This window comes from Nuphar pumila, chromosome 14 (genome assembly GCF_984573655.1).
Source record: "Nuphar pumila chromosome 14, dmNupPumi1.hap1.1, whole genome shotgun sequence".
In the NCBI taxonomy this organism is placed as follows: Eukaryota; Viridiplantae; Streptophyta; class Magnoliopsida; order Nymphaeales; family Nymphaeaceae; genus Nuphar; species Nuphar pumila.
Genome location: NC_143262.1, coordinates 48107154 through 48179242, shown reverse-complemented (window position 1 = coordinate 48179242; position 72089 = coordinate 48107154). Strand labels below are relative to the sequence as shown.

At 37.5% G+C, this 72089-nt stretch overlaps 1 pseudogene; it reads right to left on the bottom strand.

Moving 5' to 3' along the window:
- Positions 1 to 45434: 45434 nt before the first annotated feature.
- LOC149816804 (protein YLS7 pseudogene) lies at positions 45435 to 64448 on the bottom strand (annotated as a pseudogene).
- Positions 64449 to 72089: the final 7641 nt, after the last annotated feature.

The following is a 72089-nucleotide window of genomic DNA, read 5'->3' as shown; positions in this document are numbered from 1 at the left end:
CCGATCAGGATAAGGGTACAAACCTGAGCCTCATCCAAAGAGGTATTTCATTTTCCGCCCGATCAGGATAAGGGTACAAACCTGAGCCTCAACCAAAGAGGTATTTCATTTTCCGCCCGATCAGGATAAGGGTACAAACCTGAGCCTCATCCAAAGAGGTATTTCATTTTCCGCCCGATCAGGATAAGGGTACAAACCTGAGCCTCATCCAGAGAGGTATTTCATTTTCCGCCCGATCAGGATAAGGGTACGAACCTGAATCTCATTTTAATGAGATATTTCATTCCCCAATCAGGTCAAGGGTTCAAACCTGAGCTTCGTTCCCTACGAGGTATTTTATCTCATCCAGGTTAAGGGCATAAACCTGAACTTCGCTCTCATAGAGCAAATCTTTCCTCTTCATTCTCCCTTTCACATCTACCATCTTCCTTGGGCTAATTCCTTCACACCCAGTCAGATCCTTCTAACTGGGGCATTTTTTTTATATAGCCCAAATTTGGTGTGTTTTTCTTTGCCACTAAGCTCGGCCATGAGCCGGCTTAGTAGCAAAGAGGGGCATCTGTAAACACCCCAAATTTTCACTCACCTCCCCTACATCTCCACCAAACATCATCATTCAACCTCTGAAATCGTCGGAGGGAAAAATGGTCATTTTCTGAGCCCGAACCTTGCAAAAGTCTAAATTTCATCTGAAACTCTCAAAATTTCTCTATTTTTAGCTCAGATGTTCAAAATTTTACTCCTGACAGGAGACAGACATCTCCGAGTCTTGGCTCAAGATTATATTGCATAAGACATGACATTGCATATCATTGCATGAGCATTTCAAATCACTGCACTGCACAGCATGTCATTTCGAGATCCAGAACTCTTGATTTCAAAATTTTCAATCCAGATTAGAATTTTAACTCTTTTCAAAATTGACTCCAAAACCCTGGGTCTTCAAAATTATCAATTCTTCCCATTTTACCCCCAGGGCTCTGAATGTCAAAATATTTTCTCAAGAAGACAATCTGGATAGTTTTTAATGTGGATTTCAGTCACTTCACCTCAGATTTTGCCCTTTTTGACAATGTCAAATATCTTTCTTTTACAAAATCACCCTACAAGGGCCAACTCTTTCCAAAATTCTTGTTTTGCCCATTAGTCCAGATTTTATGAAAACTCCAAAAAGAAGTTGTGGTTTTATCCTTATTTCAATAAAGAAGCAATGTGGAACCCACACTGAGGTGGTGTCACACAAGCTTTTCTTTTGAAAATTTTGAATTTTAAAAAAACCCAAAAATATAGGAGCCTTGTCCCCTGGATTGGTGCCACTTGTCTTTTCTCTCTCCTCCCATTTCCATGCCAAGTGTCAGTGTGGGGCTACCCTAAGAAGCCGCCACATGTCATCCCATTTATCTGCCATGTGTCACCCTATCCATCCTGCGCCATGTGTCATTTCAAAGAACACCAGGAGATGCCAAGTGTCATAGGTTGTCCTGTCTAGAAAAGTGGAGCTTGTCTCCTCTGAGGTGGCGCCACTTGAAGTGTGTCTCCTACAGGGGACATGTGTCAACCTCTTACTCCTTCTAGAAAAGTATCCTGACACATGTCTCTCTCTACTTTTTTCAGAAAAGTAGGAGACACGTGTCACTCCTAGATTCTTCCAAAAAAAGTAAGCTTGTCTCCTCTGAGGCGGCGCCATCTGGAGTGTGTCTCCTGCAGAGGACACATGTCAAGCTCTCATTTCCTCAGAAAAAGCAAATGCCATGTGTCATTTTCTGCTCTCTTCAGAAAACTAGAATTCAAATATTCAAATCTCCTCATAGGTGGCGCAGATCCTGAACTTCTACCTTTTCCAGGTTGTCTGAGATGGCGCCACATGGCTTGGCCCTCCTTCTCTCCCCTCTGCCATGTGTCATTCTCTGCTTCTTTCAGAAAAAGCAGGTGACACATGTCTCCTTCTACCTCCTTCAGAAAAAGTAGAGGACACATGTCTTCTCCCTACTTTTCTCAGAAAAGTAGGAGACACATGTCACTCCTGGCTTTCTTCAGAAAAAGCAAACCATTCAAAATTCAAACAAAGCCTAGGTGGCGCAAATCCTAAGCTCTGATTTTTCCAGATGGCCTATGAGGGCGCCACATGTCCCTTCCCTCCTTTTCCTCCCTCTTGCCACATGGCATCGTAGGAGCCACTCTGAGGAAATGCCACATGTCAGCCCCTCCTTTCCTGCAGAAAAAGCAAAATTTCAAACATTTGAACTCCCCAGAGGTGGCGCCACATGGCATGCCCCTACTGTTCCAACTTTACACCTCAGAACACCTTTTGAGGTGGCGCCATTCCAGGACTCCACTTGGCTCCATTTTGATTTTTTTATTTTATTTTTAATAAAAGTAGCCCACCATGAGGTGGCGCCACCTGAGGACTCCCTACAAAAGGTGAGTTTGAATTTTGAATTCCAAGAGAGCACCCTCTGAGGTGGCGCCATCTGGGAGTTCCCTGCAGAGAGAATCAAGCAAGCTTTTGAAAAAATTCCAAATTCCCCTGCTGAGGTGTCTCACCCACAAAATTTCCATTTTCTTTTATTTTTCTCAAAAATCAAAATAGCCTCATGAGGTGGTGCCACCTGAGGGCTCCCTGCAAAAGCCAAATTCGAATTTTAAACCCCCAGATAGCACCCCCTGAGATGGTGCCACATGGAGGGCTCAGATTGAGCCTGTTTGAAATTCAAAATTTTTCAGAAAATCTATAAAAACAAGGCGCCACGCCCAGGAGAAGGAGCATCTTTGGAGACCATTTTGTGAACTTGAAAATCCAACCTAGCCTCCCTAAAATCTGATTCTGAACTTTGGAAATCGTGCCCCCTTTGGCTCATTGGAGAAGGTGGAGTAAAGTTCGTGCAGTGGCCAATTCGCTTCAAGCATAGGTCGATTTTGGTGAACCATCTGAAGCCCGGAGTGAAGGATGAAGGAAGCTCGCGATAGCCTCCCCTTTCAAGAGCTTCTACGCTACGTAATGAAGCAAAGTGCACTTCTTTTCCCCTTGATGTAATTCCATAATCCGATTCGGGAGTCGTTTGAAGAAAGAGCTCATCAGAGATGGATTGAGCTATTCTCATAAAATGACATATATAAAACGTTTAATTATGCTTCCTTGATGATTTTTAACATTCATGTAGTTAGATAGGTTTAATTTGCATTTTATTTCATTAATTTAGCACATTTCATGAATTAATTAGGATTAGTTTAGCATTTATTTCAACTCTGCTCATTTTCAGTAGGTCTCTGTTTTTGTCAGTCAGTCCACTCGTCATTTCATGCATTTGTTTTTTATTAAAAAACCCAAAAAAATCAAGAAATGCGCCCTTAGGTGTCCCTGAAATTTTGCCAAAAATTCTGAGGCATTTGAATTTGTTTACTGCGGTAAACATTCAAAATGGCAAGTCGGGTTTTGTTACCCGGGATGCATTTTGAAAATCATTTGCCGACTTGTAAAATCGCGATATCCCTCATGGGAGATCCAATTTTCGATCTGAAAGATGTTATGAACTCGGAAGAATGTCTAGTTTTTAATATGATTTTCTCAGATTTTTCTAATTTTTTTTAATGTCTGACGAAAATCCGAGAGTTCAGGACACGTGTCAGAGCCTAATTTGGGCCTCTGAGATCTTGGATCGACTTGGGGCTAGGGTTTCTCTTTGTGTGTTGCTCTAAATCCAAAACTGTAAAACGTGAAAGTTGTGTCTGAGATGTCCTCTGTTTTCATCTGAAAGCCTGTGATTTGTAGAACAGTATTGATACCTGCTTCGAATTTTTTTTGTCAGTCCCTTGTTTTGCTACATTTGTCTGTTCTGTTAGTTTAGGCAAGAATAATTATATTTTTATCTGTGTTTCCGTTGATCAAATACCAAAGTCACAAACATAAAAGTTGTTCATGTAGGTGTCGTGCGTAGCTCTGATTAATTTCATAAATTTCTATGGCTGTTTTATATTTTTTTGGCATTTTACATCAGATTAGGATGATTTTTACCTCTATCAGAACTAAATCCCTGTTGCCGAACTCACCATGGCTCAAATCCAGAGGCTGTAAAAACCAAAAATGTTCCATTTCGGGTCTTTTAGCAGTCTGAAAAATATCAGAAGTTTCCATGGAGTAAATCTTGCATTATCATATTAGGCATTGCATTTGGGTCGGATCCATAGGCAAAATCCACCATTTTAGGACTTTCTTTGAATTTTAGCATTTAAATCATATCATTTCATGATTTTTAGCATTTGAGGTTGTTTATCAAAGTAAGTAGATGCTTCATACCGAATTTGGTGCAATTTGGAATCCATTTGAGGTTCGGATTAGCCATAATACCAAAACAGGGTCCCGCAGGACCCGGATCCAAGTGAAAAACAAGCGAAATTCGTTATTTTTGATAAATTGCAAAATATCAAATTCTGATTTTACAGTCCTAATGTGTTTAGCAGCATGTCATCATGCCTCTTACTGCATTTCATCACCATTTGATTCAATTTGAATTTTGAAATCTCAGTTTTACCAAGTTTTCCTTCAAAAAACCCTGATTTTAAAGGTGTAACTTTAATTTTAGGGATATTTTGGTCATTTTGACCCCAATTCCGAATTTCAAACTGTTTTTCACTGAATTCCCTGCATTTACATCATTTCAAATATCAAGGAAGCATGAGAATAGGGTTTATATCCAATAAAATCCAATAATTTCATAATATTATTGGAAAATCTTGGAAAAACCCACATATTTGAGCTAACCCTATTTCAAGTTTGGCAGGAACATTCAAAAGAAGGAGCTGAAGTCTACAAATTTCTTTTATTTCCTTTATTTAGTGATGTAATAATGTAAATTTTGGAATAAGAGAGTTAATTTCCTGCTTAGACTAGGATGCATATCATATAGTTTGAATTTATGCAATATCCTGCTTATATGATTCATGCATTGTTATTTCAAAAGCACTATGGATGTTCATGAATGGCACGTGCACCTACTCTTAGGGAGTTGATGAACTCGGTGGAATCCATATTTACGGCCCTAGTCGGAATATGGACGAGACCCAGATCCATCATCTTTCTAATAGTCACATTGAGCCTACACTCTTAGGCTATCTTGAAAATGCACATCATATTTCCAAAGTTTTCAAGATCATGTGCATTAAATCAAATAAACTCTGAACATATTCATGGCCACAGTCAGAATATGTGAAGGATTTACTTTGACTTAATACACATTTTTCCAACAAGTTTCTTAGAAAATCTTTCAAAGTGCATTCATTCATTCATATCATTTGCATCATGAAACCATTGGTTTTCCCATGATTTTCTTAAGAAAACTTTATTCTCAAGAAATCAATTTCTCAAGAAACTCTAAGAATTTTCCAAAGTCGATTTTCCCCAAGTCAAGTTTTTCACAGTTTTCCTTGGAAAATGTTATTTTCTTCAGATTTTCAAAAAGAATTTTCCAATCTTCCCCAAAGATCAAAATCGATTTCCAAGTATTTCAAGGTTGATTCTCAGGTTTTCAACTTCCCAAGTTTCAATTTTCCTTTTCCACAAGGGATTTCCAATGAATTTCCATCATTTTTCTAAGAAAACTCTCAAAGTCCAAGTTTTCCTAAGAAGTGTTTTCCTTTTCAAAGGTTCACCCTTTTCTCAAGAATCACTTCCATTTTCCCAGGATTTTCAACCATTCATGATTTTCCCACAACTTCATGAACTTTCCCGTGATTTCAAAAACCTTTTTTTTTCACATGAGTTTTCCTGAGAAATTGACTTTCAGCTTTTTCCTGAGAGAATCTTTTCAACTCCAAATATTTTCCAAGCATACATCATGTTTTCCCAAGCTGCATTTTCCAAAATCTCATAGCACATGCCTGAATTCTTTGTGCATATAGGGTAGAACACGATTTTGATGATTTAACTAAGTCAAGCATAGTTTTGGTCCTTGGTTCGATTACCCCTGTTAAAGGCGGCAGGAACGGTCGAACCTCGTACCGACAAGTCGAGCCTCATCCCATGGATTTTCCAGCAAATTTTCAAAACGGAGGTGAGTATTTCAAAACATTTTCCAAAATCCGGTCAAGTTTGAAGCGCGAAAGCATTTCCCTCTCTCTCTTCCGCAAGGAAGGGAAGACGGGGAAAAATTTCGCGACGATAACATAAGGCCATTTTCATTTCTGACCATTCCTGCCAAAATGGGATTGTTTCTTTAGAAATGAGCTCATTTCTCACTTAAATACAAGCCAATTGTCTTCGAGTCAGTCATATTCCCCAGAGTCTAACTGGATCTCACCAAGAGTTCAAGTGCTCCAATTTCAGTTCAAAATCATTTCCAAGTGTCCAGGAGCCTATTTTAGCCCGTTTCAGATCTTTCAGCTGAAATTGAGTTGAGTTTGGTCGATGGAGCTAGTGTTCGAGCTTCAATTTTAGTTCATCTCAGTATTACTGATCTTTGTTTCAGCTCAAACCCAACTCTGGTTCGTAATTCACTTCACTCTAGTGACCATTCCGTACCATTTCTCTAAAAATGGCAATTTTTCTTAAAAATTTAGTCGAAAAGGTCAATTGAGTCAGTGTCTTGTCAGTCCAGTTGAGTTTTGAAACCCTAGAACCCAACTCAATCCATCTTATTTCAGCTCAATCCAGCTCAAACCCTAATTTTCAGTGTCACTCTAGCTCGGTAGAGCCTAAAAACCATTTCTTCAACCATTTTGTAAATTTTATCAATTTTAATGCTTTTTGAACTGGTGCAAGTGCCAATCGAGGTCTAACATCCAAAATTCTTCATTCAGGGTCTGCATTTCGCATAGCATTTCATGTTATTTCTCATCATTTCTCAACATTTCATAACATTTCATCACATTTCATTTTATTTTCGAGGTACAAAACTCCAACTTTATAAATTTCAATCCATATTGAGTTTTAAAAGTTTTCATAAATCAACTTCAAACCCTGGGTTTCCAAAATTAACAGTTTTACCCTCAGGATTCTAAATTTGGAAATATTTTCCTGATAAAAACAATCTGGATTTCTTTCAAACTCAAATTTTTGAATTCTACATTGGATTTGCTTCGCAATGGGGTATAAAACTTTAAATTCTGAGCTCATTTCAAAAACTGCCAAAAATAGCTTGTTTCGTTCAGAAATTTCCTAAAAAAACCATTCTACCCCTATAATTATCAAAATGAATTTCAAATTTGGAAAGAGAGCCCACTCTGAGATGGCTCCTTCATTCTCATTTTAATAATAAAAACAGGATTTTATCTTCTCCTTTTCTTTTTTATTTCTTTCATTTTTTTTATTATTTTTTATTTTTATTTTATTTTATGAGAGGAGGTGGGACCCACAAGGGGGTCAACCAGCCCCCTCTCCTTTCCTCTTTCTTTCCTTTTTCCTTCCCCATTTTCTTCTTCTTCTTCTTCTTCTTTTCTTTCCTTTTCCTTTTCTTCTTCTTCTTTCTTTCTTCTTTCTTTCTTCTTTCCTTTCTCTTTCCACTCACGTACAGCCCTCCTCCTTCTCTTCCTTTCCCTCTTCTTTCTTCCCTCTTTTATTTCATTTTCCCTTTTCCTTCCTCTTTCCTTTCTTCTTTTCCTTTCCTTTCCTTCTTCTCTTCCCTTCCTTCCTTTCCCTACTTACTCCAGCCCATTCACGTAAACCCTTTTTTCCCTCTCATTAAACCTACTACCATTAAAAACTTAGGGAACAATTTTATTTTTCCCTAAATCCAGCACAAAAGGGGAAACGGTGGGGCTTTTCTTAAGAGGATTACATGCCTAACATCATTCTCTCAGCCCCTCTCTCATTCACTCTCTCACGGCTGCCCCCTTTTCAGCCTTTTCTTTCCAACTCTCTATCTCTCTCTCATATCTTCTCTCTCCCTTAGCCTCTCTCTCCCCTCCTTGCTTCCCCTTGGTGGCTACAGCCACACCACGGTTCCAAATTCAACATCTCACAGCCACTTCCACATTGGCAGCACCACAGGAACACTTCCAACAGCACCCATTGCCCCTTTCACGGCAGCAAGCCTCCTCTATCACCATCAAAGTGTTGATGCCGCCTCTCGAAAATCTTATTCAGCAGTCGCCCCAACACAACACCATCAAGGCACCCCCTTTAGTCGATCGATCTCCAATTTTCCAAGGTAAGAACCTTCATTGCTCATGTCTTCATTATTGTTTTAATAATAATGATTGCCTATGTCATATAATGCGATGGTGCTATCGGATCTGGTGCTTCACCCTTTCCATGGATGAAGTCACTTGATTGAATGGCCAATATAAAAAAAATGGTTCATACTTTCCTGTCTTTTCTTTTTATTTATTTATTTCAAGCATTCTTTTTCAGAAAATCATAGATCTTAGGCCTTATGTTAATTAGTTTTTTCTCATTTTGTAGACCGATTTATTAGTTTCGTTAGCTCTTGCTTGAAAGTCTACAAGTTTTGATTTATATAGGAAGTTTATTCATTATTTTATGTAAATTTGTTCTTTAATAAATTCTGATAATTTCATGCTAAATTTTATTATATGTTATTGATGTTCTGCCAAAAATTTGAGTTCATTTGGATTTCAGAACCCTCTTAAATAAACTGAATCCCAAACTGGGATTTCACATTTCCAAAATTTCTAGTTTCTATTTTAGCAGACTTGTCGGCCTGAGATTGCCTAAATGGGAGATTCAAATCTCCACCTAAAAATTACAGTAGATTTATGGTGGAATATACTAAATGTATGAAAATTTTGGGATCTTTATAGTAGATTTGATCTCTGATAAAAAGCAATTTTCCCAAACCCCTAGGAAAACCTTGATTTTTCCTTGTCAGGGTATAGACCAACCCTAATGTGTTGTGTCCGTTCAATCCATGAGTTGAATGCAAAAACTTTCAACATAAAAGTTGTTTCTAACTCATTCCTTTATCAGTTACCAAAATGTGGGAATTTTTAAAAATTTTAAAGTATTTTCCCGGATTTATCTTTTCTGTCTAACAGATTCTCATGCCTGGAAATTCCAGAGATCTAGGTCTTTGATAACAGTGTGCTCATTTCCAAACCGTAACCCAAATTCCAACGATGTAAAAAGAGTAAATTTTTATCTGTTTGTCAAGGACATTTTTCCAAAATTCCATCCATTTTCCCAAATGTCTTCTATTTTTCTCATAATTTTTCTTTGAAACTTGTATGTCTGCCCTAGATCCTAGAGTCGTCGGATTCCGATCTGACTTGTCGGAGCTGTCCAGCTCCGACCATAGGTCAAAACTAAAATATATAAAAAGAAAAAATCTTTTTCTAACTGTCCTCTCTCACCCCATAAAATTTGGGAAATTTTTATGGAAGTTTAGTACCCGAAATTTAATCTAGAGTTAGCATTTTAGGAAAAATCTTGATTTTTTAGGATTTTTAGTTATTTTTTACATTAAAAAGTAACAAAAAAATAGATTTTATAGCTTCATTCTGTTTTTAGGGTTATTCTAGGTGTCCATGACAAATTTGGCTCAATTTCAAGTTTATTCGATATTTTATGATATTTTTAAATTAAGAAGCAAAAATCAGGCGAAAATCAAGTTAAATTCGATATTTTATGATATTTTTGCCATTTTAGGGTTTTATCATTTAAATAATCATGTCATGTCATATTAGAGTTAATTTCAGTCTCATTTGCATTTCAATTTCTCATTTTTACAAAATTTATTTCAGAAAACCCTGGTTTCAAGGCCATAGTCTTGTTATCAGGGGCATTTTGGTCATTTTGACCTCAATTTCGAAATTCCAAACTTTAATTTTCCAAATTTTCATGCATATCATCATATTTAATCATATTATGTTTGATTTTATTTCATTTGATTTTCAAATTTCCAAAATTTATAAAAATTCTTTCAGAAAACCCTAATTTCAAGGTCATCAGGGGTATTTTGGTCATTTTGACCTCAATTTCGAATTTTCAAGTTTATTTTAAAAATTTATTCATTATTTCTCATGTTTATATCAAAAGGGTTATGAATTTGGGCTTATATCTGAATAATATCCGATAATTTCTAATATTTTTTGGTTCTAACATTATTTTCTAGTTTTACAGGAATATCCAGGAAGAAGACTTTATTTATGTTTCTTTTATTTCAATTCAATTCAATATCGGATGTAATAATTTGGAATAAGAGTTATGTTTCAGCTTAGAATAGGATTGCATTGCATATAGTTTGATTTCTGAAAAATGCAATATCTGATGTATGTATGCACATTTTTCAGAATCACTATGGTTGACACGAATGACACGTGCACAAGCTCTTAGGGAGTTCACGAATTTGGTGAGATTCGTATTTATGGCCATAGTCAGAATACGAAGAAAACCAAGATTTATGATCTTCGTATTAGCTACATTCAACCTACACTCTTAGGCTAACTTCAAAAATGCACTGCATTTCTCAAAACTCAAAAGGATTTCCCAATTTCTCAATCAAATATCTTTCAAATTCATATTCATTCATCCAATTTGCATAATTTTCAAAATCATGTTCCAATTCTATTTTAAAAAAAAATCAATTTTCTCAAGAATTTCCAAGTCTTTCTCAGGATTTGATTTTCTCAAAAACTCTGAATTTTCAAATGAGATTTCAAAACATTTCCCAAGTTCAAATCATAATTTTCCAAGATTTACACATTCTCAATTTCAAGTTTCCAATGTCAAAATAAATTTTCTAAGGTTTTCTATTTTCCTGAGAATCCATTTTCCATTTCAAAAATCTTTTTCTAATGAATTTTCTGATTTTCTCAAGATTCTCAAATCCATTTCCTCAGAAAAGCAATCCAAATCTCAAAATCAATTTTCTCAAAAGTTCAAGTTTTTCCTCAGAATCCATCTTTAATTCAGAAGTCATTTTCCAATGCAATTTCTGATTTCTAATGAAGTTCAATGATTTTCCAGGAATTTCATTTTCAAGCACTTTTCCATTCATTTTCCAAATGTATCTCAATTTTCCAAGGCAAACATCATATTTCTCAAACTTGCATCTTTTCAAAATTTCATAGCACAAGCCTGATTCTTTATGCATTCTAGGAAAATAGAGCATGATTTAGATAATTTAACTTAGTCAAAGCGCACATTTGATCCTTGGTTCAATTACCCCTGGTAAAGGTGCCTGAAACGGTCGAACCTCGTACCGACACACGGATCCCATTGTACAAAATTTTTCCATAAATTTTCAAAACCATTTTCAAAACTTTGGTCGAGTTTGACTCGCGGAATCGTTTCTCTCACCTCCGCAGAGGGAGAGGGGAAAATTTTTGCGATGATAACAAAAACCACATTCATCAAAGGAGTAGAATGAGGAAGACAATGCCATTGTTTTCTTCTTTCTTTTCTCGTCATCTTGTAGGGACAACTCAGTCCCAGATTTTCTTTCTTTGTCAAAGTCTTCTGTAAATATTGAGTTCATGTTCTCAACTTTTACTCTATCAATGAAATTTTGATCTTCTCTTCACATCTTGGCGTATATTATTCTTTGCTTATGTTTTTGCCTATGTCATCTTTCTTTGTTTCTGTACAAAAGGCCATTTTTGAATTCCTTACTTCTCCTTAAAAACCTTCTTTGCGTTTTTCAGGATTGCCAAATCATGGCTCCTAAATTTCTTAAAAGGCGCGCTATCAATCCCATTTTTTTCTCAAAATAACTCCAAACCAGCCAGAATCTGCAAGGCAAAGGCAGTGGCAGGGGTCAGCAAGATGGCATAATAGATTGAAAAGCTAACAGTGTTTGACTCAGCAATTCAAGAACTGCCAAAATTTGCCAACATTCAGAAGCAGGATGAGTCATTGCCTTTTGTGCAGTATCCGACAGAGGATGTCAATATTGGTTCAGAAGATGATCCGAAGATCCTCAAGATTGGCTCCAACTTAAGTCCAAATAAGAAGGAAAGACTCATCTATTTTCTCAAACAACATCAAGAAGTTTTTGCTTGGACTTATGAGGATATTCCAGGCTTAGATCCCAAACTGGTCGAGCATCATCTCGTACTGAAGCCAAACTTCAAGCCAATCAAGCAGAAGTTAAGAAAAATGAATCCTCGAGTGGCACCGCAAGTTAAAGAAGGATTTGAGGATTTGTTAAGAGCAGGATTCATCCGGATTATTGATTATCCAAACTGGTTGGCGAACAACGTAGTAGTTTCCAAAAAGAATGGCAAAGTTTGAATCTGCATTGATTTCAGGGATCTCAACAAGGCTACTCCAAAGGATGATTATCCATTCCCCAATATCGATCTTTTGATTGACAGCACGGCGAGCCACGCCATGTTTTCCTTTATGAATGGATACTCAGGCTACAACCAAATCAAACTGGCCGCTCATGACCAATCAAAAACTTCTTTTACCATGCCTTGGGGTACATTTTGCTATACAGTCATGCCATTTTGGCTCAAGAATGCTGGGGCAACCTATCAGAGTACGATGGTAATTATTTTTCATGACCAGATGCATAAGAACATGGATGCCTATGTGGATGGCATCCTGGTTAAGTCCAAAGAAGGAGAGAATCATCTCAATGCTCTTAGCCAAGTCTTTGAAAGGCTCATTCTTTACAAGCTGAGACTCAACCTGCAAAAGTATGTCTTCGGAGTAGAGTCAGATAAACTGCTTGGCTTTATAATCCGCAAGAAAGGAATAGAGGTGGATCCAGCCAAGGCAAAAGCGATCATTGATATGCCACCTCCTACTAATCTTAGAGAATTGAAGAGCCTTCAAGGGTGCATTCAGTCGATTCGGCGTTTCATCTCTAATTTGGCCATGAGATGCGAGCCCTTCAATCACTTGTTGAAAAAGGAAGTGAAATTTGAGTGGGGTTCAGAATGTCAGCTTTCATTTGAGCGCATCAAGTGGTATCTCCTCAATTCACCCATTCTGAAGCCACCAAAACTTGGAAAACCACTTCTCTTATATATTTTTGTCAACCAAAATGCTTGTGGTGGATTTCTTGCACAATATGAGGAAGGCAGCCAGATGGAGCATGTCATCTACTACGTGAGCAAGACTTTCATCGACTACGAGAAGAGATATTCTCAAATGGAAAAGACATGTCTAGCCTTGGTGTGGATGTGTCAGAAGCTGAGACATTATCTATTGGCCTCAGAAATCAAAATTTTGTCAAGGCTCAATCCTCTTAAGTGTATCCTTGAGCTGCCTTTCCTTACTGGGTGGATTGCGAAATGGCAAGTCGTCTTGATGCAATACGACTTAGAGTATGTGTCTCAGAAATCGATCAAGGGTTAGTCTATCACAGATCAGTTGGCAGATTTCCCGTTGACAGAAGAAATCAAGGCAGAAGATGATTTTCCCGACGATCGCATCTGCAATGTTCAGGAATCTCCAGTTTGGACCCTTTTATTTAATGGAGCCAGAAATATGTCTGGTATAGGGATTGGGATATTGTTGATCACTTTCGAAAAGGAGATGATTCCTTATTTCCTTGAGCTCAGCTTTCAGTGTACTCATAACATGGCCGAGTATAAAGCTTTAATACAAGGCCTCAAGATCCTACAAGACTTTAATGTCAAAAGAGTACATGCCTTCGGTGACTCATTGCTTATTGTCAGTCAAGTTAATGCTCAGTGGCAAGTCAAGGATTCAAAATTGATCCCCTATCAGAAGATCACCTTAGCTCTCATAACCAACTTCAAAGAATTTCAGTTGAATCATGTCAAGAGGGAATATAATCACATAGCAGATGGCCTACCTGTCTGGGTTTCATTTTGTCATTCAGAGACAGTGAATCTTGTCGTTCCTTCGAGATTGGCAAACTTGATCAACCTGCCATCATTTCAGCTGAACAAGTAAACCAAGTCACTCAAAAAGAGAAGCCTTGGTACCAAGACATCAAAGATTTTATCGAGACCGGTGAATTTCCATCGGAGATGCCAAGAAAGGAGCAACGTGAGATCCAGCGCATGTCAGCCCACTATTTCATCTTTGCTAATACTTTCTACCATTGTGGGTTCAGTTTTGAGTACGCCAGATGCCTAGATAAGGATGAAGCCATGGAGGTTGTCCAAGAGGCACACGAGGAAATTTGTGGTGGTCACGTCAGCTACCAAACACTCGTCAAGCAGATCATCTGGGCAGGATTTTACTGGAAGACCATGCAATAGGACTGCCATCGTTTCATGAGGAATTGCGTCAAATGTCAAATGCACACACCTTTCATTCATGCGCCAGCCGCATATTTGCAGTATATGGTTTCTCCTTGGCCTTTCTAAATGTGGGCCTTTGATGTGGTAGGCCCGATCACTCTTTCTGCCTCTAATGGCCACATATATTTTCTCGCAGCTACAGAGTACTTCACCAAATGGGTCGAGGTTGTGACTCTGCGAACAGTAGAAGGTCGGCATGTGGTTTCTTTTATTCATAAGAACCTTCTTTGCCGTTTCGGCATAACACATGATATTGTGTCAGATAATCGCAAGCACTTTAAGAATGAGCGGATGAAAACCTTCTGTTCGAAGTTTAGGATCCATCATCATTTTTCGGCTCCGTATTATCCTCAAGGGAATGGTCAGGCAGAGGCCACCAACAAGATTTTGATCCACATTCTGGAAAGAACTGTGGAAACAGGTCGCGATTGGCACGAGAAGATGCACGATGCGCTTTGGGTGTACTGAACCACCATTTGGACTCCAACCAATGCTACTCCTTCAGAGCTTGTTTATGGGACCAAGGTAGTATTGCCTCTTCACGTTCAGAAGTCTGCATTCAAGTTTGTGTCGCTCATTGAGCTCTCGCTTGATCAGTATCACCAGCAGAGGTTGGTACAGCTTGATCTTTTAGACGAGAAGAGACTCAAGGCAGCAGAGCATGCTCAAGCTTATCGTCAAAGGATAGCTTGACACTACGCCAAGTCCGTCATTGAGAGAAGATTTCGAGTTAATGATCTGGTGCTCAGATCAACAGCTCATCTCAAGCATCGACCATGGGGCAAGTGGTCACCCAATTGGGAAGGCCCTCATGTGGTTAAAGAAGTATTGCCTCGCAATTTATATCGTCTGGTCAACGCATATGGGGTGGAATTGCCAGATCCAATCAATGCTCTGCATTTGAAGAGATTTTATACTTAAAATGTTCATTCTAGCCTTTTGTACTCTTCAAAGAGTCTTTTCAATAAAATAATGATCTTCTATTAATTCTCAGAATTTTCTCCATAATACTGGGGCATTTTTATTTTATATACATCTGTCTTCCCTTCATTAGATGTAGGCAGGATTAGACGACTCTTTTACCTCAAATTTTGTCAATTTTCAGTTAATCTTGTTATCTTTATTAGTTTTCATCCATCTTTATTAATTTTTTCAAATTTTCATCAATTTACTATCAATTTTATCAATTTTATCAATCTTTATCAAGTTTTATCAATTTTTTCATCAATTTTATTAAATTTTGTCAATCCCTTTTTTTCTTTACCCTTTCAGGTTAAGGGATAAACCTGATGCCTCTTTTCATTGAGGTACTCATTTATTCTTTTTCACTTTCAGGTTAAGGGGTAAACCTGAACCTCGTCATGTGAGGTCTTTCTTCCTTCAGAATAGGGGATAATCCTGAAATCATTCATCAATAATTCTTCGCCAATTTTACCAAAGGTCATCAATCTTTGTCAAGTCTTTATCAAAATTTTATTCTTCATTAATTTTATCATTTTTTATTAATTCTTTATCAATTTTACCAGTTATCTCAAATTCTTTATCAATTTTATCAATTTTGCTAAAATTTTGTTAATTTTTATTCTTCTTCAGGATAAGGGATAATCTTGAAAACCATCATGAATAAATTCAAAATCTTAGGCCATCTTGGGTCAAGGATCTTGAATGAATCTCTCATCTTCCTCATAATCGTCGGAATCTATTCATATCTTTTGTCAATCCCTCTAGAATCCGTCTCTCGGGTTGGAATTACTTCCTTCTCATCTAAGTTCTGACTCAGGTTTTTGTCTTTTTTTATTTTATTTTAAAGATCCGGGTTCTGACTCGAGTTTTTCCGTTTATACTTCATTTGGAGTTTTGAGTTCCGACTCGGACTTCCTTTTTTATCCAACGCTCATGCTGGACATAATCTTTTCCATTTATCTTTATTTTTATTTTTAAAGATCCAGGTTCTGACTTGGTTTTTTCCTTTTTATATTTCGTTTGAAGTTTCAAGTTCCGACTCGGACTTCCTATTGGATTCAACACTCGTGTTGGAACCAATCGTCGCTTTCAAAATTCGAATTTTCAAACTCAAGTTTTCCATTTTATCTTTATTTTTAAAGATCCGGGTTCCGACTCGAGTTTTTCCTTCTTATATTTCGTTTGAAGTTCCGAGCTCGGGCTTCCTATTGGATTCAATGTTTGTGTTGGAACCAGTCGTTCCTTTGAAGATTCGAGTTTTCAAACTCGGGTTTTCCATTTCATCTTTATTTTTAAAGATCCGGGTTTCGACTCAGGTTTTCTCTTTTATATTTTTTGTTTGAAGTTTTGAGTTCCGACTCGGACTTCCTATTGGATCCAACGCTCATGTTGGAACCAATCATTGCTTTGAAGACTCGAGTTTTCAAACTCGATTTTCTCCTTTTTTATTTTAAGATCGGGTTTCGACTCAGGTCATATTTTTATATTCTGTTTTCAGAGTTTCGAATTCTGACTCGAACTTCCTATTGGATCCAACGCTCGTGTTCGAACCAATCGTTGCTTTGAAGATTCGAGTTTTCAAACTCGGGTTTTCCATTTCATCTTTATTTTTAAGATCCAAGTTTCGACTCAGGTTTTTTCTTTTATATTTTTTATTGAAGTTCTGAGTTCTGACTCGGACTTCCTATTGGATTCGATGCGCGTGTTGGAACCAATCGTTTCTTTGAAGATTTGAGTTTTCAAAGTCGGGTTTTTCATTTTATCTTCATTTTTAAGATCCGGGTTCCGACTCAGGTTTTTCCTTTTATATTTTCATTTAAAAATCCGGGTTTTGACTTGGGTTTTCCCCTTTATCTTCCATTTTCGTAATTTTGAGTTTCAACTCGGATTTCCCCTTTTGATCCAATGCTCATATTGGACCAAAGTTTTTCCTTTCTCTTCCCTCTCAGGTTAAGGGACAAACCTGAACCTCATCGTTTGAGGTATTTTTCTACTTCCCCTTCAGGATAAGGGATAATCCTGAAACACCGGCAATAATTCCCGCTTCAATTTCCAAATATCTTAGGAGTGTCGATACATTTTTAAAATCCAGTACTCGTAGTGGTATATCTTCAAAATCCAGTGCTCGTACTGGTACAATTTTAAAATCCAACACTCGTACTGGTACCTTTTCAAAATCTAGTGCTCGTACTGGTGCATTTTTAAAATCCAGTGTTCGTACTGGTATATTTTCAAAACTCAGTGCTCGTACTGGTGCATCTTCAAAACCCAGTGCTTGTACTGGTGCATTTTTAAAAATCCAGTTCTCGTACTGGTGCATTTTCGAAAACTCAGTGCTCGTACTGGTGTGTTTTTCAAAATTCAGTGCTCGTACTGGTACATTTTCAAAACCGAGTGCTTGTATTGGTGCATTTTCAAAAACCCAGTGCTCGTACTGGTGCATTTTTGAAATCCAGCACTTGTACTGGTGCCTTTTCAAAATTCAATGCTCGTACTAGTGCATTTTCAAAATCCAGTGCTCGTACTGGTATATTTTCAAAACCCAGTGCTCGTACTGGTGCATCTTCAAAACCCAATGCTCGTATTGGTGCATTTTCAAAAACCCAGTTCTCGTACTAGTGCATTTTTAAAAGCCTAGTGCTCGTACTGGTGTGTTTTTCAAAATCCAGTGCTCGTACTGGTACATTTTCAAAACCCAGTGCTCGTACTAGTGCATTTTTAAAATCCAGTGCTCTTACTGGTACATTTTTGAAAACCCAGTGCTCATACTGGTGTATTTTTGAAACCCAGTGCTTGTACTGGTATATTTTCAAAAAACCAGTACTCGTACTAGTGCATTTTCAAAATCCAGTGCTTGTACTGGTACATCTAGCGCTCGTGCTAGTGTCTGGCTGACTGATCAGTTAGCCAACCAAGTTTAGTCTTTGTACTAACCGTTCATCAACAATTCAAGCTCTAAATCTCAATTACAACCTTCGGGTTACCATTCTGTCAAAAACCAATCATTTTCTCTTGCGAAGGACCCTCTTCTTGGGAGAGTTTGAGGGAGATCGTTCCTTTCGCATGAACAATTTTATCGTTTGCAAGAACCCTTTTCGAGGGAGAGTTTGAAGGGACTCGTTTCTTTGTGAATTGTTTGCAAAACAACAACTCAATTTTTACACAAAGGAACCATTTTTTAGGGAGAGATTCGACGAAAGCTCGTTTCTTTTTGTGGCCCCCAATTTCTCATTTTGGCCACCCCCTTCACAAAGGACCCTCTTCCAGGAAGAGTGTGATGGACTCGTTCCTCTGTGATACTTTTTCAACCTTATTTGAGGCCGCCTTTCCATAAAAGAAGCCTAGAGATAGGGAGTTTTGACAAAAACTTAATTTCTCTTCGAAAGTTCTATTTTGCAAACACCTCCTCTTTAGGGAATAGAGGAGTATTTCCTACTTCCCATTCAGGTAAGGGCTAAGCCTGAGTCTCTCTTTTTGGGGAAAAAGAGAGGAGAATTTTGTCATGGATATGTCGACTCGATGTCAAGTGATTCCTTTCATCAAAGATTTTTAGAAGACTTTGCCAATTTGTTACAAAAACAGTTGTTGATCTCCAAAATTTTATTGCACAAAGAATTACCTCAAACTACCTTCGGTATTATTTTCAAAAGGACGTGACTTTTGCGAAGAAAGAACAAAATTCAAATTTTTTCTGTTAGTCAACCGAGAGGATGAAGAAAAATCTTCGATATGATCATTAAAGGAAAATTCAATGATGTTGAAAAGCCATAAGTGAATTGATATTGATCATAGCTATGGCACATTCTTAAAGATCATTCTTCTGGCAGTAAGACAGTGGAAATATCCTGGGCAGTAAAAGAACCTACCTAATCCATATCTCCTCAATCATTTAAGCTGCAATCAAATATCTGTAAAAGGGATCTCTCAATTGTTGTCAAGATGAAGATGAATATGTGAGCTAGACCCTTGTGGCCAAAGAAGATTTGGATCATCTCTGAGATAAAAGAGTTTGTGACGGATCCTTCTAGGGAAAGTTTAGATCACGTCAAGATGAAGGCGATTGCGATGAACCTCCCGACAAACCCTAAAAGATATTTGATTTCTGCTATCATCTAGCGATTTTTTACCAAGAAACAATATCATCAGTATAATTCCTGAGAAAAAGAATGATCGAATCATCTCCAAGATAAAGGAGTTTGTGACGTACCCTTCTTTGAAAAAAAAAAGAAAAGTCAGGACATCACCAAAATGAAGGATGATGTAATAAACTTCTTCCCCGAAACCCAAGAAAGCTCCATGACTCAAAAGAGTGCAAAAAGATCATCATGGGAAATGCCCCAGGGTATCAAACTGCCAAAACTGCCATGAATCATCTTTATCTATGTGAAATTCTTCTATCAATATCTTTTCATTCAATTGCTTTTATGAAGCTAAGAATATTTTCTCTCTTTTCATATCAAGGAAATTGATATCTTTCTTAAAGAAACCCAACATCAACAAAATTTGAATTTGATTCTTGATTCTATAGAGTTAGCCTAATTAAAGTTAATACTCTAGGTAGAAAGAGGCAATGTTTTCACACTTATATGCACAGTTCAATCATTCTGAATCAACTACAATTTTGACATCTTATTGGCAATATTTTCTAGTTATCTCAACATGAAGCAAGAACTTGATGTTCATTTTGACATATCCTGACGTTGTCCTTATTAGGATTGAAAAGTCCTTCCCTTCTGTTTGATCTGAGCTTCTCGGGTCTGCACACTTCATTGTGTTTCCCACTGTCTCACCATAGATAGTTCCTGCTCAGGATAAGGGTTAAACCTGAATCTTCTGCAAGAGGTCTTCTATTTTTAAAAGCTTATTTTAGTCTCAGCAATGAGGCGCCAAATATCAATCCTTTTTCAAAGCTTTAGGGACCCCCATTTTCCTCCTTTTGCAAACCCCTCTTGGACTTGTTGTATGAAGTCTAGAGGTTCCATCACAGTTTCCTCACTCTTCGAGGATTTTGTATCCATTCAGACTAAGCATTAAACATGTTACCTCGCTCCTCGAGGTATCACCCACTCAGGTTAAGAATCAAACCTGAACTTTCTGCGAGAGGTTGTCTGTTTTTAAAAGCTGATTTTGTCTCAGCAATGAGGCACCCAAGAACATCCCTTTTTCAAGCTTTAGGGAACCCCATTTTCCTCCTTTCGCAAACCCCTCTCAGATTTGTTCGTCAAAACTCTGAAGGTCCCATCATGGTTTTTTCATTCGAGGATTTTGTATGGTCGTCCCTTTTAGGTTAAGGGTTAAGCCTGAACCTCTCTCCTCGATGTATCTTCCATTCAGGTTTGGGTTAGACCTGAGCCTCATTTCGACGAGGTTCCTCATTTTGACGAGGTAGTTCTCTTAGTCCCATCATGGTTCTTCCCATCGTGGAATCCATGTTGTTCATATCCATCCAAGAAAGGATTATACCTGAGCTTCATCTCAAGAGGCATTTTTCTCAAAAATGTCCCATCAAGGTCTTCATGTCCTTTCCCATCCAGGTTAAGTGCTAAACCTGAATCGTTCCAAAAAGTTGATCTTGTCTCACCCATGAGACTTGATCAAAAATCTTATTTTCCACTATTTTGGGATCTTCGCCCAAAGTCCCATCACGATTTCTTCATTTCTGTTATTTAGTTATATCATTTTCGAGGATTCCGTCTCCCCAAAGCCATTCAGAATAAGGTTTTAAACCTGAGAAACCAAGTCTTCCAAGATAAATTCTTCCACACCCAACTCAGATCTGCTGACTGGGGCATTTTTCAAAATTTAGAGTATTTTCTTTGATACTAAGTTCGGCTTTCAACCGGCTTAGTAGCAAAGAGGGGCATCTGTGAACACCCCAAAATTTTCAAAATCTTGTAAATATTCTCGTTTTGCCTCTGACCCCCATTTTCTGAGTAAATTGAGTCATTTTCACTCAAAATTCTAGTTTATCTCTCGGATTTACTGGAATCAAATCCATTTTCTATATCTGACTCGATTTTGGATCCGGATCCAGTTCAAAATCCAAATCTGAGCCTCGTTATCGAATTCTCAAATTGAAATTTCCAAAAACAAATACCTAAAATGATTTCTAAAATGCTTGAACAGCCCATCCAGTACCCATTTGGATCCATTGCTCTATATTTCTTGATTCGAGGTCCAAATCTCGAATATTTCCTCAAAATCTAGATCCTAACCTACTTTTTTAAAAAAAATTTCAAAATTGAAACCCGAATTCTCAGGAAACACTTCTTTTTGTAAATATCTTTAAACTTTTGCAAAATTAGTTTAAAAACCCTTTAGTTTCAAAGTTTTTTATATCAAAAACACCAAAAAAATGGGAAATGCAAAGAAAAAGAACAAAAAATTGGAAATAGAAAAAGAAAAATACAAAAAAATGGCTCTTTGAAATCCCCTTTTGAAAACCGTTTTATGAGAAACCACCTTTTAGAAAATCTTTGAAGAAGGATCCTTTCTTCTAAATTTTTTTAAAAAAATTTCCAGACCTGGGCCGAAAAATCCCTAACGGCCTGTCATTGAAGAGAGGCCGCAGAGAAGGAGGTTGGAGAACCCCCCATCTGCTTCTTCCTTCACGGATCACCATTGATCCTCAATTGTTCCCCCTTCTCGATGATTCCTCTCTTTCTATATAAGCAGCCATCGAGAAGAGGGGAGGGCATCCATCAATCATTAATCCATTAGCGCCTTCATCCATCTGATCCATCTCCAACCTCGATCTTTCACGATCTCGTCACCTCCCTCTAATTCTCTCCTCTTCTCTGGAAACAGAAGGCTCCCACAATAGAAGGAAGAGAAGGTCCCCTTGTTTCAATCTTGCAAAAACCACAGTGAGTATCCCTCTAACTTCTCGGATTTCTCTGAATTTGTTTTGGTTTTTTCGTTTTTAGTCCCCATTAACGCACCCTTGAGGGAGTGGGATTGCTTATAGCAATACTGATCCCTCTCTTGTGCAACAGCAAACGGAACGATATCGTTCCCACATCTTGTATTCTTTTCTTTTTCTTTTTTTCCTTTTTTTTTTTTGCATCTCGGTGATGTTCTGTTTTATTTTAATTTCCCATTTCCATCATCTGCTTTATAATTTGTTTCTAATTCTCTTGCATCAAATGCTTGTTTATGCTATTATATGTGAGATCCAAGGACTCTGCATCGTTTCTTTCTGTAACGCAGTTCATTCATAGGTGTTTACTGGCGTTCAGATTATAGCATTATGTCTAATCCATTTTATTCACTTTTGATTTGATCCAACATCTCACTGTTGACCCCATTCTCACTGATCTGTTTGAGGTTTTATGACTTAGGTTTTGTATGTTAGTCGTTTGTTGCATTCCTCATATATCAGGATTTGATTCAATCCTGCAGTGTCAGATTGTGTCTATGCTTAATGACACCGCAGTAGCGTTTGCTAGGCATGCTCCTTTTTATCATATTAATTTTAAGCTCCAACGTGGTGAATTTTCCATCACCTGTAATGTTTAACCCCTGTGTATATCAGTAATTTGATTAATGAGCATCTGGAATTTGTTGCTCTCTCTCCTAAAAAAAATGGAATGATATTTTGGGTCTGCTTTGAATTTGGTTACCTAGCTTCTAGGTAGTCGAATAAAAAAAAATAAATAAATAGATATAATTGTGGATTATAGAACTTGGTTGGGGCTTACAGATGAGGCCATCTTGTCAGGCCACAACGTTTGCCCAGTAACTTCCAAAAATCCTGCTATTCGGGAAGAAGTAGGTGAGGCAGTCAATAACCCTACCTTTCCTCTTAGCGCATCATAAAGTCTGCTGGGTTGGGTTATGCCCTGCCTTAGACCATTTTTCTCCCAGCTCCCGAAAGGAATTGATGGTTGATTAGAGATGATTTAATCCCTTTTTGAGGGCCCATTCATTGGAATATATTTCAAGTTTCCTAAACAACCATCCATGTACATCTCTGTCTTATATATTGCCAGCACATGAGAAGTCAAAGATCTTATTCCTCCCAGATTAATTGCTTTACATCTGTAGATAATCCCCAGCCCATCTCTTGCTGCATTTTTATATCCTCCCCTGTGTCTTATGCCTCCGTACATGTTCATTCATTTTATTGATTTCAGTAGCAGGTGTTGTGCATCTAAAAAGTTAGGCATTACATTCATCTTCTCATGTGTCTTCCATCGCATCACAATCTAGCACCACTATTCTTCTTTTAGTTTCTTTTTGGAACTCACAAACTCCCAAAGGTTGTGTTGAGAATAGTGAGATGTGTAATATTGCTTTCAATCTCCTACAGTTTAGTTGCTGCTTGTGGATGATGGATTTATGGCTCATGCCTGTATACCTTTTCTGAAATTTTAGAATGGGTTGAGAGATCAGGTATCTAAGAAGTGGCAAAGAGAATATTTGGCCAAGCTTTGGGGCCTCCTTCAGCAAAGGAAGCAAACAGTCTTCCGTTTAATTGTGGTGGTTTAATTAAGGACCAAAAGTTAGGCAGATCTAGAGTTTGAGAAGATTTCTAGTTGAAAGAGAATTTTGACTTCTCTTACTGTTGAATCCACAAAAACATGTCACTATAACAAGGGATGAAGTTCAAGGGGCCTAGCCTACTGATGTGATTCATTGTGGCCTGTTATTTGTTGTTAGCATGATGCGTAATCATTTGTGTTCTTAATAACAGTCATAAGATATTTAACACTCGTTATTATAAATAGTTTTAACGATACATTACAACCATATTCATTTACATGAGTATTTAATTACAATACATCATGACCAATTGTTTGGCTTAAATACAATACATGACCATCATCATCATTGAAGAAAACAGACATCATCATCAGCATCAACCCACGTCCAAATAGTGATATACTTCAAAACAGACATCAACACTTTCAGTTTACTTAGTGGCCTTCGCCAGTCACTAGGAACGATTGAAGGCAAATCTATCTACCAATGGAGGTCCTTATCTATTTGCAATTTTTTTTTTCGCGATGTATATTAGCAACAGATAAAGGTATGGATCCCAACAGGTAGAGAAGATACAACCCACATGACTAATATATTTGTCATGAAGTATATCGAAGATTAGGTAGATATTTTTTTAACTGAAAAGTATGGTTTGTGAACGATTCAGAGTCTGACAGCAGGAATAGATCAAATAGACGGTCATCAGCACCCACCTGTCTATCATGTAGAACATTTGTGCTTGCTCTGGTATGGCGGCAAAGATTGAGGATGATTATGGTCATTATATTATGTGTAAGTTTTGATATACTTCACGACAAATATGTCACAGTCGTATGTGTCATGAATATATCAATGTATCCACAGAAGATAACCACTATAATCATCATCAAAGATTATACAGATCTTTTCGCATGACATGAAACAACTACGGTATCAGCATCAAACACCATCCATGAAGCAAAGGTAGAAGAATCATAGAAGAACAAAGAAGAAAAATACAAGGAAGAAGAAGAAAAAGAAGAAGAAGACAAAGGTGTAAGAGAAAAAAGAAGAAGAAGAAGTTGCTCTGTCGCAGTAAAGAAAGAGGAAGAGAGGTTAAATAGATTAAGGTTTTAAAGCTAGACAACAGGTCGGGTCACTTCCCTACCTAAACCCATCACACAAATTGAGACGTTGTTTAGACTACAAATCTAGGTAACTTAATAAATACAAATCTAGGTAACTTAATAAATATAAATCAACTTACAACCACAATACTTTAAGTTTCATAATTTAACAATATTTGTCCTATTGCAATTTGTTGTTACGAGCTTTGTCAATGTGAACGATATGTCCTATCGCGATTTATAGAATGACTGATTCATAAATGGCAGAAAAGAAAACAATAAATAAATCGACACGATGTTTTGACTGATACGTCATATCGCGTTGACTAGTTTTTCAAAAGGCAAATGAAATGACATTTTTTATTTAATTAACATGCAATGCAATTAATTTATGCACGGTTTTTTAAAATGGGCAGTAGGTGTAATACCATTTTCTTTATTTATGAATGACACATCGCACAAGTTTAAGAGGGTGTCGCTTCGCTTTGCTTTGTGATTAAGGAACAGAAGAACTGACGATTCTTTTACAACGATGTGTTCGTGAAACAAACATATAACCTGCTTCATCGCAAAGGGGGTATCAATATCGAGGAAGGAGATGACGATAGCTACATGGCCAGCAATGTTGATGAAGAAGACGATGACAGCTAGACAGCCAACAATGGCGACGAAGGAGACGACCACAGCTACACGACCAACGATGGTAATTCAAACATATATTTTCTAAACCTCGTGAGTAGTTTCTACAACATCTGCCTCTTTTATGACATATATTTGATTTATATTATGTACTGTAGAAAGCAATTTCAATGTCGAATATTGAATATTCTGCTCATGTCAATGGAATATCCACAAAAAAGGTGGACGAAAATGCTACAAAGAGCTCCAAGAGAACATCAATCGGATGCAAGATGAATTTGCAGAAGGGAACACTATTAGTAATTTTGTATATATGAAACCACTATCAGTTTTATATTTATGTATACCATGGGTATGTATGTTAACAAGTTCATATTTGTTGCAAACAGACTATATCTGATTTCGTCATATATATTAAAAGCAACGCAACAAGCAATACTAGATGCATCGTCACCCCTTATTTTATGGTATATGGGTACTCTTATTTGTTTATTTTATTTTTTGATTTACTCTTGTTGCTTCATGTTTTAACCTTACTATTGTCATTCTTTCGTTCAATAGACTTACGTCCGCCAAAATCCATACACCATTCGATTTCAAGATGCACTACCATGCTAGGGTAACGATGATCACTGTGGAGACTTTTGGTCAAGTGAAAAGGTAAGTGAACAAACCTCTTGTCCAAGGTTTAGGCCTAGCATTCCTAACAGGATTTGTCTATTGATTTGTACTATATTGTATTGATTCGCAGATATTGATTCCTACACTCTAGAAAATTGTTGAGCATTGGGTCTTATACGTGATGGATTTACGTAAAAAACAACTATGGTGCTACAACTCATTGGACTTTCACATTGGTGTACAACATGACATTTTGCATTTGGTAAGTTTCTGTCTATAAGTGTATCATATCTTTTATGGTGGCCCAATTTTTACTATATTCTGCATTAACCACAAGAGGGATTCTTAAAAGACGTTTTGAGTGTCGACATTGGCGAGTGAAGCTTTCTCTGTGCTGACCATGCTCCTTTATAAAGTAATGGCATCGATTGTGGTGTATTTGTAATGAAGTATATTGAAGCAATATACAATAGACAAGAACCTGATTTTGATGTTGTATGCTCTTTATTATCCTCTATTATTGGGGACTCAATTTATATATTGATATTATATTATATTTTTGTTGCAGGATGATATACTGGGATTCTGCACCGAATTATGCCAAAAAATGACCGAGTTTCTAAATGCAGAAGAGAAAAAGAATCAGCCGGCAAGAGTACTTACAAGGTAACAAACGACACGACCCCTCTAGGATTAATATGATGTACATAGATTTCTAACTGATTTTTTAGACTGTGTATACCAAATTTTGTAAGATTGTATACAAATTATGTAAATCTCTCTAGGTTCAAATAAAATTTCAATTTTACTAAACAAGCGAAGTTTGTCTATGTGAACAAATCATTGTAATGTTCTCCTTTTGTAAATGAAAATCTCAAAAGGAATTAGTGATGTATGTGGTGAATAAAGGCTTGTAATGTTCACCCTTCGTAAATAAAAATCCTATAAGCGATTAGAGATGTGTATTTTTCAAAAATTATTGTAATGCTCACCCTCCGTAAATGAAAATCGTAAAGCGATTACCACTGTGTACAGTGAACAAAGGCTTGTAATATTCACCCTTCGTAAATGAAAATTCTATAAGTGATTAGAGATGTGTACTGTTCAAAAATTGTTGTAATGCTCACCCTCCGTAAATAAAAATCTTAAAGTGATTACCATTGTGTACAGTGAACAAAGGCTTGTAATGTTCGCCCTTCATAAATAAAAATCCTATAAGAGATTAGCGATGTGTACTATTCAAAAATCATTGTAATGCTCACCCTCTATAAATAAATATCGTAAAGCAATTACCATTATATACAGTGAACTGTTCAGAAATCATTGTAATGTTCACCCTTTGTAAATGCAAATCTTAAAACAATTACCATTATGTACAGTAAACAAAGGCTTGTAATGTTCACCCTTCGTAAATAAAAATTCTATAAGCAATTAGAGATGTCTACTGTTTAGAAATCATTGTAATGCTCACCCTTCGTAAATGAAAATTGTAAAGCGATTATCGCTATGTACAGTGAACAAAGGCTTGTAATGTTCACCCTTCGTAAATAAAAATTCTATAAGCAATTAGAGATGTCTACTGTTTAGAAATCATTGTAATGCTCACCCTTCGTAAATGAAAATTGTAAAGCGATTATCGCTATGTACAGTGAACAAAGGCTTGTAATGTTTGCCCTTCATAATGAAAATCCTATAAGCGATTAGAGATGTGTACTATTCATAAATCATTGTAATGCTCACCCTCCATAAATGAAAATCGTATAGCAATTACCGTTGTGTACAGTGAACAGTTCTGAAATTGTTGTAATGCTCACCCTCCATAAATGAAAATCGTAAGCGATTACCGTTGTGTACAGTGAACAAAGGCTTGTAATGTTCACCCTTCGTAAATGAAAATCTTATAAGCGATTAGAGATGTGTACTATTCAGAAATCATTGTAATGCTCAACCTCCATAAATGAAAATCATAAAGTAATTACCGTTGTGTATAGTGAACTATTCTTTGTTCGAAAATTATTGTAATGCTCACCCTCCTTAAATGAAAATTATAAAGCGATTATTGTTGTGTACAGTGAACAATGGCTTGTAATGTTCGCCATTAGTAAATGAAAATCCTATAAGCGATTAGAGATGTGTACTATTCAGAAATCGTTGTAATGCTCACCCTCCATAAATGAAAATTATAAAGCGATTACTATTGTGTACAATGAACTGTTCAGAAATCATTGTAATGCTCACCCTCCATAAATAAAAATCGTAAAGTGATTACTGTTATGTACAGTGAATTGTTCAAAAATTGTTGTAATGCTCACCCTCCTTAAATGAAAATCTTAAAGTGATTACCGCTATGTATAGTGAACAAAGGATTGTAATGTTCACCCTTCGTAAATGAAAATCCTATAAGTGATTAGAGATGTGTACTATTCAAAAATCGTTGTAATGCTCAGCCTCCGTAAGTGAAAATCGTAATGCGATTATCATTGTGTATAGTGAACTGTTCAAAAATCATTGTAATGCTCACCCTCCTTAAATGAAAATCGTAAAGTGATTATTGTTGTGTACAGTGAACAAAAGGTTGTAATGTTCGTCATTCGTAAATGAAAATCCTATAAGCGATTAGAGATGTGTATTGTTTAGAAATCATTGTAATGCTCACCCTCCGTAAATGAAAATCGTAAAGTGATTACTGTTATGTACAGTGAACTGTTCAAAAATCGTTGTAATGCTCACCCTCAAATGAAAATCTTAAAGCGATTATCATTCTGTATAGTGAACAAAGGCTTGTAATATTCGCCCTTCGTAAATGAAAAACCTATAAGTGATTAGAGATGTGTACTATTCAGAAATCGTTGTAATGCTCACCCTCCATAAATGAAAATTGTAAAGCAATTACCGTTGTGTACAGTGAACAAAGGCTTTTAATGTTCGCCCTTCATAAATGAAAATCCTCTAGGCGATTAGAGATGTGTATTGTTCATAAATTGTTGTAATGCTCACCCTCCATAAATAAAAATCATAAAGTGATTACCGTTGTGTACAGTAAACAAAGGCTTCAATGTGAACAAATCATTGTATTGTTTGGCCTTTTGTAAATGAAAATCGCAAAAGGAATTAGCGATGTATACGGTAAACAAATTGGTGTAATGTTCGGCCTTCATAAATTTAAATCGAAAAAACGTTTATATAAGTCTGAAAAGATTTGCAGAAACCTTCATAAACGACTGAAACGATTTACATAAACATTGACTGTGCACTTTTATTGCATTTTGTACTTATGCAAAAACTTTCATAAGCGGTTTAGGGTTTAGTGTTTGGAGTTAGTGTTTATGTTTTAGGTTTTAGGATTTAGGGTTTAGGTTTTGGCTTTAAGGTTTAGGTAGCAGGGTTTAGCGTTTAGGGTTTAGGTTGTAGGGTTTAGGTAGTAGGGTTTAGGGTATAGGTAGTAGGGTTTAGGGTTCAGTGTTTAGGGTTTAGGGTATAGGGTTTAGGGTGTAAGGTTTAGGGTTTATGGTTTATGGCTTATGGTTTATGGTTTATGGTTTTTGGTTTTTGGTTTTTGGTTTTTGGTTTTTGGTTTTTGGTTTTTGGTTTTTGGTTTTTGGTTTTTGGTTTATGGTTTATGGTTTATGGTTTATGGTTTAGTGTTTAGTGTTTAGTGTTTATGGTTTATGGTTTATGGTTTACGGTTTGTGTTTTAGGTTTTTGGGTTTTGGGGGTTTTGGGGGTTTTGGGTTTTTGGGTTTTTGGTTTAGGTATTTGGGTTTAGTGTTCAGGGTGATAAGCTTTGTCTATGTGAACGATATATCCTATCATAATTTACAACTTCATGCCGATTTAAGTCATAGTTGCAAATCAATTTTGCTGCAAGGATTTATCATATCGCAATTTGTTTTGACGAGCTTTGACTAAGTTAACGATTTTCCTATCGCTATTTACACAATGACATATAAAAGACAAAAAAGATATTGAAGAACAAATCCACACAAGACGTGCTATCGTGATTTGATTGATACACCCTATCGCGTTGATTAGTTTTTTAAAAGGTAGATCAAATGACATTATTAAAAACTGGCGGTCTGTGAAACGATGTTCCCTTTATATATGAACGACATGTTGCACAAGTTCTGGATGGTGTGGCTAAGATTTGCTTCGTGAACAAGGAACATATATATCGATGTTTCCTTTATAAATGACATGTTCGTGAATCGAACATATAACCTGCTTCATTGCAAAGGGGGTATCATTATCGATGAAGGAGGCGACGAAGGAGACGACCACAGCTACATGACCAGTGATGGCAATTCAGGCGTATATTGTCTAAACATCGTGTCGATTTTCTTCAAAATTTGTCTCTTTATGGCATTTATGTGATTTGTGTTGTGTACTATATAACAGAATTTCAATGTCGAATATTGAATATTTTGCTCATGTCAGTGAAACATCTACAAAAAAAGGTGGGCAAAAATGTTGTAAAGAGCTCCAAGAGAACATCAATCGGATGCAAGATGAATTTGCAGAAGGGAACACTATCAGTAATTTTGTACGTTTGAAACCACTATCGGTTTTATATTTACATATGCCATGGGTATGTATGTTAACAAGTTCATATTTGTTGAAAACATGCTATATCAAATTTCGTCAAGTATATTCAAAGAAACACAACAACCAATAGTAGATGCATCGTCAGCCCTTATTTCATGGTATGTCGGTTCTATTTTATGCTTATTTTGTTTTTTATTTACTCTTGTTGTTGCATGTTTTAACATTACTATTATCATTGTTTCGTTCAACAGAGTATCGTCCGTCTATTGCCATACTCCATTTGATTTCAAGATGGACTACGATACTGGGGTAACGTTGATCATTGCATAGACTTTTGGTCAACTGAAAAGGTAAGTGAACAAACCTCTTGTATAAGATTTCGGCATAACAGTCCTAACACGATTTGTCTTATCAATTTACAGATATTGATTCCAACACTCTAACAAACTGAAGCGCATTGGGTCTTATACGTGATGGATTTAAAAGAAAAACAACTATGGTGCTACAATTCATTGGAGTTACACAGTGATATACGATGTGATGTTTTGCATTTCGTAAGTTTTCATATATAAGGATATTGTATCATGTACGGTGGCCAAGAATTTACTTTCTTCTACATTAACCACAGGTGGGATTCGTCAAAGATGTTTTGGGTGTCGACATTGGAGAGTGGATCTTTCACTCAGCACATGATGCTCCTTTACAAAATAATGGCGTCGATTATGGTGTATTTGTAATAAAGTATATTGAAGCAATATAGAATTGGCAAAAACCTAATTTCGACGTTGTATGCTCTTTATTACCCTCTATTATTGGGGACTCAATGTGTATATTGGTGTCACATTACATTTTTGTTGCAGGTTGATATGCCTAGATTTTGTACAAAACTATGCAGAAAATTGACGAAGTTTTTGATTGCGGAAGAGAAAAAAATTCAGTCGGCAAGAATACCTAGAAGGCAACGAACGACGCGACCCCCCAGGAGTAATATGATGTACATCGACTTCTAACAGATTTTATAGGCTATACAACCAAATTTTGTATAAAAATTTTATAAGACTATGTATACAAATTATATAAATATCTATAGGTTGAAATAAATAAAATTTCAATTTTACTAAACACGCAAATAAGTTGGAATGTTATATAGTAAAAGCAAATCGTTGTTATGTTCGCCCTTCGTAATTGAAAATCATAAAAGCGATTAGTATTGTGTAAAGTTGAAACAAGTTGTTTTCTTTAACATGACATTCTATAAGGGTATAAATCTATTTTAATCAGTATAGCACACAAATGTCACTGACCAAATCATTGTAATGATCGGCCTTCATAAATTAAAAGCAAACAAGCGTTTATATAAGGCTGAAATGATTTGCACAAACATTTATAAACCATGATCACAATTTGCACCAACATTAACTGTGCATTTTTACCACGATTTGTACTCATGCACAGTGCGATTTTCATCCAACTATGGCCGACATAGACGTCATTATGTAAATCGTTATGCCTTCACAATTTACATAATGACGTCTATCTTTTAGACAATGAACTTTGTCTAAGTGAATGATACGTACCATCGTGATTTACACAATGACGTATGAAGGCTACGTGCTATCGCGATTTACTTTTATGGGCTATGTCTATGTCAATGATATTTCCTAATCGCTTTAATGGGCAATTGCTTTTTTGGCTATTTATTAATCAGTCATTTCAGCCATTGGTCATGATGTATTGTAAATAGATACTAATATTTTTGGTAAATGAATATGGTTGTAAATAACGTCGATTTGTATTTAAGAAGCTACCGTGACAACAATACATCTTTGTTTGTCTTTATGAATGATATCGATATATAATATCATGATTTACTCATCGATTTGCAACTGTAACTAAAATATTGTTTCTGTATAAAATGTAAATCGGTATCATGCTGTAAATCACTTGAAATTTACCTCAATTTTTTTGTTGAATTTCACATCAATTTATAGTCATGATGTACTGTAAATAGATACTAATATTTTTGGTAAATGAATGTGGTTGTAAATAACGTCGATTTGTTTGTGCACGTTTATCACGATTTATACTCATGCACATTGTGATTTCCAACTAGTTGTACAAATCGTTATACACATGGCAAAATATATTACAAAAAATGATACGAAAATGCAGCATAATAACTTAAAACTGATATTAACAAACAAAACAATATCTCACAAATCGGTATTATGTTACTACAATAGTGATTTTCGATACATTGCATATACTGAGTGAATGGACAATAGCGGATGGGGTAGAGACCCTCCCATAAAATATGGACGATACACTATATATATAACGATTTGTATATGTGAAGGCTAGATGAGACAATGATTTTCACTAATTATATAAGCACTGAGCAACAATGATTTACCTACGGTATCAAAATTATACCTCTGTAGGCTAGATGAGACAACGATTTATACATGTGAATGATACATATTATAATGATTTATACATGCGAATTATACATTATTAAACAGAATTCACACATGATTCCTTTGTTCCATAGCTTTTTGGATTAAGCCATTTTCATGAACGGTGATCCACAGAAATATTAACAATTCTATTTTTTGGCTCACGATTCATGAAAATGGCTTCATCTAAAAACTCCTTCTTAATAAGATCATCCAGTGTATAAGCATATTCACTTCATGTTTTGTTAAACTCTTAACAAATCCGACAATGTGAAAATTGGGCTATGCAAAGAGGCATGACAACTAACTTTATGGTAAGACTTAAATAGAATTCACACGCGATTTCTGTGTTGCATAGCTCACTTTCGAATTGATCTGAGTCTGTCATAAAACAGAACAATATAAGGCACTATATTAAGTTTCACAAGAAATGCAAACATCCTCCCAACATTGATTACATATCAAAAGACTTATAAAACTGAAGCTATCATTCCGAAAAAACTGGTCAAGAGGATTGAAGGTTACAACATTGGAAATTACATCCGTAGGGTATTGTTTCATGTTAAAAATTACGTCCATAGGGTATTGATGCATGTTGGAAATTACACAAGTTAGATATTGTTTCGCATAATGCAATTTACATGGGAAGCAATATAATGTCTTACATACCTGTTCATGCGAAGGGCTTGGTTGCTTTTGCTTAGAGGTTTGTAGTTTCTTAGACCTTTTCTTACCAACCAATTCTAGAGCACCCTTTGTCCTCCGACGACTGCGATCATAGACAGATTTTCTTTTGATACCCTTCGCTTGGTGAATTTTTCCTTCATAATCTACAGCGTTCACTCCTGACTTGTTGAAGATGATGTTTATGCTTCGTCGCAACTTCTCATGCGTGTCAAGAGAAGCATGATTTTCACCTCCGTTGTTCAATCCTATTTTCTTGGACTGGTCTTCATGAGCTGCAACAGACTAATGGTGAATTAACTACACATTTTCAAGTAACTGCCTTGATGTTTTTCCCATGCATACATAAGTTCTTCACTTTTCGATACCAAATCTGCAACATGCATAAATGACCTACACAATTATTGGTAATGGGAGGCTATGTGGTACTTCTCATCATCACCATATTGACTGACATTATTTGTAACCAGTAGTTCAATATTTGCTTGTCTCATCCATCTTCGCATTAAATATGACTCAGGTATTTCTTGTATCTTCTCTTGATTAAGTGCCTTTAATGCATGATGACATAAAATACCTTTGAATTCATACTTTTTGCACGTACATTCAATCATTCCATTGTCAACATTATATGTGACATGTTCTTCTTGCCTTTTTTGATGCTCTTCACCCTCCCATAAAATATGGTATTTGTGCATATACTCAATTTCCACGAGTCCTTCTATGTTGCAATTCATGACCTGTATAACCTCCTTAATTCATTCAAATACAATTAGTGTATACAGATCTGCAAGTCACTTCAATATTTTTATGCCCAAAGTTACAGGGCGTGTATTGAAGCATTTCACATCTTGTTGAGGCTCATTCTGTCTAAGACTGTCTACAAATAATTCATATTGTTCCATGAAGAGAAACACTGTTAAACATGAATACAGGGTTTTCTTCAGTGTGACATACATAGATTCTCCTCTTTGTGTGCTTATCATACCTACACAAAAGTATTGTCTTCCATATGCCAATACTCACTTCTCTTTTTCTGCATATAAATTTTGTAACCATAGACAGTCTTCAAGGTCGTATATCTGAATCATTTCCTCCCACTCAGATATAAAGGTGACCTCATCTATGCTTTCAAGTACACACCTTGCAAACTTTTTGTCAAACCCTGTCTTCTGATTAAATATGTGTCATATGTTCTTTCCTGCATTTTGAAAGATATGCCATAAACATAGGTGATGATGTGCATCTGGTCACACATGAGACACTGCAGCCGCAATTGCGTGATCACCATTTGTAATTACAACTTTAGGTTGCTTCCCATTCATTGTCTATGTAAATACTCTGAACAATCACTCAAAGTTTTCCTTGGTCTGGTCATACAAAAGAGCACTGCCTAATATACAACTTTGTGAGTGATGGTTCACTCCAACAAACTGTGCAAATGGTCATTGTTCAGTATTAATCTTCACTATCGTATAAAAAATAAACACATCATTGAAGCATTCATAATCTACTCTTGACTTTGAATCTACCCAAAATATATTCACAACATACCCATCTTCATCCAGTTGCATTGTACTAAAGAAACCAGGGTCAATGCTTGATTTCTTCTGTAAGTAATCAACCAAAGAACATATTTCTCCATTCTTCATGTTATATGTCATCTTCCTTCTCAAGTGGTTTCTTAGATCCATAGGTGTGAATGGCACATTCTTGCAACCACCATCTATATGCATGAACAAATTGTATGTCTTCCTTGGTGCAATGTCGGCACTATCAGCTATTTCAGCAATTGCAACATGCGCTTTAATTACTTTATGATGTGACATTAACATATGAGTCATAAATGAAGTAGATAAATCATGGTTATGATCACTGATTAAAGTATGAACTACATATTTCCCATTTAGAAGTCTTCTTAATGCCATTCTTGCTAAACATCTACATCTTGATTCTGGCATGCTCCTTGTTGGATTTCTACTTGACTTCTTTCAACCTTCCTTAGAATAAACATATGTCTTTCTCACCACGATACCCTATGCATTTTTTGACCAAGAATACCTTTTAACACTGAAGCCAAATTTTAAGGCATAATCATTATAAAATTTATATGCAACATCCTCATTATTAAACTGCATTCCTTCTACGGGAACAAAGTTAGGTGTACTATCATGTACACTCCTAGTGTCTGCACCTTTATCAGGTGTACTGTTATGATTGTCTATCTCATTATCGAATCGCATTTCTTCTGCTGGAACATTTAAGTCAAGAGTGAATCCAATGTGTGTGCATCCTTGTTATCATGTGCATCATTAGTGCACATGTTCACTTCTTCAGGTGCGTCATTAGTACAAATGTTCACTTCTCCATATCTTTTAAATGATTGAGATAGATCATCTTCATTATAACTAGATGATAAACTCACCCCTATTATAAGCAAGATATCAATTTGCGTTAGCAAGCGCATATGTTTACTACGATTTATTCAAGATGCATATAACAACGGATGCTGATAAGGTTAAGCAAGTCAAAGAAACGATTGAATGAATCGCAGTATAAAAGCAACAACGATTTGTTATTTGCTTATACTCTGTATCGAGTTGTTACTTACCATGTCAATAAAATAAATGATTTGTCGTATATGTGTGTTGATGATAGCGATTTAATTATATCTACGATGCTGTGAAGCGATTTCAATAGAAATCGCTAAATGGGCAGCGATTTGAATACGAAAATCACCACTGCAAGCACGTAACAATGTATTTTTGCACGCACACGCTTTAAAAGTCTTTCTACAAATATCTTATAAATCGATACTAGAAAACACATAATATCTTACAAATCGATATACATATCACATAATATATTATAAATCGATACGACAATTCAACATAATAGCTTACAAATCGACACTACAAAACACAAAATATCTTACAAATCGATACACATATCATAAAATTTATTATAAATCGATACAAAAATTTAGCATAATAGCTTATAAATCGATATTAACAAACAAAAAAATATCTCACAAATCGGTAGTATGTTACTACAATCGCGATTTGTGATACATTGCATATACTGAGTGAATGGAGGATACTGGATGGGGTAGAGGCCCTTCCTCACATCTATAAACAACCATTCTTGTCAACAGGTCCCAGCGTCTTACAAATATCGTTAAGTTTCCAACCATCGAAAGGACAAGATCCACCTGTAATAACAAAACAATGCTTTAATGGCACTCACGAAGACATACGTTCTTCAACGATAGCATGATGACATGGAAAGATACTCACGATGCCATAATGACAATTGTTGGAATGTTTGTGCATTATTGCTTTCTTCCATGATGCCTAACGACAACGAAAAAGAAGAGAAGACTGTAAAAAGAGATGGTCAACAAATGCCCTATGACGCCCACCAATGATCGAACCAGTCGATTGCGAACCCGGGAATGTTTTGTAACATAAGGCATGAATGAGAAGGCGACAATATGTTGTAACACAAGCTAAAAACCAAGGAGGGAACCTCGACACGAGACGACGGCAAAGGCTGCTACTTCGGTGGCAAAGTTCGTATCGTCAAAGAGAGATCATGTTACAATAGTTGGTGCAAAAGTTTACTGCTTAGGGCGAAAATGGAATGTTTGGACTTTGAAGAGTTAACATCATCCTTGACTTTCTGGATGGAGGACATTTTTGTCCTTTTCTCGAACCATCATTTTTTTTTGAATGGACATTTTTGTCCTTTTCTCAAACCATCATTTCATGGCGAGAATAGCAAGAAAGGGTACTTAAGTATTTGCAACCACACCAGACTCCGATGCTAAGTGATGCCAACACACACAGGAATACGAGCCCCATGTGCTTATATATGTGGCGCTCATTGGGACCCCCAAACACGCACTGTGGCTAACAATCATCTTCGGGGGAGAACACACACCACCCTCCCTCACATAGGTGTTGGGATCAGGTGTTGCAAATCACATTGCATAAATGCCATGTGCTGCTACACCTGACTACCATCTATTGTTGGACCCCACTCTGACAAGTCGTACAACCAAGATGGAGGATGATTCAGTGTAGCAACACATTGCATTCGTGCAGCGATGGCACTTGATCCTTCCTCCACCACAAAGGTGAGTGAAGGTGTGAGAGAAACAACAATGCAGTGTTTCGTGATCAAATTCTGTTTAATTCTTTTTTTATGACAAAGAACCCTCGTTGAAACAAAGAAAACCCTGAGTGGGGTTCGACTACTGTAATATTCATGAATTTTTTATAATTATAAATTAAATAAATATGCATATATGGGCTTGAATTTAGTTCTTGATTAATCTTGATTTAATGTGAAAGTTAATCAAATAATCTTGTTTAATTTAATGTTCAATTTGAGGTTAAATTTATACCTAAATTGAACTTAAAGTGAGTGAAGTTCGATTTGATTGTAAATGTGTACTCCAATTGTAATTTGAATTTTAAAGTGAATTTAAAGTTTAGTTAGAATTTAATTAGTATCCAATTTAGTCGGATTTGAGTCTAAATTGAACATTTAATGGATTCAATTAAGATTTAGAGTTCATAGGGTGGGACACCCCTCTATTGGGCCCCACTTGGATCCAAATTGCTAGATTGCAACACATGAATTTAATTAATATTTTAATTAGAATTTCAGTAAGGGTGGGATGTCTCTCACTCTCTTTCCTAGGTGAAATTAAGGTAAATTAATTAATGTAGTGAGGAGGTAGATTATGTTTAACCACCTTGCCTAGACATCAAGGAGGTAAAGTTACATTTGAAAGTTAAACCAATTATTGAAGTAAAGTTACATTTGAAAGTTAAACCAATTAGTGAAGTAAAATTTTATTTAAAAATTTAAAGTAGGTTACTGAGGTAAAAAGGAGAAAAATAAGGTGAATCTTTTAGACTCTATCCCCTCCCACAAGTTTTTAGAGTGAGACCCATCTTGGGAATAGGGATTGCTTAGATGGCATGATTTCCTAAGGAGATTCCTAATTAAGCTAATTTAATCACTAAAGCAAATTTAACTTAATCTAACCATAACAAAGGATTAGGTTGAAAATTGTTGAACTCTCTTCCCCTCTACATGATTTTGAGAGTGGAGTCTCAATCACTTTGTAAAAGTTATGTGGGAATGCCAAGTGGCATAACCCCTTATATAATATATTATATTAATTAATAATTATTTTAATTAAGGATTTGAATGGATCAATTAAGTATTATTTCACCTAATTACGAGATTGTAATAGAGCCCAATCTCTCCATACGATTTTGGAGAGAGTACTCAAACTAGGATAGGGCTCAATATGGGGGTGCCATGGGGCACACCCTTCTTACATGTTTTTTTATTAAATTAATTAAAGTAATAAAATAACATATGACATTGGATTAGAGGGTCTAGGGTGAGATGTGATGTTAGGATTGAAGTAGATGTGAGATTAGGTTTTAGAAAATCTATAAAATGGATGTAAAGGATTCTACATGATTTTCAAGATCTCTCACTCTCTCCCCTCTTGGTTGACCCTTTCTCTTTATTCTCTTCTCCCTCACATGCTCTAGGTGAAGATCCTCCATTATTTGTTAGTGTTTGGAGTTGTACCTTCATTTGTGGTGTAGCAAAGACGATTCATACCCTTTGAAGTTGAAGAATACATAGACCCGGCGTGATCGAGGTAGGATTTCACTAACCTTGGATGTATATACGGGCTAGGGTACACAATCCATGTTTCAGGCAAGTTTTCTACGCATCCTACGACCAAATAACAATCCAAATATAAGTAGGATCTGAGATATGATGCGATCTAAAGTATTATGGATGATTGTTGTCATGATTAATAATTTAAAATAAAAATCTTGTATTCTAGTTCATTGTATTTTGTGAATTAAAAATTGATCAAGTTGGCACAAGAACAGTTCTATCCTGAATTTTGTTTTATCCATGGACATAAACTGCATATTGTATAGAATTTTTAATTAAATATTGGTAATGTATTTGGCTCTAATTTTTGGTATGCGAATTGCCTAAAATTATTTCAATGTTTAAGATGCTCCGATTGAGTGTCCAATGAACGAAGAGGTCCAGACAAGCCTGTTATGAATAGAAAAACAAGAATTTTTATAAATTCAATTTTTAATAATTTTGACCTCAAGTTTGTTCTTATGTTCAAGTAAGACATATGTAACACAGAATTTTTCTAAGAGTTAAATTTGTTATATTTGAAGTTTTGTAGATTTTACAATCCGGGTAAAATCCGGTCCATGTAGTCCAAAATTTAAACTCATGCATGCTTGTTTATTTGGGTACCAAAAGTGGGTCTCACAATTATGGCACAGTTCCAAAGGTGAACCTTGTCTTGAATTGACTTGTTTATGTACTATATACGAACTTATAATGGCATAGAACTGTATTTTAGCTTTTGTGCATGATTTATATGCTTTTATGCATATAGGGTTTGTGGTTTGTTTATATTGCATGAATATTATTTATGCATGATGCTTTAATATATTACATGATATGACTATATGCAACATGATATGTGGTATGCACCATGATATGTTTAAATATTATATTTGTGTTATAAGTATTAAAAAATGTATGCACATTAGAGAGCTCGAAAGGTAGTTTGTGGTCTGTCGATGACCAATGTCTTGCCCTAATGGAGGCAATGCTCAAGCTCAAGTAGGAGGCTCTTAACCATTTGTGTGGTTATATATATTGAAGGGCATAAATAAATAAGAGAATTAATAATTAAATGTAAAGGTAGCTTAATTTTCTTGTACTTACAAGGAGAGAGTAAGTGGTACAAAAGTGTTTCGGGGGTGACTTTAAGCACAGATGATGGCTCTTCTCAGCCTCAAAGTTGAGGAGAAATTCCTCACTTAGTATGACAGAGTGTTGGCAAACTAACATTAGCTGAATGAATATTGATATATCAGGGATTGTATTTTAGGATTGTCTCTTGACATTGGATCACCCAATTCTACGGTCGGGCAGTGTGCCTCTTACCATTGTTCTAGCATTTGTATTGTACCCACAAGCTATTCAAGAAGATGAATAAAACTTGTGTTGTGCATGTAAGTTAGAACATTACATGCATCACTTGAAGAAAGAAAAGTTAATTAAAGATAAGAAGTTACTCATGCATACATGGGTGGTTTGGTTTATTGGGTAGGTTCATGCATTGATTAATTGCTTATGCATAATTGGTTGTATATACTTGATTTTGTATATATCTGCATGTTGATTGTGAACATACCTTGAATAAGTGAATGTTAAGTATAAGTATGTTTTGATTTGATATCGTATGCATGAATATGTATATAACATATATAACATCTATATGCTTAAACTTTTTTGAAGCGACATCTGTATGCTTAAACTGTAACATGATTATTGTTTTAAATGTATGTTTCTAATATGTTTAGTTCTGTATGTGATTCATTGGTAGTGTTATCCTACTGGAGACTCAGTTGGAGTCTGTCCCCTATGTTATAACTATACAGATGATGACTAGACATGCTGGAGTAATGGTGGGATGTTGCGAGAAGAGCCATAGGCCAATTGTTTGGGTTCTAGGTTTGTTTTGACAACTGTTATTATTTGGGTTGTTTAAATTTTTTTAAATTTGATTTATAATCTTATGAATGATGATTTTAAATTAATAGATATATGTTATGGTTTATTTTGGTTGCGTACCTGTAACCCGCCCGAGATTGTTAACCAAATGGGATTTCCATTGTATCTTCATTTCTTATAATACAAGATTGATTTCAAAAAAAAAAATTGTCATGTTTTTGGGTTACAATTTTGGGGTATTAAAACAACCCTTGGCTTACGTGGTTTACCTCTGAAAGCCATGGACACACATGTGCTCCAGCGGGGTTTAATATGGTGCCTTCATCTGAGCACCCTCTAAGCAACCCTATCGGCCACACGGGCAACTCTGAAAATAGTCAAGCAGCACTTACAAAGAACATGTACTGGACACTCGCCTAAAGATTCTGAGCAAAGGGATGAGAGGATTAAGATGTGTTTGATAGCGGCAAAAAGGAAAAAAAAGAAAGCAAACTCTTTGGGAAGGTCCCAAGGGGGGTTAGCATAGTGGATGGGGCCATGGCTACTTGATGAGCAATCAAGGATCGATTTACATGGCTGTCGCCCCATCTGTGCAAGCCAAACAATAGCATAGGCTCAAAGGGCAGGGGTCTTGGCCTTAGAGTTTTACGCTTTTGGCATGATGTCCATAGGTATGGTAGGCTGAGCTAGCACAACCAGGTGTTTATGTCAAGTGCAGTTTCTTCGGGTTATAAATTTAAAAAAAAACTCTACATGAAGAAAACCCTCCTTTTGATGTGATCACAACATATGCTATCAAACATGGAAGAAAAACTCTCCTTGCCAAATACAATTATGAAAAGTTTCTCTCCTTATTTTACAGAAAAAAAAGTTAAGAACACTAAGCTCTAAGACTTTTTCCACAGATTTTTTTTTTTATCATTGGGGCACTATCAAACACATCCTAGGGAATCTAGCATTGTGGGATCTAGACTATCTTAACTTGATTTGGTGACTAGTGCCTATATATTACAAAAAATCTGGTTATATTTGAAAACTACAAAATACCAACAAAAATGAACAATATAAAAACAAAAAATGATCGTAATGCACGACTATTTTGGCTCAATTCCCTAAAAACCTTATAATTTTTTATATTCTCCCTATGTCCAAAATTATAAATATCCAACATTATTATGACCTTTTTACCCTTCACAACTGCAAATTTAGGCCTTATTGCGATAAAGTGTACTACTCGTCAGCTAAGTTCAATTGCCATTTAAATCCAGAATTGCAGTTTTTTTTATGTGAAACTCACTAACTCGCATAAATTTATTTGCGAATTTTGGGTGAAACTGAAACCACCAAAATCATAAATATCCTATGCTTTTACATATTTGTTAATATTTCACATAAATATATTTGTGAAACTCCACTTAAATTAAAACCACTAAAAATGCATTTTCATATATAATTCACGATTTCATATAAATATATTTGTGATAATCCTACTGATTCACAAAAATCCTTGTTTAATAAATGAATTGGGTATTTTTCATTTTAGTTGCTTCAGCGGTCATGCGAAACAATAGGTTTTTGTGAAAAAGTAGGATCTTCATAAATATATTTATGTGAATTTATGAATTATATATATGCGAAAAAAATTGATATATTTGTGAATTTATGAATTATTTATGATTTTAGTGGTTTTGATTTTTTAAGTGGAGATTCACATATAACAACCCAAATGATAGTGAATGTAAGAAAATAAACATTCAAATAATTTGAAAACATACAAACAATGACATTATATACAAATCATTCAGTAGTGCTTTCAGTTTAAACATTTAATGACATTATAATGACTATATAAAAATTCACCCATAGAAACATTCAATCAATTACATTATATACAAATCAATAACATTCAAATGACTATATAAAAATTCATTCATAGAAACATTCAAATGATATTATATACAAATCAATGAGTTACAATGTTGATCGACGAATACATAAAAAAATAAAATACAATCAAATGAATTTCTACAGTTGAGCATGTGATTGCCACAATCGTAGCGCTTCAATGACGAAAATAGTTGATGAAAATATTTGTCAGAAGAGAAGTAGGTTGAGGACTACTGGTTGGAGGACAAAAGATAAAAAAAAACTAGATTATGCAAAAATAATCAGGTTGGGGCAATGGGTTTATATATGATTCAAGAAAATATTTCACAAAAAATAAGAAATATTGTATATTTGTCATAATTGCATAAATATTTAAGTGTGATATTTATGAAATCAAGTGATTGACAAATTACTTTATGTGAGATCTTGCAGTATATGTGAATAAGTTATTTGCAAATTTAGTGGTAAGTGGAGTCGTAGATAAATTTATGGAAGTATATGCGAAAAAGTAGGATATTTGCTAATTCAATAGTAAGTTTTGCAGATAAATTTATGTGATTTCTGAAAGTATATGCGAAAACTAGGATATTTGCAAATTTAGTGGTAAGTGGAGTTTCACATATAAATTTATGCAACTTCCTGAAAGATATACGAAAGCATAGGATATTTACAAATTTGGTGGTTTATGAGTTTTGCATAAAAAAAACTGCGATTTTGGATTCGAGAGTTGGACCTAGCCGGCTGTACATTTTTATCACAATAAGGCCTTAATTCGCAGTTGCGAAGGGTAAAAGAGTCTTAATGACGTCAGATATTTGCGATTTTGGACATCGGGAGAATATCGAGAATTAGAGTTTTTATGGAATCGGGTCAAATTATTTGTACAGTACGGTCATCTTTTGATATAAAAATGTAAAAAAATAAAGTCTTATAATTATATGATGTTCAATTGTTTCAAAAGCTGGTCCTCATAAATAAATTCAAATTATGCATGATAGTTGTGAGTAAAACAGGGGTTTACTGAAGCTGACAGAACAGATTGAGGTCAGTAAAGATCCGACCCAAACCTGTTTCCTTTATCAGTTTGATAATCAACCCAAACCTGTTCCAATTTAGGACCTTCATAACTTGGATCTCGTCTCGGCTCTCAATCGGTGAAAAATATCTTTAACTCGAGCTAAGACCAAGCCATGACTTGAATTGGTCTGGGTTGGAACTCATGAGAAATATCCATAACTAAGCCCATAACAAGGCTGGCCCCTGGAACTTGGATGGTGGACATTCTAAATGGATCGGATCAGGAATTCATTTATACTAGATAAGAAGCATTCTTCCAACGTTTCAATTTCTCCAGGCGTTATGCACGCCTTCAATATTTATAGAAATAGTGCAGGCTTTGAGACTAAAATAGGAACAGTTTATTTATTTTTTGGCTTCTCTTCTTCTTATGGCAATCTGTTTTATTTCTATTTTCTAAAAGCACCGTAGTTCCCATAATCAGCATCATCCCGTTGCTATCATCTCCAATCTCATTTGTTTCTTCTGTTTTTCTCTTCCATAACTCGTGGTCCCCTCTCTCTCTCTCTCTCATAGTCATCATCATCATTATGGTTGGTGTCCTTGCCGCGGCTGATATACCCCCACATCCTCATTCTTCATCATCATCAACGTTACCCTACATCCTCATCCTTCTTCTTCTCTCTCTCACTCTCTCTCTCAGTACTATTGATTTTTATACGGAAAAAACACTTATTTTCATTTTTGGCGTTGGTAGGCAAAAGATTCCAACTAAGAACACTCGACTAATGCAGTGTGATTACAAGTCCAAGGCAGTCAAAGGAGAAAGAAGGTGAAGAGACCAAAAAAGATCTGTGGGTATGTCTGTTTATCCAAGAATGCTGCATATTTTCACTGCTTATCTAGGCTGATATTCAGAAGTCCCTTCAACAAGAATCTGGCCTCGCCAACACCATAATTCTGCAGATGTGCACGTGTGCATGCCTGTGTGTCTATCTGTTGCTGAGACCAGATCGAGCACGGGCTGGACATGTTTAGCCTGAAATCCACCTCTGCATCAAAACATTTTTATGCCTGCAGAGTGAGTGAGTGGATGTTAGGCAGGGTTATTGTCTGTGAACTTCCAGCGTCGCCTCTGAGATCAGACTATGTCCAGCCCAGGCTCCCCTTTAAGCTGTTCTCAAGTTTTATATAACAGAATCAAAGTACATGGACAGACATCTTCAAGTTGTCATCAACCATGATGCATTGATAAAACATATGAATACAACAGCATGGATTCACATTCTCATTTCTCGCCAGATCAACCACAATGTACAAAAGCAGTTTTTTACGTGGTTACAAGAAATTTTGAAAAACCTGAACACTAAACCCCGATTCTTGGCCAGCATTTCATTTTCATTCTGTCAACTCCACACACCGTTAGAATTCCCTATGTATGATCTCGAGCACGAACTCGTTCCAAATATCCACTGGGCCTGGCATACACCAATGCAAGCAATCCTGTGGTGGAGGCCTGCCATCGGGCCTCCGCATTGTGATCTTGTTCGGGTCTAGGCTTCTGTAAGGCCCAGGGTGGCCATCTGCTCGATAACTGAATGCCTCAGTAATATCCATCAACCTCAGCTTTGACTGGTTTGTTGCCTTCTTTTCTGCCTTATGGAATCCAGTCACCTGTTTTTCATGCATCCGCTGCGTGAAACCATTTGGCACAAGTTCTCCATATTTCAGTGGTTTCACTTTTCCAGTGCAGGAGCCACCCGTGTTCCAACCTCCGCCTTCATAATGATCCGGTGAGTATGATCTCACAATTGTAAGGCCAGTGTAGTTTGGATGTGTAGCTATGGTGGTAAGAATTGTCTCTACGGAGATTCCATATGCCTCAACATGGTCTATTTTCTTTGGGCGCATCAAATCAGGCCACCAAAGTTGACCCCCAACAATTTCATTGTTCAGAATGTAGACAGACTGCTTTGCAAACCAATGTCCAGATGATAGAACAAGGACATCGAAGCTAGGAAGGAACTCCATGAAGGTTTCATCTGGTTGATCTAGGTGTAATTTGTCAATACCTGTGGGTGCAAAATCAAAGGCCTCAGATATCTGGCGGACAAGCCAGGATGACCAAATCCGTACTATCGTCACAGAGTTCAACTCGAAAAACCACCGCTGCATCTTCCGATTGCCTCTATTCTTTGGAGTCTCTACCTGGAGATGGATTCATCAATTTTAATAATTTCAAACCTAGAAAGTTGAGGCCAACAACACATCTTTATTGCAATGCAGGCGATGCAAGGGAGATCATGCACGGTGTATTTCTGGGTGGATGTGTGCATTCATGTGGGCATCCAAAGGTCTCTAAGTCTATTATCTGAATGAGCGTGTATGTGTGCATAAATGAGAGAGAGAGAGAATGCCTGCCAGAGGATGCATAGCAAGGACTCCATCTGATTTCGAGCGACAGAATCACCAACAAAGGCCAGTGTTTTTCCACGCAACAACTCCAGAAATCTCTTGCCATCAAAACGTGGTAGTTCACAGTCATTAGGTCTCCATCTCCAGTTCTCATACTCTAGATCCGGTCTCCCATTGCCCTGACAATTCTGCATCTGGGTGATAATAGGGCAAGTGTTATTTGTGTATAGTGGGCCGGTGGGGTCATAAAACCATTTGCCATGGTATAAATTGCAGTTCCCTGAGGAACAAAAAGTGAACATGATTCAACTGCATCTATTTTGAATCAAGTGCAGAAAGTTGGAGAAAAAAAACATACTGAAAGCAAAATCCCACTTGACCTAAACAAACAGATTATATTCTTCCTATGCAATATATGGCCTAAATTTAGTAGCGCGGAAAAAAAAATAAAAACACAAATAGGAATTATTGTGATATGCCCCTTCCCCAAGTCAGAGATGCTATGGACATAAAGACTCGGACGAGCCAGACAATTAGAATGCAAATATTCTTTTAGTACTCTTCAAAGTGCTTCCAAGTCACAATACAATAATGATCGTGAAAAACATGCATCCAGATCCTTTATAATGAAGAAAGAGAACAAGAATGAAATTAAATAAAAAAATGGCCATTCACCACAAAACTTGTAAGTAATTCCACCAGTTCCTGAAAAAATGTAGTTTGAGATGTGAAATTCAGCATGCACAATTTCAAAAGCTATATGAGAATATTAGTAAAAGTTAGACTCATTTCAATTGCATAATGATATAATGATATCTCCAAGAATAAAAAACAATGCCTACTAGAGAAAAAATACAATGCAACCCACAAAGGAGAAGCCCTCAAGAGGCACAATGGCATACACTTGCAATATAAACTAAATTATTTTATTAACACATAAATTGCATAAAACATGCATGCATCAATGGGGGACCAATAGTCCCCTACATATACACAAGAGAGAGGAGAGAAAAAGACCAACTAGCAGATTGGGGAGCTGCAAGGCCACAACGGCTAGCTAGTCAAGATGACCAGTTTTCCCTGGTCAATACAAAAAACAAGAAAATAGAAATAAAACAAAAATAAATCTAATGCAATCTAATAATAAAATTAAGAGAAAATATATATATATATATATAATACTTATATATGTATTCAAAATTCAAATACATATGTGTATACATAGTTTATATATATGTACACATATACAAAAACATATATCTCTTAATACTCCTCTCAAACTTACAGTGAGAATCGAAAGTTTGTCAAGAAGAAAATAGAATCTAGGAGAAGGTGGTGCCTTGGTCAAGAAGTCTGCCAATTAATATTCAGAGGTTATGTAAGGCAAAGATATAGTCTTCTTCAAGTACTCCTTTCGAACATAGTGGCAATTCATCTGAATGTGCTTAGTCCTCTCACGAAACGTATGGTTGTCAGCAATGTAAATGACACTTTTGTTATCACAACAAATCATTGAGGGCGTCATTAAATGTACCCCCATAACCTCAAGTAGTTGTCTCAACCAAACAACTTTTGATATAGTGGTGGTCATTGCTCGGTACTTAACTTCAGTTGAAAGAAAAACTTTTTGTTGCTTTTTACACTTCCATGACACGAGCAAGTCACTTGAAAATACACAAAAACCAGTAGTTGAACGACAATCATTAGGATCCCCTCTTCGGTCAAAATCAGAGTATACAACTAAATCAAGAGAAAAACAAAATGACAAAAATGTACTTTAGAGGTAGTTTTTTAATATATCTAATTAACTTCATAACAACACTGATATGCACAGTAGTTGGCGAGTGTTGCAATTGACTTGCAATATGAACTGCATAAGAAATATTAGGCCGGGTAATAGACAAACATGTGAGAGCTTCAATCATCTGACAAAACGGTGTAGGATCCTCTAGAGGCGTTCTATCATCAATCTTCATTTTTGCATATCACTTATTGAGTGTCAAACTCTTTTCTCATCAGTAATTTCAGACCTGTCAATTATCTCAATTGCAAATTTAGTTTGGGTCAATAAGTACCCATGAGGTCAGTATGCTACCTCAATACCAAGAAAATATGTAAGAAATCCAAGATTAGTCATTTCAAACCTATTAATTAGGATATTTTTAATATGACTAACTCTTTGTTTGTCTCCACTTGTGATGATCATGTTATCTACATACAAAAGTAAAATAACGATACATGCATTAGATGTCTTAACAAATAAAGCAATATCAGTATAACACGATTTATAACCAAGATTTAACATGACAATATTGAATCTTGTTAAGAATGCATGTTGAGTTAGTATATTTGTTTATATATGGATCAGATTACATAATTTGATCATATATCAGATCCGGAGTGGGTCTTATGTATCCTAAATTGTATTATGGGGCGGCTGGGGTATGTTTGTATGTGTTTTACTTATTAAGGGCAATATTGTTCAATGTGTAACTCTATTTATATGTTATGAATAGATTGTCGCATACCTAACCGAGTAAGGTCTGAGATTGCCGCAGACTCTTCCCCTCTTTCTCTTGTTTTCTGCTGCAACGACTTATGATGCTCTACCATTTTATATGGTATTAGAGCAGAGATCCTAAAGGGCATCAACAGACTCTTCTAGAAAGTGCATCCAAGAGGTTTCTTCTTCTACTGTCCTCTCACTTTCAGATCTTGGTATCAGTCAACAGACTCTTCCAGAAAGTGCGTCCAAGAGGTTTCTTCTTCTACCATCCTCTCATTGTTTCAGATCTGTCCTTAACCTTATTTTCTTCTCTCTTTCTCCCTCTATTTTTTTTTTTACATCAGAGTAGTGGGGTGAATATTGATTTCTCTTGGTTAAGTGTTCTCGATCAGTTTCTTCCTTTCTTCCTCTAATATTTCCTTCTCTCAAACCCTTGTCTGTTTCTTTTCTATCCTTTCTCTTAACGTCTCTATTCCTTTCTTGTGATTCCCAACCTCGTTTTGAAAGAAACCCTATTCTTTGTTATTTTTTATTTCTGCTATTAAATTCACTATTCCTTTGGGTTGCTATTAAATCATGATATGATCCTATTTTGGCTGTCTTTTCATTCACGATATTTGTTGGGTTGCTGTTAAATCATAAAATCATCATATATTTGGTTGTTTCTTGGATTCTGGTCTGCATATTTTGTCGTGGGTATCTTTCCTGGAAGATCAACTATGGAAGCTATACATCTTCTTAGACAACTTATTGAGAAAAATAGAGAGATGAACAAAGATTTGCATATGGTTTTTATTGATTTGGAAAAGGCATATGATAGAGTACCTAGGGACGTTCTCTGGTGGACAATGATGAAGAAAGGTGTTTCTCTCAAGTACATTAGTATAATTAAAGATATGTATGAAGTAGTAACCAATGTCCGCACTTGTGGAGGGGTGACAACCAATTTTCCTATAACGGGCCCTTTCCTATTTGCTATAGTGATGGATGAGCTTACGAGATCAATTCAAGAAAATGTGTCATGGTGTATGTTGTTTGCTGATGATATTGTTTTGATTGATGAGTCTAGAGCTGGGGTTAATGCTAAGTTAGAATTATGGAAACAGACATTGGAAGCAAGAGGTTTTAAGTTGAGTAAGAGTAAGACAGAATATATGAAATGTCAGTTTAGTAAGCAACGAAGTAGTGATGGGAGTGTAGTGAAGCTTGGTGAGCAAGAAATACTGGTGGATGATTGTTTCAAATATCTGGGATCTATCATTCAAAAGTATGGAGAAATTGATGGAGATGTAAATCATAGGATAAAGGTTGGGTGGATGAAATGGAAAAGTGCAACTGGAGTGTTGTGCGATCGTAAAACGCCATTGCGGTTGAAGGGAAAGTTTTATAGGACGACTATTAGGCCCGCTTTACTATATGGTACGGAATGTTGGGCTGCCAAGAGACATCATATTAAAAAAATGAGTGTAGCTGAGATGCGTATGCTGAGATGGATGTGTGGAAATACAATAAAAGATAAGATTCGGAATGAGGAGATACGTAAGAAGGTAGGCGTTGCACCCATTGAAAATAAGATGAGAGAGAATCGTTTACAGTGATTTGGACATATTCGGCGAAGGCCTAATGATGCTCCAGTTAGAAGGATGGAGAAATGGGAAAATATATTAGTTAAAAGAGGTCGGAGTAGGCCTAGGAAGACATGGATGGAGATGATAGGAAAGGATATGAATGCTTTGAACCTCACCGAGGACATGGCATTGGATAGAAATGATTGGAGGAGAAGGATTCATGTGGAAGACCCAGAATGATTTTCTTTTTTGGTTCATATCGCCGACCCCAATTGTTTTGGGATGGAAGCGTAGTTGTTGTTGTATCTTTCCTTGATTACGTTTCACATATGTTTCTGCATATGCTTCTTGGTTCACATCACATCAATATATTATTTGAGTTTTGGGATTCTGCTGACAACATCGTTAGCCTTCAGTTTGCCTGACCTGATTGTCTCCCAAAAAAAAAGGAGAACCATTATTCCTATCTTATTTGTTTATTAATTTGGTCTCAATCCGATCATGGATCCTTCTTTGTCTCAATCTGCTCTTTCTTCTAGTTTTTTGGGTCAACTTGTTTCAGAGAAACTCAATAATAATTTCTTGACCTGGAAAAGGCAGATAATACCTTTTATTAAAAGTCAGGACCTCTTTGGACACTTGGATGGATCTGTCTCAGCCCCGTCAGAATTTGATGTGCAGGAAATTAAAGATGCAGTTGAAGCTACCTCGACCAAACTCACTCGAAACCCTGAATTTATTTCTTGGATGAAACGTGACCAAGCCCTAGTTGCATATATTACTTCCACCTTATCCCAGAAAGTTCTGATTGCCATTCCTGATGATTGCTCTGCCAAGGAGCTGTGGGAAAGATTGGTTCATACATACTCACAGATTTCAGAGGCCAGAATCATGTACCTTAAGCGTGAATTTCAATTACTCAAAAAGGGTACTATGACTATTATGGAATTCCTAAATAAAGTTAAGAGTATCATTGATCAGCTAGCTGTGGTGGGGTGTAAGGTGTCAGATCGAGACATGGTGCAACAAACACTGAATGCATTAAGACAAGAATATCATGTGTTTGTGACTTCTTTGTTATGTCTACCTGAGCTCCCTAGCTTTGAAGATCTGCGAGCCAAGATGTTACAATATGAGGCCACGTTAAAGGGTATAACAGGTGAAGCAAGTGGACAATCTGATTCTAATGAAGTCCTTGCTACAGGTTTTGGTTTTGGGCGAGGACGGGCAGATAACTATTTTGGTGGAGGAAGAGGAAGGGGTGGGCAAGGAGGACGTGGATTGCTCCCCACTCCCAGTGGATCACCTAATCTATTTGCAGGAAGTCAAAACAACAAGAGTGTTCCCACTTGCTATTTGTGCAATAAGCGTGGTCACATTAAGGCCAATTGCTAGTTTAATCCGCAAAACAAAGAAAAAATTCAGAAAGGAGATACGCCAAGCAAGAAAGAGTCAGAATCACCTAAGGTTGATAGGGATGTGAAGGAACTTCTCATAGCTGCATTATCAGGGTTGAATCTTAAACAGAATGATCAAGGAACTTGGTATGTTGATTTGAGAGCAGCTATACATGTCACAGGTAATGTTGGTAAGCTTTCTAACTTAGTTCCTTATTTTGGTAAAAACAACATTGTCACTGGAGATGGCTCTCATCACTTCATTTCGCATGTTGGAAATGTTTTTATTCCACTCTCAAATTCCTCAATTTCTTTATCTAATGTTCTTCATGCTCCTAATATTAAGAAGAACATCGTTTCTGTTTCCAAACTTGTTGATGACACTAATTCTTCTGGTGAGTTCACTCCTTCCTCTATTTATGTTAAGGATCTAGAGACGAAGGAAATGTTCGCTAAGGGAGAGCATCAAGGAAATATGTACGTCTTTCAAGAACATCCTCCTCGTCGCGATAGTCACATCTTGAAGCCAATGTCCTCCTTCGTTCTGCCATCATCTTCAAAATGCGTTTTTAGTTTGTCCAAATGTAATAAGCCAGATCTTTGGCATTCGCGTCTTGGTCATTGTAGTTCTGTCTTCATCGATGGGTTAGTGTCAAAAGGATTGATTCCCCAGTCAAGTTTCAATCGTGAGTCAAATGATATACTTTGTTCCAGTTGTCAACTTTGTAAGAGTCATGTTCTTCCTTTCAATTCCATTAATAAAAGAGCATTAAGACCTTTTGAAATTATTTGTTCAGATGTTTGGGGATCAGTCCCTAATTTTTCTCTCTAGAAGTCGTTACTATGTTTTATTCATTGACAGTTTCTCCCGTTATACATGGATATATTTTATGAAAAATAAATCCAAAGTCTTTGACATATTTTGTCAGTTTCATGCTCTTGTCAAGAAACAGTTTTCTTCCAATATCATACATTTCCAATGCGATGGAGGGGGTGAGTACACTTTTGGAAAGTTGATTTTCTCCAAAGTAATGGAATTAAGCGCAGAGTGTCTTGCCAGCATACCCCTCAGCAAAATGGCATTGCTGAGCGTAAGCATCGACATATCGTAGAAAGTGCGATGAGTATGATACATGGATGTGGACTTCCTATTGGGCTATGGACCGAGGCTTTTCATTCAGCCGTCTATGTTATAAATCAGTTGCCTATGTCTCTCTTAGATAACACATCTCCTTATTTCACCTTATTTGGAGTGCATCCTAATTATGATGAATTAAAAACTTTTGGATGTATATGTTATGTGCATGTCGATCGTTCACTGCGTAATAAGTTTCAAGAAAAGGCCTTGCAGTGCAGATTTGTAGGTTATGCATATGAATATAAAGGATACGGATGTTATGATCCAATCAGTGGGGGTTCGATCGTTCACCATATCGTAAAAATGTCCAGAAATGTTATTTTTGATGAAGGCAATTTTGGAGATGGCGTGACCAGCCCTGATTGCTCCAATAAAAATGGTTTATTCGACCATCCATGGCTTAGTGCAGAACTCTTGTCTCAAGTAACACATAATTGTTCTTCTGATTGCACTGAGGGACAGGCATCCTTAGGAACTGAGACCACTAATACAGTTAAAGGTTTAATGTGTTTTGTTGAGCACTCCACTGAAGACTTGCCACCTTCAGATTCAAGAAGATATAAAGGAAATATATATGTTAGAAGGGAAAAAGGGCCAGTTGCGACTGTTGAGAGTCTCCTCTAGAAGAAGGTCTGGAAGGATTCGTCATCCAATCCAAAAGTAGGTTAGTTATGAAAACTTTTCTATGAAATTTTAGTTATTTATGACTTAAATTGAAAAACATGATGAACCCATCAATTTTCAGCAAGTCGCTCAGTCAAATAAATGGATAGAGGCTATGAATGAGGAAATGCAGGCTTTACATGAGTGTAAATGTTGTTGGGTCCCAGTGGGTGTATAAAATCAAACATAAACCAAATGGCAGTATTGTGAGGTATAAAGCTCGGCTTGTTGCTAAAGGTTTTACTCAAGAGTATGGACATGACTATGACGAAACTTTCAACCCAGTTGTTAAGATGAGAACAATTAGAATTGTCCTCTCATTGGTTGTGGAACATGGATGGGATTTGAGTCAACTGGATATAAAGAATGTTTTTCTCCATGGGGAATTGAAGGAAGAATTGTATATGGAACAACCACCAAGGTGTTCCGGACCGCCATGTTTTTCACCTTTTTGCTTTGATGTATATACCTCTTTGGCACTCTAGAGTGCCCCACAAGGCCTTACGGCCTAAGAACCCCGTGTATTCGGACCCTCTCTTCCCCTCTTGATGTACTTTGCTTTCAAGTATCTATAAAGAAGCTTTTTGCATCTCTCTCTCTTTGTGCTTGTGCATACGCGTACTCTTGCTTCCGCTCGTGCGTGTGTATTGTGCGTTGCTTGTACGCTTAAAAGGCCTGTCTTCGGTGTGTGTGATTGCCCGAAGCTAAGTCACGGGGGCCTTCGCTTCCCAGCCCATGACAAGTTGGTACCAGAGCCTTGTCGACATTGGGAGTGACAATGGCGCCGAAGAAGATTGCCATGACTCCTTCAAGCAGTATGGTTCCTACTGAAGAGGACTTCATGGCCGATGATCGGGTGTCAGCCATCTCGCGCGATGTGGCGGAGCTAACTGGGTCAGTGACCAACATAGAGAAGTTGGTTAATGGAACTTGTGTCGCTTTCAGAGATCTCAATGCAGAGATCAAGACAGCAGTAGAGGGAGTGGAAGACTCGGTGGAAAGTCTTGCCACTAAACTTAACTACTCGGTGGAGGACTTTTCCACCAGATTTGATGATTTGTTGGGTCGATTCAACATCATGGCTGTTGAATTGGATGTTGTTCGACGAAAGAATGAACAGTTAGAGCGGCAGTTGAGAACTGCTCCGGCTGGCGGTGTTGCGACATATGTGGAGAGAACACGTTACAGGCTACCTGAGCCCGCAAAGTATAAAGGCACGCGGGACTCAAAGGATCTTGAGAATTTTATCTACGAGATGGACCAATTTCTAGAAGCTGCGAGGATAGAAGAGGACGCAGATAGGCTGTGCACCGCAACAATGTACTTTGCGGACGAAGCGACCCTTTGGTGGAGACGTCGCTTAGGTGATGTTCGACGGGGATTGGTTGCTATAGCCTCATGGGAAGACCTTCAGAAGGAAATGCGAAACTACTTTCTACCTAAAAATCAAGAGAAAATGGCCCGCAAAAGGTTATTGGCATTGAAACAGACAGGGTCAGTACATGACTATGTCAGGGCATTCTCTTCGATAATGTTGGAAGTGGAGAGAATGGATGATGAGGATCGGTTGTTTTACTTTAGCAACGGGTTGCAAGGATGGGCAAACCAAGAACTTATCCGGCATGACCCCGCAACACTAGCTGAGGCGCTTGCGGTTGCAGAGAAACTTGCCGAACTGGATAGGAATGACCCTGCATTTCAAGGCAGACAGCAGGGAAATGATCGCAACAACCAAAGGGACAATCGAAGAAACGACCAAGGACAAAATGTTGGTCGGGGAAACCAGCAGAATCATGGCCGTCAAGATGGCCAAAATAATAACCAGAATTGGAATAACTTTCAAGGTGGTAATTATCGTCGCCGTGACTGCCGCATCTGCCATGGGGATCATTGGCAGGATACATGTCCTAATAGAAACCGCGGTCAAGGGAATGGAGATAACCGCGCACCCCGAGTTGCGAATGATGTTCAGGGTGAGGAAGAGGATCAACTTGCAGAGGCGCCAACAGTTGGCGCAATGCAGATGATGAATGCAGTAAAGGTCACAACCAGTGTAGAACCGACGGTATGCAAAGAACTGATGTATTTGGAACTTTTGCTCAACGGAAGACTTACCAAGGCATTGGTAGACACGGGTGCCACGCACAATTTCATCTCGCGTGAAGAAGCAGAACGGTTGGGATTACAGTGGGAACAAAAAGAGAGCCGCATGAAAGCGGTTAATTCAGAGGCTAAAGCCATCTATGGCGTTGCTCGAGATGTACCAGTGCGGATCCACAACTGGTCAGGAAGGATCGCGTTATCAGTCGCACCCATGGATGATTTTAAAGTCATCCTCGAGATGGAATTCTTGAGAAGCAACAGGGCAGTGCCGATGCCCCACCTTAACATTGTCAGCTTTGAGAGTGAGAGTCAGCCCTGCATGATTACTGCGATGACAGGAAAGCCTTGTGAGCGTTTGGTGTCTACGCGCCAGTTGAAGAGAGGCATGAAAAGTGGTGACGAGACTTTTCTTGTCACAATCCGTGCTACAGATGAGGTAGAAAAAGTCGCGGATGTCCCAGAGGCCTTAGCGCCAGTATTAAAGGAGTTCGGTGATGTTATGCCCGCCGAGATGCCGAAGAAGCTACCTCCGAGGCGTGAGGTAGATCATCAGATTGAATTAATACCGGGTGCACGGCCACCTGCAATGGCTCCTTATCGCATGGCAATTCCTGAGCTGCAGGAATTACGCAGACAATTGGATGGTATGCTCAAAGCAGGAATCATCCAACCATCCAAAGCTCCTTTTGGAGCGCCCGTGCTCTTTCAAGCAAAGCACGATGGGTCGAAGCGGTTGTGCGTCGACTATAGGGCACTGAACAAAATGACGGTGAAGAATAAGTACCCGCTTCCTTTGATCGCAGACTTGTTTGATCAACTTGGAAAGGCGAAGGTCTTCTCTAAGTTGGATTTGCGATCGGGCTACTGGCAAGTGAGAGCTGCAGAAGGGGATGAGGCAAAGACTACTTGTGTAACGCGATATAGGGCGTTCGAATTTCTTGTCATGCCCTTTGGCTTGACGAACGCGCCCGCTACCTTTTCGACCCTAATGAATAAGATCTTCTACCCGCACCTCGACAAGTTTGTCGTCGTCTATTTGGACGACATAGTGGTGTATAGCGACTCGATGGAGCAGCATGTTCAGCACATTTAGATTGTGTTTCAGACTTTGAAGGACCACGAATTGTATGTCAAGTGAGAGCAGTGTCTATTCGGCCAGAAGGAAGTCCATTTTCTGGGGCATATTGTGGGAGGCGGCACTCTCAAAATGGACCACAAGAAGATTGAAGTTATTCAAGCATGGGAGCCACCCTCTAAGGTTCCTGAGTTGCGCTCTTTCTTGGGGCTTGCAAATTATTACCGACGCTTCATCAAGGGATACTCGCAGATTGCGGCTGCGCTCACAAATCTGTTGAAGAAAGACAGACCATGGCTATGGTCTGATGTCTGCCAGAAGGCTTTTGATGGGTTAAAACATGCCTTGACAGAGGAGCCAGTGCTGAAGTTGCCTGACTGTCGGCAACCCTTTGAAGTGCAGACCGATGCGTCTGACTTTGCTATTGGTGGGGTGTTGCTCCAAGAAGGACATCCCATCGCATTTGAAAGCAGGAAGTTGAACGACGCTGAACGTCGATACACGGTGCACGAGCGCGAGATGTTGGCGGTCGTGCATTGTCTCCGCACATGGAGACACTATCTCTTGGGATCACAATTCGTTGTGCGCACTGACAATGTTGCGACAAGCTACTTCCAAACTCAGAAGAAGCTGAGTCCAAGGCAAGCACATTGGCAGGATTTCTTGGCAGAATTCGATATGGTCCTCGAGTATAAGCCAGGCAGGATCAATGTTGTGGCCGACGCCTTGAGTCGAAAGGCGGAACTTGCAGCTTTGCTCGCTTGGGAGGGCAGTGTGAGCCAACCGACGAGCAATCTTCTTGAACAAGTGCGTGAAGCTTCAAAAAGTGACCCAATAGCTCAACAATTGATCACATTGGTGAAGGAAGGAAAGACGCGGAGATTCTGGCTAGAGGATGGTTTGCTCCGCGCCGCGGGCGATCGTCTATATATTCCGCGACAAGATACCTTAAGGAGGCGCTTGATGCACGAGTGCCATGATACTACTTGGGCGGGTCACCCAGAACAACAGAGGACCTTGGCATTGTTGGAACGTGCATTCTACTGGCCGCAGATGCGCGATGACGTAGATGCCTATGTGCGGACTTGCTTGATTTGCCAACAAGACAAGCCCATCAATCAGAGACCCGGTGGACTACTGGAACCCCTACCTGTGCCTAGTCGCCCGTGGGAGTGCATAACCATGGACTTCATTGTAAGCTTGCTGAAAGAACAAGGTTGCAGTTCGATTTATGTGGTTGTGGATAGGTTCTCGAAGTATGCTATCTTTGTGCCTGCCCCTGCCACCTGCTCAGCCGCGGATACTGCAAAGTTATTCGTGCGGAACGTAATTAGGCATTGGGGAATTCCAGAGAGCATCGTCAGTGATCGTGATGCACGCTTCACTAGCAAGTTTTGGCGAGAAGTGTTTCGCTTAATGGGGACGAACTTGCATTTTAGCACAAGTTTCCACCCCCAAACCGACGGACAGACAGAGATAATAAATGGCATGCTGGAGGAATACCTGCGGCACTTTGTCAGTGCCAACCAAAGGGATTGGGTTGATTTACTTGATGCGGCTCAATTCTGCTACAACCTTCAAAAGAGTGAGTCATCCGGCCATAGTCCATTTGAAGTCGCAACTGGACAACAGCCGCAGACTCCGCACTCTCTTGCTGCGCGAGGACGTGGAAAAGCACCTTATGCATACCAGTTTGTCAGGAACTGGCAAGATCAGACAGAGTTGGCGAAGGCATATCTAAACAAGGCAACCAAGCGCATGAAGAAATGGGCAGATGAGAAGCGTCGCCCAGTAGAATTTTGAGTTGGAGACAAAGTGTTGGCAAAGCTCTTTCCTGACCGCACAACTATCTTTCGGGGCCACCACCGAGGCCTTATTCGCAAGTATGATGGCCCCTTCACCATCATCAAACGTGTGGGAAACTTGGCGTACCGGCTGGACTTGCCAGCAAACTTTCAAGTGCACCCGGTATTCCATATATGCAACCTGAAGCCATTCCACGAAGATGAAGGAGATCCTCAATGGAGCATGCCTCAACGTGCTCCGATCCCGCAGCGAGCACCTTCAACAGTTAGTGTACCAGGTAGAGATCCAGATATCATCCTCAACCATTCCAACAACTATCTAGGGGAAGTAAAAAAGTACTTAGTGCAGTTGAAAGGATTTCCAGAATGTGAAGCCACCTGGGAGAAAGCCAGCAGCATGTTTCAGCATCGACAGCTTGTAGAAGGCTACCATGAACAATTGGCATCGAGGACGGCACCAACTTAGGCGGGGGAGCGTGTTCCGGACCGCCATGTTTTTCACCCTTTTGCTCTGATGTATATACCTCTTTGGCACTCTAGAGTGCCCCACAAGGCCTTACGGCCTAAGAACCCCGTGTATTCGGACCCTCTCTTCCCCTCTTGATGTACTTTGCTTTCAAGTATCTATAAAGAAGCTTTTTGCATCTCTCTCTCTTTGTGCTTGTGCATACGCGTACTCTTGCTTCCGCTCGTGCGCGTGTGTTGTGTGTTGCTTGTGCGCTTAAAAGGCCTGCCTTCGGTGTGTGTAATTGCCCGAAGCTAAGTCACGGGGGCCTTCGCTTCCCAGCCCGTGACACAGGGTATACCCAGGGTAATCCACAGAAATATGTCTGTCATTTGAAGAGGGCCCTTTATGGATTGAAGCAAGCTTCTAGATCGTGGTTTGAGAGTTTCTCGCTAGAAATCCAAAAACATGGATTTCATTGTTCTCAGCTCGATCACTCATTCTTTTTTAAAGGTGATGGTATTGTTACTTTACTTCTGATACACGTAGATGACATAATTATCACAGGAAATACTCTGAGCCATGTCCAAGAAGTGAAAAAGATGTTGAATAGAAGATTCAAGATAAGGACCTTGGAACTCTTCGATATTTTCTTGGGGTCGAAGTTGATCGAAAAACAGATCAATTATCTCTGACACAACATAAGTACACATTGAATTTGTTGAGCAAAGCCAAGACGATAGACTGTAAGCCACTTTCCACACCAAGTGTGATTAATCAAAGGCTCAGACTGCAAGATGGAGACTTGTATCATGATCCCAGAGAATATCAAAGTTTAGTAGGCATGCTCCAGTATCTCACATTCACTAGGCCGGACATTGTTTATGCCGTCAATCAGGTGTCACAGTTTATGCATGAGCCACGGACAAGCCATATGAATGTTGTCAAGAGAATTCTTCGATATTTGAAGGGAACCGTTGGAGATGGACTTTTGTATACTTGTACTTGGTCTGACACACATGCACTTGATGTCTTTGTTTACACATATGCTGACTGGGCAGGGGATCCAGATGAACGACGGTCTACTTCAGGATATTGTGTTTTTATAGGAGCAAATCTTGTTGCATGGAGTAGTAGAAAACAAAAGGCAGTAGCTCGATCCAGTACAAAGGTAGAATATAGGTCCATAGCTACAGCTACTGCTGAAGTAACTTGGATTCGTCATCTTTTGACGGAGTTGGGAGAATCAATTTCATGTTCTTCATTACTATGTGATAATCAAGGCAATATTCGAATTGCCTTTAATCGTATACATTACAGTCGGACCAAACATATTGAAATTGACCAACATTTTATCAAATGGAAGGTTGAGAACAAAGAGATTATACCAGGGTATGAGACGAAAGACAAGTTGCTGACCTGTTTACTAAAAGGCTCACTCAACACAGGTTTTGGTTCTTGAAGGGCAAGTTGTCCATGGTTCAAAACCATGTACAACTTGAGGGGGGCTGTTAAGAATGCATGTTGAGTCTGTATATTTGTTTATGTATGGATCAGATTACATAATCTGATCTTATATCAGATCTGGAGCGGGTCTTATGTATCCTAAATTGTATTATGGGGCGGTTGGGGTATGTTTGTATGTGTTTTACTTATTAAGGGCATTATTGTCCAATGTGTAACTCTATTTATATGTTATGAATAGACTGCCGCAGACCTAACCGAGTAAGGTCTGAGATTGCCGCAGACTCTTCCCCTCTTTCTCTTGTTTTCTGCTACAATGACTTCTAATGCTCTATCATTTTACAAATCTATCATACCAAGCTTTAGGAGTCTGTTTTAAACCATACAAAGCTTTTTTCAGATAGACAATGTACAACAACAACAACAACTACGCCTTCATCCCAAAACAATTGGGGTCAGCGATATGAACCAAAAAAGAAATTCATTTTGGGTCTTCCACATGAATCCTTTTCCTCCAATCATTTCTATCCAATGCCATGTCCTCGGTGAGGTTCAAAACATTCATATCCTTTCCTATCATCTCCATCCAAGTCTTCCTAGGCCTACTTTCAGATAGACAATGTAATCAGGTAAAACCTCAAAACTTGAAGGAAGATCCATATAGACTTCTTCTTTTAAATCACCATTTAAAAAAGCATTTTTCACATCCATTTTATATATAGGCCAACCTCTAATGGAAGCTAGGGCTATAAGGGTCATAACAGTGGTCATTCTTGCTATAGGGGAAAAGGTTTCTTCGTAGCCTATTCTGTATTTTTTTATCATATCCCTTGACAACTAATCTAGTTTTATGTCTTTCTAATGTCTCATCACTTTTAGTTTTAACTTTATATACCCATCTACTTGGCTTTTTTCATTTGGTAATTTCAGAATGTCCCAAGTCTTGGATTTTTCTAAGGCTTCCAGTTCAATCTTCGTGACTTTGACCCACTCCGGATGATTCTTAGCTTGACTATAAGTCTTGGGTTTAAAGTGGGAATATATGCGAGCTAAACATGTCTTATATTGTGAAGGTTCAACTTTGGAAATAACATTCTCATTATGGTTATCATAGACATCTACCAGAGGTTCCAAATTGGTAACATTGTCTTCTTGATCAAGCACATCAACATCATCATCAACATTTTCTTAGGCAATAAATCCAAAAGAAATGAAGATTTTGTGAAAGTATCTTCAACAAGATACTACAATCAAGACTTCAATATTCTTGATAAAGAATAGCACACATGCACAATAAGAACACTTAGAACTCTTTGTGCATAAAAGCACAAAATCACAAACTCTCACAAATGCACAAAAAGCATAAAGATAAATAATCAAACTTTATTAGGAGCTTGGGCTTTGACCCAAAGCCATAAAATACAAAAGGGGTGAAGCCCCTATTTATAACCTTACAAAGGTGCCACATAGGGAGGCTCCCCAAAGAGTCGTTGGGGAGCCTCCAACGGTCACATAGGACAAGACCCTTGATAAGAAATCGAGGTAATGTTTTAAATCATTTAAAACATACTCTCCTCTTGAATCAGTTCAAAAAATAGACATGTTAGAATTAAATTGATTTTTTATCATAACATGAAACATTAAACATTTAAAGTAACGAAAAGCTTCTGACTTATGCCTAAGAAAATAAATCCAAGTATATCTAGAAAATTCATTCACAAATACAATATCATAAGAGAAACCACCCCTTTGAGGCAATGGGAGTCTGACCCAAACGTCTAAGTGCACCAATTTAAAAGACCGAGCAAAAATGAAATTGTGTTTAGCAAAAGGAAGAAATTTCATTTTTCCAAGTATGCATTCAATACAATCAAGATTTTCATCACTAAAAAACAATTTCAAATAAAGAAAATGTGGAACTTTAGATACACAAGGATGACCTAAACGTTTATGCTTCCCAATTTAAGGGAAGTGTGCTTCCCATTTAGGGGAAGCTCGCTTCCCCTTATTTTTTATTTTTGTTTTTTTTTTCTTATTTTTTTCTTTTTTTTCGCTTTCCCCTAGCTTCCTAGGTCGTTTCCGGTTTGCTTCCTAGGCCGCTACCAAGATGATTCCCGGTTCGGTTCTAAGTTGTCCCGCGCTTCCTGCTTCCTAAAATTTTAGAAGTGCCTCGCTTCCCGCTTCTGCTTCCCGAATCGCTTTCCCGACTGGCAACTCTGGTTTAAACTTAGTTTTGGAATATGCTTAATATTTGAAACAAAATATTTTTTTGATTTTCAAGAGTTTCATCAATGTTTCCTATACCATTTATGTATAAAGAAGTTTCATCGGTCGTGGATACAAAACAATCATGTAAATTGATATGGCAATCGAAAAGAAGATCAACGCCTGGGGTCATATGGAAAGATATTCTCGAATCCTAGAGCCAAGAATTCATACCAATAAGGGAAAAAATGGAGACCTCAGCACTGCTGGTGGTGGATGAAGCTTTGAGTAGCAATTGTAGAGCCTCCACTAATTGAGATAAGGAGAGAGATCTGATGGTTTTCGAACCTCATCAAATTCATTCTTTTGTCCTTCTTGAAAAGGAAGTGAAGCCACTCGTTGCCGACCTTCTTCAACTTAGGGCAATATGGTTTGATGTGCCTTGGTTCTCTACAAAAATGACAAATAATTTTTTTCTTCTCATTATCATCTTTGTTGGAATTTGTTAAAGTCTGGAGGTTTGTAGGTTTTAACATTGGATCTAGGCCTAGATACGGCCAACATGGTTTTCTTGGGTTCTTTTGGCTCCATAGATGACTTGAGCATCGTTTCCTCCATGCATACTTTCACCAAAATTTCATGTAGTGAGAGTCTCATGAGTCTCGCGTCTATGTATGATAGATATCCGCACTTGTTTATATTCGGGTCTCAATCCTTTCATAAATTGGAAGAATTATTCTTCTTGAACACACTTCTTCCTTTGCTTGGCATCATTAGGCGTGTCCCATATAGGATCATGTCTAGACATCTCATCCTACCATTCTCTCACCACCTTCAGTGAATCTTGTCTCTAAGTTCCCAAGAATAGGCAACATCCTTTTGAGTGTACATCTCCTTTAGAAAGGTTTATGCTTCATCGGACCTTTCAAAGCTCAAAATGTTATCACATAGATCTTGGTCCATGCTATTCATGAGCCATGAAAGGACCTTAGTGTGGCCCACTTGCCATTCTCTCAAGCTATGTCACATGGACTCACCTAGTAGGCTGCCACACCCGTGTCGACATGATGCAGGTGCGGATGCAGGTGCTGCACCTGGTGCGATCAACCCGCACCAAGGGTTATTTTTGTCCAAAATGGATTCGATAATATGGACGGGGCTCAAGAATGGGGTACCTAGAGCCCCCCCCCCCCCCCCTCCCTCCCCAATTAAAAAATTAAGTTGGTACCTCAAGCCCCCCACCCCTCATTAGAAAAAAGAATGGATACCCATTAAAAAAAATAAGGGGTAAAAATTATATATATATATATATGCCCTCCTGCACCCAAGTTTTTAAAGTGCCGCATCTCCGCACCTGCACTCGTACCCACATCCATAGCCACACCTATGTGACATAGCTCTCAAGGCTTTCCGGTAATCGGACATAGCCTTCTCCTTTTCACCATCTTTTAGGGCTTCCCTCACTTCCAGAGTAGACCATCCACCAAGTGCCATAGTTCTTTTCCCACAAGGAAGCGCCTCATCGTCATAGCTCACCTATTATAGTTGTCCCATCAAACTTGATGGGGACAACCTCCTTCTCGGCCATGGAGATGGAAGACAGTTTTAAAACCCAGTGACTCGTCACTCAACTCATCCTTGATGGACTTGTGACTCAGTCGGGTCAACCCAGTGTACAATGGTGACAACCTCCTTCTCGGCCATGGAGATGGAAGACAGTTTTAAAACCCAGTGACTCATCACTCGGCTCATCCTTGATGGACTCATGACTCGGTTGGGTCAACCCGGTGACTTGGCCGAGTCATGTTAACTTTATATTTTATATAAAATATGTAAATATTATGTATATATATGTATGACTTGGTCGAGTCATGCTAAAAATCAGTTAACTCGGCCAAGTTTTGTGCATTTCTGGGTAATTCATTGGGTCGACCGAGTCAAACAAAGTCAACCGAGTCATTGGGTTGACTCGACGAGTTTTTAAGCCATGATTGAAGAAGAATAGAGAGAGAGTAAAGAAGGATGAAGGATGCACAAACAAGAATGGCACCGTGAACACACGAGCACTTGAAAATGTAGAGGCCACCAATTCTTGATCACAATTGCAAGAACAAGGTCCCAAGAGCCTGAATACCATGTAATGATATCTCCAAGAATAAGAAACAATGCCTACTAGGGAAAAAACTGTAATGAAATGGTGGTCTTCAACAAATGCACAAATAACTCACAAACAAGTGTCTATTGGAGACACTACAAGCATGACCCTTGAAAGGGTATAAAAGGAAGAACACTTGAAAAATAAATAATACTTTATTCATGAACAAAATGCTTAAGAAGCATGGTACTTTACATTGAAGGGGTTCACCCCTATATATACAAAAAAGTGAAAGAGAGAGGAGAGCTCATTTTGAGCTCTCCAAAAGAGAGGTTGGATTCCAACGTCTCTTAATATAGTTGTTGGACTACAGTCCAACAACATTTATTATTATAGCTGTTGGACTATAGTCCAACAGCATTTATTATAGTTGTTGGACTACAGTCCAACAGCTATTTGCACAGTCAAGTTCCAACAGGAACTTGACTGGATCAAATATCTAGTTTCTATTAAACTAGATGCTAAAAAAGAAAAATAAAATAATAAAAGAAAATATAATAATATTAAATAATATATATATATATTACAGTTTACATTTTAACACTTCCCCTCAAACTTACGGTACAATGAGTGAAAGTTTGTCTAAGAGGAAGTGAAATCTGGGAGCAGCGAGAGGCTTGGTGAAGAAGTCTGCTAATTGATATTCTGATGTAACATATGGCAAATCAATGGTTCCATGTAAGTATTCCTCTCTGACATAGTGACAGTCCATCTCAATGTGTTTAGTACGCTCATGGAATGTCCGGTTGCTTGCAATGTAGATCGCACATTTGTTGTCACAACACATCTTTGAAGCTTGCGTTGCTTTAACTCCCATATCCGCTAGCAATCGTCTAAGCCAAACAACCTCCATAGTGGTGGTTGCCATGGCTCTGTATTCAGCTTCGGTGGAGGAAAGAGAGACTTTTTGCTGCTTCTTGCACCTCCACGAAATTAAGGTTTCACCTAGGAACACACAAAAACCAGTAGTTGAGTGTCTATTATTGGGATCACCTCCCCAGTCAGCATCAGTATATGCAATTAAATTTAATGAAGATGAAGCAGACAAGAAGAGTCTTCGTGAAAGAGAGAATTTTAAGTATCTAATAATACGCAAAATCGCTCCCATGTGCACGGAGGTGGGAGCATGCTGAAACTGACTGACTGTATGAACCGCATGAGTTATATCTGGCCTAGTAATGGAAAGATAAGAAAGAGCTCCAACAAGCAGTCTATAAGGAGTAGGATCATCAAGAAGTTCTCCATCATCAATTTTCATTTTAACATTGACAACTTCTGGAGTGTCTACTTTCTTATCATCTGTAATGCCAGACCTGGAAACGATATCAAGAGCAAATTTAGATTGAGATATCAAATACCCCCGAGGGGAATAAGCAACTTCAATGCCTAAAAAATATCTTAATAAACCTAAGTCAGTCATTTCAAAGTGAGTTTTAAGAAGAGATTTGATATTTGCAACTCCCTGTTTGTCGCCTCCAGTGATGATCATATCGTCCACATAGAGAAGAAGAAGAATGATGCCTGCATCAGATTTCTTAACAAACAAAGCAGTGTCAGTTAAACAAGGTTGAAAACCAATATCAAACATAACATGACTAAATCGGTCATATTAGGCTTTTGGAGCCTGTTTAAGACCATAAAGAGCTTTTTCTAGACGAAGAGCTTTACCCTTAGGGATACTAATACCAGGTGGGGCTTCCATGTATACTTCTTCAACGAGATTCCCATTCAGGAAAGCATTTTTGACATCTAATTGAAAGATAGGCCATGTTCTAATGGAGGTCAAGGCTATTAAAGTTCTAACAGTGGTCATACGGGCCACAGGAGCAAATGTTTCTTCATAATCGATGCCATACTCTTGGGCATATCCTTTTGCTACTAAACGGGCCTTATATCTTTCCAGGGTCCCATCACTTTTGGTTTTGACTTTGTATACCCATCTACAACCTATAGGTTTCTTACCCGGAGGAATATCTTGTATCGTCCAAGTATTGGCCTTTTCTAGTGCATCCAATTCTATTTTCATGGCTTCTATCCATTCTATATGATTTTTTGCTTGAGAATAGGATGATGGTTCAATATATGATTGTATTAATGCAATGGCGGCCCTATACGTGGGTGAAAAAGATTCATAAGACACAAATTTTTCTGGAGGTTTAGAGATTCTAGACGTTCTTCTAGGTGAGACTTCAGAGTATTTTTGTAATGCACATGGAAGATTTTGCTTTCTACGTCTTGAATATTGTAGACTAACATCCCTATGGATTTGCTCTTCATTATCATCATTTTCAACAACAATAGGACTTTGATCATTGTCAAGGTCACATCCAACATCACATTCATTGGATTTTGAAGTTGGATCAATTAAAAACGAGTATTCAGTGACATCCTTGGATTTTTCAAATTCAAAGAAACTTTCTTTTTCCAAAAAAGATACATTTCTTGACACACATAATTTGTCATTTTGAAAATCGAAACACCTGTAGTCTTTTTTATTATCAGCATATCCTAAAAAGGCACATGGGATTGCACGAGGAGAGAGTTTGTCATTTCTGTTGGTGAAAACAAAACATTTGCATCCAAAGACTCTTAATCTAGAATAATCTGGAGTTAAATTAACAAGTTTTTCTATTGAAGTTGTATTCTTTAATGAGGAAGATGGCATCCTATTAATGAGGTAGGTAACAGTTAGGACCGCTTCAGCCCAAAAACTTTTTGGAACTTGATTTGCAATTAGCAATGTCCTAGTAGTTTCCATAATGTGTCGATGTTTGCGTTCGGCTAGGCCATTCTGTTGTGGAGTGTGTGGACATGATCTTTGATGTGTAATACCATGTAAATTGAGATAGTCTTTAAATTCGTTGGACATAAATTCTCCCCCTGAATCAGTGCGAAAAACAGAAATATCATTTTGAAACTTATTTTTAACCATTTTATGAAATATTTGGAAGTTAGCAAAGACATCAGATTTATGTTTAAGAAAATAAATCCAAGTATGTCTAGAAAAGTCATCAACAAAAATGACATAATATATATAACCACCTTTGGAAATAACTGGTGCGGGGCCCCAAACATCCGAATGTATTAACTCAAGTGGTCGTGAGGAAACAAAAGTTCTACTAAGAAATGGTAACCTTTTCATTTTGCCAAGAATGCAGTCTTTACAAGAAAAAATTTCAGAATTACAAAATTTTTCCAAACTTGGAAAATATTGAATTTTAGACATATGAGGATGGCCAAGCCTTTTGTGCCATAAATCCAATTCTAATTTCTGAATATTATAACAAAATGCATTCTTGGGTAATTCCAAAAAGTCCATGTAATAAAGTCCTCCTTCTCTATGGCCTTCCCCAATCAGCTTCCCTGACTGGCGATCCTGTACCCAACAACCATGAGAAGAGAAGGAGATATTACATCCATAATCAGATATTTGCGAGACAGATAAGAGATTCAAATTAAGTTTAGGGATATATCTAACTTCTGGGATAAAAAATCTTTTGGATTTTTGAAGATTTTCAAAACATCCTATTCCTTTTACTTCAAGAGATGTGCCATCGGCTGTAAAAACCTTTGACACACTTGAGTTATTTTTAAGACATTCGGATAGACTATTAACATTTGGGGTCATATGAAAAGAAGCACCAGAATCTAAAAGCCAAGGAAAGTTACCTGGACCGGAGAAAGATGCAATTGCTACTCCAGTTGAGGCTTCGGTTGAAGAGGATACCCCTTTGAGAAGAGGTTGAAGGATTTCCATCAGTTGAGCCATAGACACAGGTGCATCTTGATCTTTTGACTCAGATTCAACAGATGCAACTTTTTTTTCTTCTCTTCTTTTTAACTTTGGACATTGAGGCCTATAGTACCCTGATTCATGATAATGATGACAAATAACTTTTCTTTTATCAAAGTCGCCGTTTTGCCTTCCAAAATGAGGCGGCTTGTAAGTACGAGTATGATTCCCCGGTCTAGATACAGCTAAAACGGAGTCATCATCAACTTTTGGAGTACTTTTTCTAAGTCTATTTTCCTCCATAGTGAGCTCTTCTATAGTATCAACAATAGAAGGAATTTTTCCACGATGTAAAAGGGCCGATTTTGTGGATTCAAACTCCGACCTTAGACCATTCACAAATTGATAGAAATGTTCCATATCGAGTTGCTTTTGGCGAAGCTCGATGTCTTCGGCACAATGCCATTTGGGCTCAAGAAGAGCCAACTCTTCCCAAAGTTCGGACAACTCATTATAATATTCTCGAATAGTTTTATCTTTTTGAGTCATTGTCCGAACTTTATCTTGTAAATTGCATACATGTGCAATATCTTTAAGGGAATACATGTTTTTGAGGTATTCCCAAGCCTTATCGGCATGCTCAAACTTAGCTAGACTAGAGCATTTTTTAATGTCTATGCTATTGATGAGCCCTGACATAATTTTTGCATGCCCTATCCTCCATTCTTTCCATTTCTTTTCATAAGTGGCTAACGCCTTACTCTTCTCTTCTTCCGCTAGAGGAACCTCTTTATCACCCTCTTTCTTGGTAAGAGATAGTTTAGGTTCCAAATCGGAACCATCCACTATACCCCATAAACCTTTTCCCCAAATGTGGTGCTTCATAATCGAAGCCCACATTACATAGTTAGTATCATTTAGCTTCATAGGAATGATGGTGATCTTATCATTGTCATCCATCTTTTACAAGGGTAAGAGAAGAATAAATAGGAGGAGAGAGAGAGAGAAATAAAAAGAAAAGAAAAAGAGTAGACAAAGGAATAAGAGAGGATACAAAACCAAAATTTTTTGTAGCACAAGTTCGCCTTTCTTCAAACAAATCTTCTTGAGCCAAGAACAAGGTGATGAAACACCTTTTGTAAATGTGGCACGGAAATCGAGGCGGAAGCACTTCAAGATATAAGGATTTCGTAGCTTTGATACCATGTAATGAAATGGTGGTCTTCAACAAATGCACAAATAACTCACAAACAAGTGTCTATTGGAGACACTACAAGCATGACCCTTGAAAGGGTATAAAAGGAAGAACACTTGAAAAATAAATAATACTTTATTCATGAACAAAATGCTTAAGAAGCATGGTACTTTACATTGAAGGGGTTCACCCCTATATATACAAAAAAGTGGAAGAGAGAGGAGAGCTCATTTTGAGCTCTCCAAAAGAGACGTTGGATTTCAACGTCTCTTAATATAGCTGTTGGACTACAGTCCAACAACATTTATTATTATAGCTGTTGGACTATAGTCCAACAGCATTTATTATAGCTGTTGGACTACAGTCCAACAGCTATTTGCACAGTCAAGTTCCAACAGGAACTTGACTGGATCAAATATCTAGTTTCTATTGAACTAGATGCTAAAAAAGAAAATAAAGAAAATAAAGAAAAATAGAAAAATAAAATAATAAAAGAAAATATAATAATATTAAATAATATATATATATATTACAGTTTACATTTTAACAAAAACACAACACAAGCCACAAAGGGAAGCTCTCAAGAGGCACAATGGCATACACTCACAATATAAAATAAATTATTTTATTAACACAAATACATAAAACATGCACACATCAATGGGGACCAATAGTGCCATATATATACATAAGTGAGAGGAGAGAAAGAGACCAACCAGGTGTTGTGGAGCTCCCGACAGCTAGCTTGTTAAAATGACCAGTTTGCCCTGGTCAATACAAAAAACAAAAAAAAAACGGAAAAAATTATCCTAATACAATCTAATAAAAAAAATAGGAGAATATATATATATACTAAATATAAAATACATATATATATATATATTCAAATGCATATATATGTGTATACATATTTGTATATATATGTACACATGTACAAAAACATATCTCTTAACAGATACGTACCTGAATTGTTGTCTCTAGGAGAAATTGTTGGTAAAGGATTGACAATCTCTGATGACTTCAAGCCGTCTATAGAACCTGGACTCCTATTCCCATTACCAAATGAATAGGCTTCTGCAGAATCATTAGTAGAACCTTGACTAAATGGCATAGCATTTTTTGCTGTGCTATTCCAGCTATCCTTTGAGCCCAGCGGTGCACTAGCAACAGAAAAAATGCTTGAACCAGAAGTGGGCTTTCCACCAATGATCTGATGGTTTCCTTCTTTCGCTTTCTCTATAACTCTTGCAGAACTTGGAGACCTATGCTTATAAGATAGGTTGATGGTCTGGTTGCCAAGATATATAAATTGTATTTTTCTGTCATTATATATACCATGGAAATAGTCTTGAAGTATTGAACTCACAGGTGAAACAGTCAATACAGACGAAGCAAGAAACAGTAGTGCTAAGCCAGCCAATGAAACAGTGAGGGCTGAAATTGATTTTGGAAAAGAATTTATCCATGAAAATCCTTTAGTAGAAGCCAAAGTCATGGATGTCTTCGCAGTATGTGCAGTCCAACAGATACATCCGTAGCGAACCTCCTAGTATTCAAGCAAAGTAAATTATCTGAAAATGAACACCAGCTTCAATTCACAGTCAAACTCAGAGGATGCCACCAACAGTTCTGAATTGTCAACTCTTGAATTGATTGCTTACACATCCAAGAAATCAACAAGGTATGACCTGCAAGGATTTCAGCACTGGGTAAGCTAAAATAATGCATCACAGTAGCAGTGCCATGAAACTACCACACAATGACCGAACATGAAATATCTATTCCCAAACGCCACAGAGGAAGTGCAAATATTTCATACAGATTTTAACATAGGTTTCAGAAATGTCACAAGATACTCAGAATGACTCATCGCCAAAATTGCAAAGGAAATGTCACTAGATAGAAGGTTACAACTGAATTAAGCTGTTGATGACCTTCATCTACTTGGTGATTGTATCTCAGTTAAGAGAACCTAGCTATATCGCCGTAGTAATATGTAAAAGGCATTTTTGTACTTGGATCATCCAATTCATCTAACAATATGCTCCAGTT